The following is a 52,350-nucleotide window of genomic DNA, read 5'->3' on the forward strand; positions in this document are numbered from 1 at the left end:
AGTATATTTTGATTTTTAGTTGTGTTGTGAGCATTTAGTCATGAATTAAAATGAAGGAAATGGTTGTTGTTTCATGTTCTTTTGATGAAAAATGGAAGATAGGTGAAGTTGAGCCAAACAAATGAGCATGCATGTGCCTTAGATGTTAAAGGAAAAATCAGCTAACATGTTGTGCTTTAAAATGATGAAATGGAGATTATACTTAAGTAAAATCATAGATATGTGATGATTGATTGGTGATATACATGTTTAAATAACATGCATGCAAGATAGGTGTATGAAAGAGTGATTTGGTAATAAATCTGCTTGGGACAGCAGCAGTAACGTGATTTTGGAAAATCACCATAAATTGTGGGAGATGAATTAGAAGCTGAATAAATTATGTAATTAAAGCTTAATGAGTCTAGTTTCAAATGGAATAAACGACAACATATTTTGAGTTCTGTACAATGAGAAATTTGATTCGTAATGAAGAGTGGTCAGATTAGTCAAACAGTGAAACATGGGAAACTTTGAGAAAAATCTGGTATTGATTGGCTAGACCAAAATTCTGAAAATTTTATGGATAGAAGATATATGAGTCTATTTTAGGAAAATTAACGGAACTTGATTTGGAGTTTCGTAGCTCCAGTTATAAATAATTTAGTGACTGTTGCTCAGGAAGACAGATTGCAGTGAAATTATGATTATGTGGTAAACATTGACAAAAATTTGTTAATGAGTTGCTTATTGATTTCTTATAAGCTTACTATGATCTGTAGGTGTGGTTGACCGAATATTGTAAGGGGTTAATACGTAGTTTGTATTTGAATAGTTAGATTAACGTGTTAGTAATCCAATTGTAGGCGGTTCGTGTGTGGATCTCACAAGATATCGTCGCAAACAGTGTGTAACTAACACCCTCTTTCTTAGTCTAGATCGGCAAAAGTCGAAAAGTCGAAATGCCGAAAACCGTATTTTGTAGATTTTCGAGTGTGCGAATGCTCGTGAGGTAAATCTATTAATGTTTTTGGTAAGCTGCAATGTTTGGACCGCAAAGTGCATGATTTGCACCTCGATATTTTTGGGCTTAATGGGCCAAAATTGAATGATGGGCCAACTGCCCAATTAGGTAAGAACCCTCGGTATGTGATTCTCGTTAGTACGTGAAAAGTAGGAATATGATTGAAAACCCTAAAATAGATAAATTACTGAAATACCTTTAAAAGTGGAAAATTTACGCTTTACCCCTAAGAGATAAATTACCAAATACCCCTAGGGTTAAATTGACCTAAATGCATGTTTGATCGTTGTTATTTATGCATGCCATGATGTTATTATCGATGCATGGGACTGGGATATTGACGGAGGAAGTACTGAAAGTGGCTTGTCCACGTACTGGAGGCTTTGCCTCAATTTACTGTTAACTGAGCAGCAAGGTCGCAGAATGTGGAGTGTTAATGGGTGGGTTGAGCTATTCCCACATGGAGTGTATGGCTGGTACGGGTGGAGTGTAGTGGTTGGTGGGTTGAGTAGTCTCCCAAATGGGCTTGCATATGTTTACCGATGTTGCATGTATTTTGAAATGGGCCTATGGGCCCCATCATTATCTGAATAAGGGCTAAGGCCCGGTTTATTGTAATCAAAAGGGCTCGCCCCAGACCACTATTACTGAATGGGCTTAGGCCCAATGGGCTTGAGCTGACTTGGATTTTGAATGGGTTTTCCTTACACACCGAGTTTCCCAAACTCACCCTTTTATTTTCATCCACGCAGAAATCCCCAACTATAGTGGGCTTGGAGTCGTGAGAGAATTTGGAGTGGCCACCGCTTTGAAAGTTTGATTTTCTTCCGTGAACTGGACATCCTTTTAATTACGTTTGAGGTTTTGGGCTTTTAAATGTAATAAGGCCGCTTATTTATTTTTGATGGTTTTATATGTTTTATTAAGATAGGTAATATTTATATTTGATGTTGAAATTGGATAGCTTTAAAGGCGTTTTCAAAAACAAGAATTGTTTTCAAAATAACACAAAACAAGCAAAGCTTCCATAATGAAGATATTTTTCAAAGTTAATCACTTTTCCTAAAAAGGACTTAATCAAATCGGTTTCCTAGAAATATACATGACGTTAAGGTATGGCAATGGTGGTTTGCATGTCTAGGATTGGATCCGAAGGGAGTTTGGTACTTAAGCAGTCCGATGGACTCACCTCCTCTTTTCCGGTTTCCTACCTGGTGCACAGCTTCCATTCGCTTTAACCCTTAATGAATTAATCTTTTGAACATCAAGTACGATTTTCTGGACTTAGAATGAATTTTTTTTTTATGTTTTTGATGTGGCATGCCGGATCCGGCCATAACTTCTGGGCCGGGTTTGGGGTGCTACAACGACTCTTAGGGTATTGGGACCGCCCATGACCCTCTGGGTATTAGGGGCAACAGATCAGCTGTCAGTTTAGTTCAGTCAATCTTCCTTCTGTAGCAACATAAAAAATTCACTTTCCGGTCGCTAGTTGAGGAGGTTATTTGAAAATGGAATTTCGGTTTTAAAAAGAAAAGGAGTCACCACCGATATTTTTTCTAGGTGTGATCGGACACCTAATAAATCTTCGTTTTAGAAAAGAAAATTTATTCTTGAACAAAAATGAAGGCCGAATTTGGGTCTACGCGAAAATTCAGAGGAAAATAGAGTTCGGGAGTCGGTTACGCTCGAGGAAGATATTAGCACCCTCGCGACGCCCAAAATTGGTATCTTGTTAATTACGCGTTGTCTTAATTTTCAAAAATACAAGTTTAATTTAATATTTAATCATGATCCGACCAAGACACGAGAAATTTCAAGTTTTTGGTTTTTTGAAGGATGTCCCTTTTTTAACACGAGCCAACGTGATTCACCCAACATAGCGATGAAATCACAGACTTAATGTTAAAATCGGTACGTTGCCTTATTTATTAAAATAAAATGTTTCTAAAATAATGATAAAAAACTGATGATGTTATTGTAACAAAAATTCATAAGTAAATAAACGATGCAAAATAATGAGATGATTAATAAAAGTATTATAATATAATATTAGGATATTAGAGTAATAATAAATAATATTTACAATAAAAGGAAAAGGTAAAATGTATTAATACCATAATAAACTAATATATGTATAATAAAAATAACAATATGTACAAAAGATATATGTATACCAAATAATACACAATAATATTAAAATAAAATAATAAGTAACAATAGCGAAAATAATAAGTATAATAATAAATATAATGATATATAAAAATAATACTATATTAAAAAGTATATATATACACGTATAATAAAATATATACTAATATTAATAACAAATGTAATAGGGGTAAAATAGATATAATAATGATATGTACATATATGGTATTAAAATATATGTATATAATATAGTATTTAAAATGTATACATAATATATATATTAAGAATAATCATAATAGTAAAAACAACCATTGATAATGCAACATAAATAGATATATAGTAATAGTATATACATAATATAGTTATTAAAAATATATACGTAAGATAATATGTAAGAAAAATATATAAATAATATAATATTAAAGATATATACATAATATATATAAAAAATCATTTATACATGATATATATATATTAGCAACAATAATGATACAAAAAACAACAACTATAATACGATACATAAATACATACACATATACACATATAAATAATAATGGTATTAGAAATATACCATATATAGTATTAGAAGTATATACATAATATATATATATATACTAGAAATAATCATAATATTAAAACAACTATTAATAATACTACATAAATATACACATATATATATTAAAATATATATACATAATAATAATGATATTAAAAGTATGTACGTAATATAGTGTTAAAAATACATACATAATATAGTTATATAATATAATAGAATATATGAATAATATGATATTAACAATATATACATAATGTAAAGTTAAAAATAATATATAAAATTATATATACATAATGTCTATTAAAAGAATATACACATAATATATATGCATGTATTAAAAAAATAATATTTAAAAAATAATTATTAATAATGTTACATAAAAGTATATAAATATGCATGTTAAAAATATTAATTGAAGCTAAAACTAATACTAATACGAAGATTAATAATAGTAATAGTAACAATAATGATAATATATATGTACATGAATAGTGCTAATAACAATAATACTAAAATAATTAATTTTAATAATAAAGTAATTAAAAAGGATCGAATCGAATTAAAAATAAAAGGTTTGGGGCAAAATTGAAATAAAAAGAAGGGAAGGGGACCTATTTCAACGTGCACAAATAGTGGAGGGACTAAAAACGAAATAAACCTCTCCACCCAAAATGCGTAGCAGCATTGAGGACCAAATTGGAAAGCGCAACTAATTATAGGGCCAAATTAAAATACATAAAAAACTTGATTGAAAATCATAGAAAAAGCGGAAGGACCGCGCTCGCAATTAGCCCCTAAGAGCAAAAACACGCGGATCCTGAGTGGGTAGGGTCGGGTCGACCTGATCCAGGGCAAAACGACGTCGTTTTGGGGTTAAAGGGCAACCCCCAAAACGACGTTGTTTTGGGAATCTATAAAAAGGCCAAAATCTTCAAAAAAAATTTCATTTTTTGCATAGCAAAGAAAAAAAAGAGAGAGGGGAGAAGGAGAGGCGAATTCCGGCCACAAGGCCGGTCGCCGTCCACGTCTGGTTGCTGGATCAGTGTCTTGCCAAGTCATGCGGTGGTAAAAAAAGGTAAAAATTTCCTATCTTTTTTTTATTCTTTTATTTTCCTTTTTATTTACTATTTATGAAAATACATAGGTATGTATGATTCGAAAATAAATAAAAATAAAAAGATTTAAATCACCTTAGGCTTTTGATATTGATGTTTTGGTTGCCCGATTGGTGTTATTCTAGTGTTTTGATTTTCCCCGAATCATTGCTTGTATATGTTTAAATCTATTTTTTTGTATTGATGAAGAAAATAACCGAAAAGATTTTCTGTTACAATGGTTTCCATTCGGCTTTATAGCCGATTTTGTTGTTCATACACTGTCTATTTCCTATTTTTGCGCTGCTATTGCGTGCTCTTTTGTTTTGCAGGTGGTGGTTGAACGGTGGAGCAGAGGTAGTGCAAGTGGACTGGCATGGGCGATGTGACGTTGGCGGCGCTGGGGGTAGGTTAGGGTTCAATTTTTTTGAAACCCTAAATCAAGCTAGTTGGGTCTAACAACTTGGGCTTACATGTGGGTTTGGGTCTATGGGATTTGAATTGGGTTAAATTTGGGTTTGGTTTTGGGTTTATTTGTTGGGTTTGGGTTGTGGGTTATGCTGGGTTTAATTGTAAACGGGTTTGATGTATGTTGGGCTTAAAGTGTAAACGGGCCCAAAATTGGCCTACAACACCTTCTCTTCAAAAATCCCGCCCAAAATAGTTTATGCATATGTATGTATGTATGCAGTCAGATGTACACAATCAGAATACTAGTCTCAAACAATTATTTAGAAGTAGACGCTCACATCCAATCAGTTAGTTACAGAATCAGTCTTAAGTACACTCGTAACTTGAATTCAGTAGCAATTGCAAAATAAGCTCGCATATCAATGACACGTATTCAAACAGTCAGACAGAACTAGTTGCATACACACTCACCCAGCTAACCCGGGTTCAGAATCAAACATGTCACATAACCAATCACAATTAACACATTATCCAAACTCAGATCAGCGTTGTAAATACCCTCACTAGAGCTCCTTCGAGGGTTGGAATACATAGAGTCACAATTGCACTTAAATTTGACCTAAAATCATTATTTGGCGAGATAGGGCTACACACCCGTATGCTTCAGCCGTGTAGAGCAATCCAAACCATGTGAGGCTCCAAACGCCCATGTAAAGGATAGCACACGACCATGTGACATAGGCACACGCCCGTGTGAAGCAGAGACACGACTATGTGAACAGGCCGTGTAACTCACTGTCCAATTTCGCTAAATTAAAGTGCAGGGCAGACACGGCTGTGTGAGGGTCTCACACGCCCGTGTGCCAACTAGACATGGCTGTGTGTTACGAAACACACACTCGTGTGGGATCCCTAAATCCCCAAATCAGCCACACAGCCGTGTGGCCAGGCTGTGTGACTTCAAATATCTGAAACCCTAATTTCCAAACCCACATGCCCATGTGCCTAGGGGACACAGCCGTGTGAATTTCGACAAAATCCCCAAATCGGCCACACAGCTGTGTGGCATCCAATTTGGCCCGGAAACCCTAGTTCCCAAATCCACATGACTGTCTACCACGGCACACGCCCGTGTAGCTGTTGGAGAGGTCATGAAACCACCCCAAATCAGCCCCGAAAACACCGTTTTAGCCACCCAAACTGTCCCTAACCTTAACCACATCAAGAACATATCACAATATAACGTGTTTTCCTCACTTCCAGCGATCGAAACCCAAAAACCTTCGGGTTATCACATATTCAAGAAAAGTCGCACGTAAACTTTGCAAAATTAAACAATGTAGTTAAAGTTTGAATCCTTCACCTGATTGAACGACGAAGAAGACGATAGAGGTGCGACAATCCGAAATCTGTAAGCAAACGATTCAAAAGCAAAGAGAATGCACAAATTGAAAGTCCAAGGAAAAAGAACAAAAAGAAAAGAAAAACCAAGAAGCAGAGAGAACTAACGTGGAAAAGACAAGAAAAATAATAAAAATAAAATAAAATAATTAATTATTACCACTAACTAAAAATAAAACAAAATAAAAAAGACTCCCAAAATGCACACATAGTGACTCAAACCAAAAAACTTAATTAACACTCCATTTAACCACTAAACCAATAAGCCCATTCTTATCACTATAGTGCACAACTAATCACTTATCACTTATGTGCGGCCTCCTTACTGCCCCTATGCTTAAATCTTTTAACTTCTAAGCCCAAAAATTCGGAACGTTACACTTAAAATTTTATAATAACCCGACCGACCCATAATTAAATCTACTCATTGTATGCTTGAATTAGAAATTTCACAACAAAACTAAATTAAAACCTATTTGAGTGATTGAAAAGTTGATAAATAGCGGGAAATATTTCATGGAACTACCAAATATTGCAAAATTTTGAAGGTATAAATTAACCCCTTCACTAAAAATTTTCAATCTACACTAATCCCACCTCACAGTTTTTTACCTAAAGTATGACTAACTAACGCATCATTTATAATCATCAAAGTGACATTATAACTATGCCCCACTGGGTTTTTTTTTTTTTTACCTCACCAAAAAACTCCGACCCCCACTAATAGGTTTAATTCCATTTTAGTCCCTTTACTAAATTGAAATTAGAGATTTAATCCTTTACTTCTATATAATTTGACCCTTTATTTTTATAATGTTATTGGTAGGTACAAATTGATATCGCTATTAGTTGATGTTGTTAAAGTGATGACGTGAATTTTTTTTAACAACTTTAAGCATTTGACTAAGATTGAAATTTATTATTTGTTTAACAAAATTGATTGATTTCTATATCTCTGATTGTATGATGGAATAATAGTAAAAAAAAATAATTTTGTATCATCACTTTAATGACAGCAACCAACGATCGGTGATATTGATTTTGGACCTATTAATAACATTATAAAAAATGAAAGAATTAAATTACACTAAATTAATATAGAATATTGTATAGGTTTAGTAATGCAATTTTCCCATTAGTAATAAAATAAAAATGCTGGTATTTGTTTTGGGGATTTTAAATTGAAATATGATATGGAAATTTCCATATCCTATATATAAATATCACCATCTTTTCATTTCTCATACTTGCTCTTCTTCTCCCTCATTTGCTTGCACGGCTGGGCGTAGTTTAAGCGGAGAGGGTGTGCAGGATTAAAGGGTCACCATTGTTTCCAACATGATGCTTAATAATAAGTTTTTGTTCTTATCAGCTTTGTTTTGCATTGCTGTAGCTGGCGTTTTAGGCCAAGCTCCTCCTACTCCTAGTAATCCTCCGACATCCACGCCGGCGCCGCCGACTCCGCCCGCTTCCACACCTCCACCTACTACTCAACCACCTCCAACACCCACAACTACTTCTCCGCCACCAGCTTCCTCTCCTCCTCCTACTTCATCACCACCTCCAGTGACAGCTTCTCCACCACCAGTTTCCACTCCTCCTCCAGCGACTCCCCCGTCCGTTAGCTCCCCACCACCAGCTTCTCCTCCCCCGGCTACTCCACCTCCCGCAACTCCCCCACCGGCTTCTCCACCGCCGGCTACCCCACCACCTGCTTCTCCCCCTCCTGCTACTCCTCCACCAGCAACTCCTCCTCCAGCTACCCCACCACCAGCTCCTTTGGCTTCTCCTCCTGCCACGGTTCCAGCTCCGGCCCCTAGCAAGACCAAAGCTAAGTCTCCAGCACTATCACCTTCGGCCTCCAGCCCACCGTCTCCATCAAATGAGGCCCCTACTCCCAGCCTCGGCGCTTCTTCACCAGGCCCTGCTGGAACCGATACGGTATGTATATCTATATGTATATGTATATGCATATTCTCTTATGGGGTTTAAAATTTAAGTATGTCTAATATAGCAAAAATATAGAGGGTGTTCTTAATTCTAACGTAAACTCTGACATGGAAAGCTTTAATTAGACCTCAGGTAGGATCAACACACACATATCATATTAATGGCATCTATAAATTTTGTTGAAATTTATCTATATTTATAATTAATTAATTCTATCTATGTCTATACTTCAAAAATATTTAACTAAAACCCAATTTATTTTTTAAATATTTTTAATATTATAGTCTAAATTCATTTTTCAAATTTAATATATTTTTATCCAAAAACATGTTTAGCTTTCAATGGATGAAGCTATTTTTTTTTTGCATATCCAATTATAATAATAGTGGGAAAAAATATGAATACAAGATGTTATTTGATTATTGCAGAGTGGAGTAGAGAAAACATGGTCCATAAGAAAGATGGTGTGGAGCTTGGTGATTGGATGGGGTATCCTCAGTTTAATGCTTTAAACCAAGAAGTCTTTTCTTCACCATTTGTGTCTTAGCTATGGTTTTTGTTTTCAGTGTTTTAATTTCCATTATATATTGTTACTGGCTTAAGTCTCTTTGATGGGGCTTTTTCCTATGCATATTTGAGCTTACATTTATTTATATATATTTGTATTCTTTGGGAGATTTTTTTTGAGGGGAGCTTTTATATTTTTCATTTGTATTGGAGGGACTTCTATTGTTTCTTTTTGTATGGGATTTTGTGTTGGCGGCTGCCTACTTCCTTCTCTCATCATTCTTTTTTTTAATTATTTTTTCGGGTTTTTTATCATTCAACATTTAATTTAATATTCAAATAGATGATTGAATAAAAGTTTGAAGAAAACCTTTAAACACATAAAAAAAAGTAAAATAAAGAGAGAAATAAACACAAATTCAAAACATGAGACAAAAGATAAGTAAATAAAGAATCAATATAAATTCACAAATCCTATTTGCAAGCCTCATTCAAAGAATAATTTTATTCAACAGTTAATCCGATATAACTATTAGCAAAAGCTCAATCTAACCTCTTGCAATAATAATTGTAGCTGCAAACAAATTAATCTCCCCAAATACCTCACATTATATACAGTATTAAATGAGGAAGTTGATCAACACTCTATTTATATGCTAATACAAAAGAACAAGGAGTGTCTAAATACACCCAAATAACTCAACGAGGAAGTAGCAGTCTATTTATAAACTAGTAAAAAAGTCTCCTCTTAGCAGATTTTGTGGAGATAAAATCACTAATTTAATGCATAATAATTTGAGATAAAAACCTCCAAAATTCATCTCAAAATACAATCTTATATAAGAAAATTCATCAGCATAATTCACAAGATAATGTTTAAAGAATAAGGATGAGGGTAAACCTTAATGGATAAGGGCATGATGATCTCATAGTTCCTTCAATCATCCAAATTCGACCACCATTTATTTGCTTATAAGAAAACAATTATGGAGATCAAGTCAAAATGTCAACATTTAATCTTGAGCAATTTTGAAGGTATGCTCAAATTATTGTCCAAAGGGCAAATTATTGTCCAAAGGGTACAATTAAGTTATTTATTTTTTAATTAAATTATAGCGTAAAACTTTAAAGGTTACAATCTGTTCAAATTTTTTTATTATTCATATATTTAGAATTTAATCTTTATACTTTTATTTTCGAAATTTAGTTTTTCGCTTTTCAATTTAAAAATTTAGGTCCATTTGTTAATACTGTTAAAATTCTTTTGTGTTAGTTAGGCATTTTGAAAAAAAATAAACTTGGTATGCACGTAACAAAAAAAAACATTGTAATGTACATAAATTCAATAAAAAATTTAAGAGTGCTAACAATTCTTAAAAATTCATATATTAATCATTTTAATTAGAATAAAATATTTAGGCTAACTAATGGCATTATAAAATTGAGATATTAAATTATGTCAAAATTAAAGTATATAGATTAAATCTCAAATTTAAATAAAATAGAGGATCATATTGAAATTACCCATTCTTATAATCTAAAAAGTAAAAAAAAAAATTCTAAAAGCTTTAGTGCCTTTACTATATAGTTGTATAGATGTCATGGAAAGGGTAGTTAAAATGGAACCATGAATGTATGGGTGGGCAATGGGGAGATGTGACCATGTATAGATGTCATGGAAAGGGTAGTTAAAATGGAACCATGAATGTATGGGTGGGCAATGGGGAGATGTGACCATGGTACCATGTGGATGTTGTTGGCAATGGCATGGCTATAATGTCTACCACATGATGAAAATAAAGTAATTGAAATTAATGATTACAACTTTATTTTAAAGTCCTTACGAGTATTATTCCTATCAAAATAAATGTGTTGGATAACTTGGGTAGTTAAAGCTAAATGTAATAATTGATTGGCTTAAAGCGATTTAAGAGGGTTAGTCACAACTTCTCTTTTATTCTTCAACTTTCTTCTTTGGATCTTGTTTTGAGTTAATGTTTAGAGACATTTTGGCTGTCCTTGAATGGGGTGGTGAGAGCATTTCTTTGAGTAATATAATGAAATTGTAAATAATATTTCTTTGATGGAATTTTGATCGGATCATTACTTGATGTTTTGGCTAGATCTTGTAACGAATCTTTGATTTTGCTTTGAAAACTTTGTGTCTTGTGAGATGAAGCGGAGATTGATTATCTTTTTTTTGTTTTTAAGTATTTTGTAGGTATTGATTATTTAGTATCAAGCTTGGAATATCAAATTTATGAAATCAAATTTCTATTTTTGAGTTTGTGTTTATCAAGTTTAAGTTATGTTAAGATGTGATTCTGCTTTAAATGATGACAACGACCTCTTCTGTTGGGGATAAACCCGTATAAGCAATGAACAAGAAAAATAACGAAAAAATTGAAAAGATCGAATACACAAATTTTATGTAAAAAAACCCCTCCGAAGAGGGTAAAAACTACAGGCAAAGATAATTCACTAAATCGGCAAAAACGAAGAGTATAAAGATGGAGATAAAAGCTAAATCCCGAAACTTGAAAATAAGAACTCTCAAAACTTAAATATAAAATTCTCAGAAAGCTTGTAAAAGCTAATACTTAAATGTGTTATGGGTTAATCTTTCTAGGGTAGAAAAAAGGGCCTATTTATAGGCTAAATTCGTAAGTCAAATAATCTTAAAATAATCTACACTAATCAGAGTTCGACCAGAACAAATAATCAGAATTTAACTGGAAGAAGAAAATCAAGAAAATTGCAATGTCTCCTATGGTGTCGTCGCGACATCCAAGACTCCTTATCACGACGTCACTCTCTATTTGTGTTTTAATTTAACCAAAATGCGAAGCATATTCTACATCTTTTCTATATTGATCTATGATTTTGTAGGAGTTATTTAATTTAGGCAACATAGTTTTAGCTTTATTTGGTTTTGGACCCAACAACAATACTATTATTTTGAATCATATGCATGGGCCAAGTTCTTGAGTGATGTGGGTCCACTAAGTTGACGCGTATGGAGCCTGCTGACTTTGAGACTTTTAGGCCCATCTAAAGCCCCATGATTGTCTATGAGGGAGTTGGTGCTTACAAATAATTTAATTTTACATATTCAAATGTAAAAAACAAATCTAAACTGAAATTTTACACATAATTTATACAACGTGAGATTCAAACTTGAGATTTTTAAATTATCAAAACCTCGACCATGCCATCTAGCTAAAACCTCATTGACATACATGTGAAATTTAAAAACTTCAACACTATTACAAATAATTTCCCATATTTCAATCAACCATGGTGTCTCCCCAAAAAGAAATTATTATGAATGTTGCAACAACTATATTTTATCAATCTGGTCCTAGTCCCTCTTATTGTCCCTTTTATTAACCATCTTTCTCCAATAAATTTGTAGCAGAAAAAGAAATTAAGTTTCCCTCTTTTCCCTCATTGAAAGCAATGCATGTTCAAGTCAACTGAGATACTATCTTGCTCCATTGCTTCACCATGCACTGCCATTAATATGGGATTTTTCTCCCTTTACTCTCTTAAATATCCATCTATACTTCACGTCTAAATTATATTTACAATATAGGCATATATATCATTACGATCAGAATTAATCATTACAATACATATTTGTATATATGCGTATATATTCAAGTTGGTATCTTCGTATTAACATCGTTAGTTTATATTGACATATGATAGCTTCTCAATATGCAATGTGGTGGACATTAATTAAAAAATACTTAATACTAAGAAATATCAAAACTTTGTAAATAAATAATGTAATGCAATAAAATAATACATATAATTAATTTGTGCATTTTACATAGAAGAAAATTAGTTAAATATATATAATCTTAAAAGTTATATTTATATTTACAATATATACGTTTATATCATTACGATCAAAGTCAATCATTACAATGTATAAATGAACTGATAACAAAAATATATTCAAACAAAAATTAGTTAAATATATGCGTTTATATCAGATTCAAAACAAATCTAAACTAAAAATCTAAATATGATTTATATAAATTAAGACTCAAACTTGATATTTTAAAATTTCCAAACCTTCAACCATGGATGCCACCAACCCAAAACCTAGCCTGCATACTTGTGAAATATATAAAATGCAACTCAATAGTTTCCCAAATTTCAATTAGTAAAGGTTAGAGGTGTTTATGGGTGAGTCAAGTATTGTATAATATTAACACATTTTATATTTGTCTAAGCTTGGCTCGACCTGACTCTAAATATGTGTCTAAAATTTAGTTTAAATTTTCCTAGATTTATAAATGGTTAATCCAAATCTGTTTTAGGCACGCTCATATTATTTTTTTAAAAATATATTATTTTTAATTTAATATTTTATATGGTTTTTTTATTAAAAATTTAAATTTAGACATCTTTGTTATAATGTTACCTAGTATTGTATTATCATAGATATATATTTAATTTCATGTGATATAATTTACATAATATATACATAAAATAAAAATATAATACAAAAGTATAGAATGGGTGGGTCGAGCTAAGTTCGAGCCTTAAATATTAAAGTTTAGGTCTAGCCTTTATTTTTAATCAGCCTACTTTTTGCCGAAACTCATTTTGTGGGTATCGTCTTTTTATCTAAACCCTTCGTATTTTGAGTAACCTTCAAACCAATAACCCGACTTATGGATAGGTGATAGACTCTCCCACCACTTACCCAAAACAATTTTTATGAATGTTGCAACAATTAGATTTTATCAATGTTGTACAAGTCCCTCGTATTGTCCTTTTCTTAACCATCTTCAATAAATTTTTAGCAAAAAAAAAATAAATTAAGTTTCCCCTTTCCCCCCATTGAAAGCAACGTACGTTGAAGTCAACTGAGATACCCTCTTGCTCCATTGCTCCACCATGCACTGCCATTAATATGGTTTTTTTTACCCCTTCACTCTCATAAATATCTATGTTTTTACCACTTTCACGTACAAATTTCCTTTGCCGACACTCTAATATGAATTGACATTGCTAACTTTTATTCCATATTATATTGTGTATTATCCACATGTATTTTTGAAGTGCTCAACAATGTCCACCAGTTTAACAACGCTCCCTAAATATCCTGCTGCAACTTATGAAGATGGGAAAAAAAATACAAAAAGAAACCATAAGATAGATAAAATGTAGATACTAGTTTTAATTATGAGGAATAGTGTGGTGATTGCTCATCTCATCCTTTATTATATGGTTGAGGGTTCGATCTCTGCTCAAGGGAATAAAACATTTTATGACTAATCGTTTGCACCCATGGCAAGAGGATTAGTCATTGCCGTTAGCGATAGATACCTTGATTACGACAAAAAAAATGTAGATACTAGTTTTACTACTAATCTTTTATCTCTTTTTAGAGCAATAAGGTGAATTGCACTCCCAAAGATGATAAAAAGGTTAACTATGAATAAGTAAAAATATTGTTTCACTTAATTCTTTTTCCGAAAGAACATTTTTTGTTTAAAATAATTGTTGTTCAAAATAATCGTCGTTGAGAATAGCTAGTTCAAAACAACTATGTTCAGAATAAAGCTCTAGTTTAAATAGCTGTGAGTATAGTTGTCATTTGGGAACAACTAATGTTCAAAACAATTTTTGTTTAGAATATCCATAATTCAAAACAATTTCTATTTAGAACAATTGTGAGTTTCTTTTTCTTTCTTTTTTTTAAAGATGAGTCATTATTCAAAATAATCTCTTTAAAGAAAAGCATCATTGCAAAACGATTCTTGCTTGAAACAACCACTACTAAGGATGGCTATGTTGAGAACAATTCACGTTTGGAATAAGTAAAAATAACCCTTATTCAGGAACAACTCTCATTCAAGAAGAATTCTTCATTAAGAATAGCTTGCATTTCAAGTGATGTTCTAGATAAAATGTTTCACAAGGTATTACTTCACAAAAGCAGAAGAAGTGGAAATAACCTCAAAATAAGGCAAGATTCTTAGGATGTTCCGAAGATCGATTTGGTGGATCAAATAAGGATGTAGTTAAAAGGTTTCTTCTTAACTTTTTCATATAACATTATGTGTTTCTCTCTTTTTTCTTTCAGAAACATAGTGAATTCTTATTCCTTATTTACTCTTCACCATTAACCTAAACTATTTATTATTAAAAGGATATTAACGCCTTTGTAACTTACAATATTTGTCATTACCCCTATTTAATACTCTTATTTTTAGACATTATAAATAGAAGCCTTTTGCAACTTGTGAAAGGACTTTTTAACAATTTTAGTATTCTAACTCCCAAAACTATCTCTAAAACTCTTTTAAACTATTCTCATACTTAGTCTTATTCTAAGCCACGTGCAACCTTTTTCCACATTATAAGCCCCCACCTATTACTACGCTCAATTTATAAGATTTGCTCCAGTCTTCCTCTCTAGCTACTCCTGATGCATTCTATTTACTTGCTTGCAACACCTCCTCTCTCCACTAAAGAACCTTCTACACAAATGAAGGGTATTAAAAAATTAAATGAAATAATTAGTAGATACCTTAAAAATTGTTAAAGTATACGTTTTTTTTTTCCCTTTTTTTAGCCGAAAGGGATTTCATAGGGATTAAACCCTAGATGCATGTCAACACATGAACCCACGTACAAGTTATTACTAAACCAATAGCTTGTTGGTTATTTTTGTTATTATTGGATGTATGTTCAACATATATGTTTGAGTATACACATAGTGAAGGCAATCAAAGATTTACACTCAATTAATTTGTTAGTGCTAGTTATAAATGTCAGATGCAACTCCAGTTGTAATTTAACGTGCATTTGGCAAACAACTGTAACTTATCATACTGGTTGACATCTTTTGATCAAAACTATTGGGGTTTTTAATTGAGCATCTTGGAAGGCTTTTTTGGCAGTGCATTAGTGAAGGCAAATTGTATAAGAATCATGTCAAAGTAAGGACTTTATCAAGACTTTCAATGTGATCGAAATTTCCATAATTAAAGAGATTTTATTTTTAAAGAAGTTTATATCGAGAATATCTCTTCCACTTTTTTCTTTATTGAAGACTATTTTTTGAATAGAGAAAAAAAGAGAGAGATCTACATTAATTGTACTTAGGAGTGCTCAATCGTTTAACCAAACCAAACTAGCATTAATTGAATTAACCGAAATTTTTAAACCCTTAACCGTTAACCGAAATGGTAATATATAATATTGGTTTTTTAAAAGTTCGGTTAATTCGGTTAATTATCCGATTTCAACCAGAATTAACCGATAATCGAACTTCCAAGAAACCATTAACCACCCTCTGATCGAATTAGATTGGTTAACTGACAGATCAACCGAATTAGTTCGATTCGGTCGGTTCATTCAATTTTAACCGAAATTTGAACACCTTAGTTGTACTTTTGCAAGCCATTAAACACCAATTTAACAGAATTCTTGAGATTAAGAGAACCTATTTTGTTTAAGTCAAGAAATTATTCTAGTACAAATTTATTGTAAGTAAATTGTTTTGTCAATTACTTTACAACTAAGTTTTTAGGGGAAAAGGCTTGGTGAATGAATTGGATTTATTTTGTAAGAGTTGGTTTATAATAAACTACTCATTGAATAAAGCCTCACAAACATAAGAATTGATTTATAGTAAATTATTCATTGGGTAAGACCTCACAAACATAAAAAAAAAATTACACAACGGTAACAAAACTTTTATGTCTATCTCTATTTTATAAACTATATTAATAAATTTATTCAATTGCAACTAAACCAAAATCTTAAAAGTAAATTTAACCAATTTTTATAGTTAATAATATGAAATTAAACCAGCCAATCATTAAAGTACTTGAATTTTGATTTTAATAAGCATTGTTTTAAAAAAAGCAATTGCATTAATTAATCAAGTTTTATTTATATATAATGCCTATGATTATTCACGACCTCTTCTTGACTCTTAAAAAAAAGGTTAATGGGCTACAACGCACTCAAATCTACGTCTTCTCGTACTGATAAAAATATGGATGTCAACCAAATTAAAACTGAATCGACGATTAAACAAGTTAAACTCAAAATTAATAGCATCCAATTCCGACCCCAAAATGATTTCTTCAATCCACCTGCCCTCCAACTTCTTGAAAAAAAAAACATCCCAACTCAACTTTATATTTTACATAATATTATAATGTTTTATATAATAGAAGTACCATGAAAACTCTTATACTAGAAGTCACATTATATTTTGCTACCTTTACTTAAAAAACGGATAAATTAATTCTTGTACCTTAGATGAAAGAGCAAATTAGTCTATGGACCAATTATTAGTAGCAAGAATGGATAGAATATTTTACAAAAAGATCAATTTGCTCTTTGATCTAACATACATGACTAATTAACCCATATTTTGAGTAGAGAGGATAAAATAAAATCCAACTCTTAATACAAATACATATATAGTATTTTTTCTTATTTTATATTTATTATTTTGAATTATTGTCTTGTACACCATCGGTAAAGTAAAAAAAAAAAACTCCTCAAGCCATCTAAAATGATAAAATTTAATCAAAATAGATATAATACCTGTAAAATTAAAAGAAAAACATTTTAGTAAAAATATAATGCATTTATTAAAATATGCCCTAATTTTATGACTTGATTTTACATATAGAGAGAAGTCCTCTGTGGCTCCTGAAAAAGAAAATGGAGTAAAAGAAAGAGAGATTGACTTTTCAGAAAACATGGGATGAGTTGGAACTTTCCCTACCCTCAGCACCTATATATATCTTAGAGAGTAAAGATGAAGAAAGACCGAAATAAATAAATAAATAAGTTGGCAAAAGCAGGTAAAAAGATCTGTTAAAACAGTTAAGCAAAGGAATCAAAGCAAAAGCAAAAGAATGAAGAATCACATGGGGGTTTTGAGGAACTTTCATCTCGTGCTTAGCTTTTTTAGCTTTGAACGATGCTACCACAACTTCACACCACTGAACCAACCTAACCCCACATTACACCTGTGGTCAAAGGTGGGGCTTTGCATTGCTTCAAAAATATGTTGGCTTGTCTGACTAAAAACAGCTTTGGACACCCCACCAAGGGGACACTCTCAAGCCTTAAAGGGTTCCAATGGCAGTGATGGGTCAAAGATAACCTTAGATATTGCTGCCTACTTGGTGTAGGAAGATTAAGTATATTCTTAAAGATATGGTGGTTCAACCAAAGTTCTTATTAACACCCTAACAACGGCATTAGGGTTCGAGTGTCGTCACTTGTAGTACAAAGATAATCTGGGCATTCACAAGTCACGTATTAAAACTCAGAAAAGAATGAAGGAAATATGGGGATCACTGTATATTCATCAAAAGCATTGAATAACTTTCAGAAGGTAAGAAATATAGTTAGTTCCATCTCATTTACCATTATGCCTATTTATCACCATTTCCACAAAAATGGCAAAATCTCTTTCCCTTCTCTCAAACCCCCCAAAACAACTTTCAACCCAAATCATCACACTTTGAATCACAAATCCAGAATTTGTAACATCAAAAAAAAAAAAAACCTAGACATTACTGTTAAACTGGCAGCATCCTTTATGCTGCCATACTATATATAGTTAGTATAACTATAGAAAAAATAAAAGGGTTGATGGGGCAGCTTTGCTACTTACCATCAAAGCCAGGTAAACTAAAAACCAACCTCCATTAGCTCTATCCCTAATTGGAAAAACCGAGCTCCAACTCTCCATAGTTGGATTCTGCATTGAGAGTATAAAGATTCATAGAGGTCCCGATATGAATCATTATGCTCTATTTACAGATTAATAGAGGCGTAAAACCGAAGTCCAAAAATTGACTTCTACCTTCTTTTTTTTTTTTTTAACTTCTAATGGGTTAGTCAACTGAACTAGCTACCAATTTGAGCACTTGCTAAGTTGTGAATTCTACACTTCTTCAGACTTGTATCCTGCAAATCATACTGTCAGCCAATTATCCTGTGCCCTCTCGAGTGCAGCAACTTTGGCATGATATGCTGATAAGGCGATCGCACTCTTCCCTGTTTCGTCCTGAGGTAGTTCATAGGTTTCACTGATGGATCCAGATTTCAAATCACCTGGAGGGATAAAACAATCAACAGAAAGGCCTGGTATGTTAAAGGCAACCTCCTCGATCGTCCAAGCTTCTTCCATCCTTGTTTTCGTATGGCTCATTGCAGCTTCCCCGAACCTGAAAAGTGTAATGACAGAACGGCCAGAATGTGCTATCATGATACCTTCGACGGGTCGGTAATCATGAAGATATGAATTGATTGTGGTTTCCCAGTAAACAGTATCGCCACCGTTGGATTGAATACGAGTCAAATGTGAATCCTCCATGTGAACCAGAAGCCCGGTCTTCTGACTAAAGTAGCCAAATAAGACATGCCTAATGATCTCCGCAGGGCCTTCACTCCTTGCCTTCAATGTCTGGGGGTCGGTACAGAGCTTGAGGATGAAGCAATCCTCACCATTAATTGTCTTCTCTCCTATACATTTTGCATCAGAAAACATACTAGCTGTAGTTCTCGGATCAAGACCCTGATTTAGGAATAGTGAAGCACAAAGAGAGAATCAGAAAGCCAGTAATGCTAGAAATATAACCGAAGAGCCAATATTCAGCTGCTGATAAGCATAGGAGACCTCACCTGAAGTGCACGACGCAAGGGTCTAACAGGCCCCTTTGCAGTGCGAGCTCCAAGCCAAGGTGTGTGCCTCCATACAAGCTTCCCATTACAGCCAGCATGAACCTTGCTGCCCCCAACCGCAAGTTCAACATACCACATGTCCGGATTCATTTGCCAGAGCACAAACCCACCGGACTCCGCACCTCTGGAGCCATATCGGTTCTTAACCGTCTTCGCAGCAGTTTCGTACTCACAAGCTACCATTTTCAGTTTTCCCATCGCATACGCATTCCGAACTGAGTTTTGCAGCTTCAGACCACCGGAAGCAGCTGTATACTGCTGCAATATGTACTGAGCAGTGGACGTTTCCTGCACCATACCGCAAAGAAATGGAGTTTTTACTCAAGTTTCTTGCTAACCACAGTTTGAAAACCATGATTTAATAAAATGGATCCATAGACCATAGAAGAAGCTTAAAGAAAAATACAAGAACATTACAAATAAAATACTATAAATGATAAATACTTTAGTCGCCATTCAAACCATCATAAGCAGAAAAAAAACACCCAGAAGTTCATTTGTTCTTTTTTAAGTCTATTATAAGCTAAAGAAGACCCGGGGGGGGCGGAAGGGACTAACAATGGGAGTGTCTTTGATGCTCAAGTGAGGCAAAGGGTCAGTGGAGCAAACTTGAACAGGAGCCAAAGGTGCACCCATGACCCCGAGCAACAGCCTTAGATCGGACCTTTTGCAACTCAAGGAAGCCATGGATGGAGTCCTCGATAACTGTCCCATAACCCATTGTCCTAGCCCCAACCCAAGCCTCTTGGAATCCCCGGTTTCGCCTCCGTCCGGGTCGGGACCTTCCATGAGCGGAGCTAACGCTTCCCCGACACCGTACCTCGCGATCAAGGGCTCCGGTTGTACCAGGTAAGCGCCTCCGTAGTTGTAGTGGCCGCTTTTCTTTCTCCGCAACAGAATGGCAATGGGTGACCGGGCTCTTCCGGGGCTGTTGGTCCTCGAGCGGGAAGGTGAAAGCCCACGAATTACTTCCTCTTTGAGAGCTGAGAAAAACCCTTGCTTTTTCTCCATTAATGCTCGGGCGTTTTGCTTTTCAAAAAGAACCCAAAAAAAAAAAAGGTTCCTTAGTCGATTTAGTGATGAAAAAACAAGAGAGAAAAAAGGGGTTGGATTGGAATGAAGTTTAGAGAGGATAAAGGGAGAGGGAAGGTTCTTTCATGGAGAAACTGGGAACTGGCGAGCAGAGCAGAGCATATAATATGGGAGAAAACGTAGCGAATTTTCAAGGAGCTAAATACAGAATTTTTGCTTTTCCTAATTCCCTGTAGTTATAGTGTGGTATGGTGTCAATAGAGAGAAAGAAAATGAGTTAATTAAAAAAAAAGTTTAAAATCTTTATAAGTCCCTGTAATCTTCGTATATTTAAAATTTGGTCTCTTTACCTCTATTGTTAGGATTTTAATTATCTATTTTTCACTTTTCGAGTTTAAAATATAAATTTAATTGTAAAATTGTTGAAACTTTTATGTTAAATTCAAGTAAATTAAAAGGTTATTATTTACATGGCTACCGAGTAAGTATTTTGTTTATTTCAAAATATCTCACAAATAAATTTAACTAAGAATTTTACTTATGTTGGACTATTTAATTAATATATATTTAAATTAGATATAATTTTATTTCAACATAAAAAGATAATAATTCTACCTTATTTAATGAACTAACCTAATCTCTTTATTTAGGTCTGCTATCTCTAGCACGTCTCTGTCTGGTATCTCTGGCAGGTTCTAGGTTTTTATTCTTTTTGTCTTTGTTTTGACTAGGCGGCGCAGTGTTGCCCTGCTGCTATCTATTTTTCTTTGGAAAATACAATAGCTACTGAACGTGAGTCTTGACTATGGAATCTAATTTCGCTGAACTTTCGATTAATGAGGAGAAAGATGAGGTTTTGCAAATTCAAGCGGAAACAAACACAGATAGGGTGAGGGGATTTTTCCAATTGGTGGATTGCTTTTTAACAGCTACTGTTATCCATTTTCCAGCAATGAAAAATACCATGGCAAATTTGTGGTATCCTGTCTGTGGTGTTTAAATTCGAGATCTGGGGGAAAAAAGGTAATTGTTTCAATTTTTTCATATTATGGACATGGAAAGGGTTTTAAAGGGTTTGTCATGGACCTTTAGCAGACATTTACTGCTGTTACATAAGCTGCAAAGCGAGGAAGACCCATTGAATGTCCCTTTAATTTTTTCACCCTTTCGGGTTCAGATCCATGATATTCCTTTTGGTTTTTTCTCTGAACATTTGGCGGTGCAACTTGGGAATTTTATAGGGTTTTTTATAGAGTATGACAATTCTATGTTAGGGAAAGAGAATTGTAATTTTATGAGGATACGAGTTCAAGTGGATATACGTCGGCTTTTGAGAAGAAAGAAACAGCTTATGTTTAATGGACAGTGTTCATATGTTCGATTTAAATATGAACGTTTATCACTGTTTTGTTTTTATTACGGTCGTCTGGGGCATAGCGATTTATTTTGTGAAGCAAAAATGGCATTAGGGGTGGAAGTTGCAGAAATGGGATGGGATTTAGCGCTGCGGGCTCAATCTCGAAGGGCTTTGGCTATGAAAAGTGTTTGGTTACATGATGAAGAGGAGGAAGTATGGGGCGGAAATCAGGAGGAAAGTCAAATGATAGGGGGTATGCTGAGAATTCCCAAGAAGAAAATGGGAATTAGGAGCAATATAGATCCCATTTTGGGAATAAATTTAGAGGGGAGACTATATAAATCCCATCCTCAAGGTGAAAATTTAGGGATGGTGGATAGCTTTAATGCAATGGATCATGATCTTGAGGATAGGGTTCTAATGGGGGATGAAGGTAAAAAACGAAAAAGAGGGGATAGTGAAGGATTAACAGTAAGAGAAGAAGAAAACTGTATGGATGTGAGAACTAAGGGTATAAAGGATTCCACACATTTATTATTGGCGACTGCCAAGAGGCAAACCGACAGGGCACAATGAAAATATTAAATTGGAATGTCCGCGGTTTGGAGAGCCAACAGGCAGTTTGAAGACTTCGACACACGTTGAAGTTACATAATCCCCAAATGGTCTTCTTTATGAGACAAAAATTGACAGGAGTCGCATGGAAAAGGTTCAAAGAAGTTGCAATTTTTTCAATGGGATTGAGGTTGGATCAATTGGTTCAAGTGGAGGATTGTATTTAGCATGGAAAGGGGATATCAGTGTTTTACCTCAAAGCTTTTCGACTAGCCATATTGATGTGATAATAGATGATATGGAGAAAGGTATTAAATGGAGATTTACCGGATTTTATGGATCTCTTTATCACCAAGATAGAGATGCAACATGGGATCTTTTAAGACAATTGTGTGAAGCTGGGGAACTTCCATGGCTGGTAAGTGGGGATTTTAATGAGATCATGTACAGATGTGAGACAAGGAAGGCTTATCACGGGAGGAAGGAAGAATGGAAGCTTTTAGAAGGGTGTTGGAGGATTGCAATTTAATTGATATGGGCTTTTCTGGGAATTGGTTCACATGGGAGAGGGGTAATTTCCAGAGTCTAATATTCAAGAACAGCTAGATAGAAGGGTAGCTACTGACAGCTGGCTTGCTTTATTTCTCGATTATCAAGTTCATCATCTATCACATTCCTTTTTCGATCACTGTCTATTGCTCATACATACTAAATCCGAATATTCGAGGCGCATGGAGAGAAGGTTTAAATTTGAAGCATGGTGGGTGCTGGAAGAATCATTTATTGGTGAAGTGAAGAGTATTTGGGAAAATTCTTCAGGAGACCTATTAAACAAGTTGCAGTGTGTTAGAAGAGGGTTGCAGAAATGGGCGGCTAAAATTTGATATAGTAGGAAAGCAAAGAAAGAGATGTTGCATTTAAAGCTGAAAAAATTGCTAGAAGAAGATAAAAGCGATGAAAATCTAGCAGAACTAATTGATACAAAGGTGGATGTTAATTTTGAGATTGAAAAGGATGAGAGGTATTGGGAACAATGGGCGAGGGTTAATTGGCTGAAATTAGGAGATAAAAATACTGCCTTTTTTCATGAGCAGGCAACGCAAAGGTGGAGAAAGAACTATATCCGCAAGTTACAATATAACGACGGCAGGGAAACTGAAGTTATTTAAGAAATGGAAAAGATAGCCAGATCATATTTTCAGCAGTTGTTTCTAGCTGGAAGGAGACGAAATTATAATCACACTTTTTCAAGTATTGATCGTTGTATTTTTTAGGAGGACAATTTAAAACTCAAGGCTGAATATACAAATGAAGTGATTTATGAAACGTTGAAAGAAATGGGACCAACAAAAGCACTAGGTAATGATGGTTTTCCAGCACTATTCTACCAGAAATGCTAGTTAATTATTGGAAAAGATGTCACGTCTTATTGCCTCAATTTATTAAATGAAGGTACGGATCCAAGCTCAATTAACAAGACAAATATTATGCTAATCCCAAAAATTGTGAATCCCTCTAATATTACGTACTTTCGTCCTATTAGTTTGTGTAATGTATTATACAAATTGATAGCTAAAGTTATTGCTAATTGTCTCCAATCTGTGATAGACAAGTGTATTGATTCAGCACAAAGTGCTTTCGTGCCAGGGAGATTGATTTTTGATAATGTGATTCTAGCTTATGAACTTCTACATACTCTGAAGCACAAAAGAGTCGGGAAAAAAGACTTTATAGCAGTAAAATTAGACATGAGTAAGGCGTATGACAGCATCGAATGGAGTTTTGTAGAAAGGGTAATGAAGAAAATAGGATTTGACCCCAATTAGGTTGATTCACTAATGAGATGTGTTACTACAGTTTTTTACTCGATAGTGTTTAATGGATTTACTGGTTCCACTTTCAATCCTTCTAGGGGCCTTAGACAAGGAGATCCCTTGAGTCCATTTTTATTTCTATTTTGTGGGGAGGGTCTATCTAGTCTTATGAGACCAACAATGAAAAAGAAAATTCTTCGTGGAGTTAAGGCAAGCAGAAGCGGTCCACAGGTTTCACATTTATTATTTGCGGATGATTGCATTCTGTTCGGCGAGGCTACAGAAAGAGGGGCGGTTTCATTAAAGCAGATTTTGCACGAATATGAAGGTTGTTCGGGGCAGAAGGTTAATTATTCAAAATCTACTATTTTCTTTAGTGCCAATACTCAAAAAGGGGATATAAGTTTAGTAACTAGAGTGCTTGGAGTACATTGCTCAACTGATCCTAAACAGTACTTGGGTTTACCTAATTTAGTGGGGAGGAGGAAGAAAGCATCTTTCCAAAACTTGAAAGATAGATTGCAACAAAGAATAGATAATTGGAGTGTTAAACATCTTTCTCAAGGAGGAAAGGAGGTGTTTATTAAGGCGGTTCTTCAATCCATTCCAACTTATTCTATGTCGTGCTTTCTACTTCCTAAATCCTTTTGTACGAAATTGGAGAGATTAATAGCAAAGTTCTGGTGGCAAAAAAGCAGGGATAAGAAAGACATTCATTGGTGTGCATTAAAGGATTTATGTTCTTTCAAGGAGGAATGAGGTATTGGATTCCGAGAGTTTGACAAATTTAATATCGCGTTACTAGCTAAGCAGGGTTGGCCTTTAATTACTTATCCAGATTCGTTGTTAGCTCGAGTTTTAAAAGCCAAGTATTATTCGTCGACAGATTTTTAAATGCACGGTTAGGGAACCTAACTTCACTTACCTGGAGAAGTATCTGGTCAACTAGAAGAGTGCTGGAAAAAGGCTTATGCTGGAGAACCGGTAAGGGGGATAGTATCTCTATCTAGAACGATCTTTGGATACCGGGTTATGAAGAGAATACGTTACAGCATCAAAGAGGAAATGCAGATATTGAATTAGTCTCTGATTTGATTGAGGACGAAAGTAGAACATGGAAAGCGGATCTAATTTTTAATACCTTTGATGCCGGTATTGCAAAGAACATTCTGCTGATCCCTTTGGCAAGGTCTGTACATGATGATTTCCAAGTTTGGGGTAGAGAACCATCAGGCATCTTTTTGGTTAGAAATGCCTATAAACTATTACAAAAGATAACTCGGATTCCTGGTAATAATATTATACAGGCCGAAAATGCAACTTTCTACAGAAAACTATGGGATTTACACATCCCTTTGAAAATTAAAATTACAATCTGGAAAATTTCCTGGAATTATATCCCTACGCTTGCTAATCTTAAATTGATGCGAGTTACAAATAAAGTCTGATGTCCCAAATGTCGGCAGTCTGAGGAGGATAGCAATTATGTTTTCAGAATGTGTCTTATAACGACGGAAGTTTGGGAGTATTTAGATTTCTCTTGGTGCTTAATAATAATATTCAGAGCATTTGGGAGTGGTTTACCTGTGCAGACTATTTTGCTACGGGCTTTGGCTTATCTGGTCAAACAGGAATCAATTGCTTTATGAGAGTAAAGATAGAACAAGCAGAGAGATCTCACGACAAATAAGCAATTATATTTCAGAGTTGCAAAGCTTAGAAGAGAAACTATTTATCTCTGATAAAGGAAGGGTTTTTACTCATGAAGATCGGCAAACGAGGGTAGTCATTTCTTTTGATGGGGCTTTCGATCAACAACTCTCCAAATCCGCATCAGGGTTGCTAGTTAGAAACATGCAAGGGGATATTTTGGTCTCGAAATCGGTCATTCATGAAAATGTTGCCTCTCCGTTTGCGGTGGAAGCACATGCAGGAGAAAAAGCAGTAAGGCTAGGAATTTTATTGGGTTTTCATGAATGCGACATAAATGAAGATTCAAGAACTGTTATAAAAAAATGCCAGAACAGAGACAGAGATAATTCAATTATTGGAGCTATAATAAGAAATATTCAAGAGATAAAGCATTTCTACCAAAAACTAAACTTCCATCATATTCCAAAGTCAGAAAACTTTTTTTGCTTATGTGATTGTAAAGGAAGCGTTGAAAGTAAATGAAGGCCATTACCTGGAAGGAGGAGTTTCTGAGCATGTTCGGCGAATACTGGAGAGGAGAAGACCACGGATTCCAGACTGATGAAATGAAACGGTCAAATGGAAATGTGTAACAGAAGGTTAAAGATCTTATGGGATTTGAAGGAATCTGCTATTATGAGCTGTGCAAGAGCATTGGAAAGCCAAAATATTTTTTGGGATACAGCTGTCTTCTTTGGGCTGGAATTTTCTAGAGTAGATTTTTATTAGTTTTGATTTTTTAATTTTGGTTTAGTTAGGCCGTCTTGTTGGAGGCCGATTAGGGATTTTAGTCTTCTAGGCCTATTTATCTTATATTATTTGCTTTATTTTAAGGCCTGGTCCTTGGTCCAATGTCCAAGTGAGAGGCAGACTTTGTTTTATTTGTTTAAAATCCAGTCGAGTATTTCAAAAAAAAAAGAACTAACCTATCCAAATGAATTTAATAAAAAAATTACCTTAACTACAAATAATTTAAATTCAAAAGAAGTTATAACTTCAACTTGAATAAAATAATCTCAATATTTTAAAATCTAAATTTGCAGATTTACTCTTATTTTTGATATTTTTATGATTATTTTATGATTTATATTCAGATTTGTGATTTTTTCAACAATATTATCTTTAAAGTTTTAACATAAGTATTTTCTCTTGAGAATATGACATATTTCTTAAAAGAAAAATTGTGTGTGAATATATATTGAAGATATTGTTTTTTGGGTTAAAGTATAGTTCTATTATTTTTAATTTGTTATAATTTCATTTTTTTATAATATCATCGTTCACTCAAAAATGAGGTTAAAATACAATACCAATCCTTATAGTATACCAAATGTTCATTTTAATCCTTTTATTATTGAAAAGGACATTTTAATTCTTGTACATTTAAAAACTTAACAAATTGGTTACGTGACCATATGAGATTTTTATTAATCTATAGCTTTAATTGAATTTGGTGTATGTAAATCAAGTCACCCAAATTTAATTAGAATAAACTTTAAAACATTTTTTTAATTATTAGTTAATATAAGAGGGCTAATAGGTGTATTTTTTTGGTGTAAAAACAAACTGAAATAGTTTAATAACTGGAGCCAAATTACCTCTCACTCTATCCTCTTTTAAAATTACTTGAATCTCTATAAGAAGGACATCAAATAAACACAAATCTTCATCATTCACAAAAGTCATTTTAGTTAATGAATTCCTTACCTGATTATTTTTCTTAAGGGTATGTTGCACGAACCACTTGTCTTCATGGGATAAAATATGTTGGATTCTCTTAACAAGTGATATACTTGCCCCAGCTAATTGACGGTAGCAAATAGCTTTAACAACATCAAAATTATCAAATTGGATGATGACCCTCGACACGTCCCTATGTACTGAAATATATTGGTTAGCCCAGCTATATGAGACCTTAATAATATCATTTGGATTCATGGATATACCTTGGAAGATAAAATAATTTCTATTTTTCCAAATATGCCACATTAATAACTCGAATAGACAAACCCAAGTTGGATCCCTCGTGTTGTGATTTGAGTGATCGTGCAAATTTGAAATCAACCATTCTGTTAAATTGCTAGAAAAGAAAACCCCATGTTGACTTAGTGGAAAAACTTGGCACCAAACATCTTTCGCAACAGGGCAATCCCTAGGTACATGTAATGCATCCACATATCTATGTCCACAAAGAAGGCATAACTCATCCCGACCAATCCTCCTTTGAATTCTCTCAACATTGGTTAAGAGTCTCTGTTTTAGAACTATCCAAATGAAATGTCTAACTCTCTGAGTCCTAGAAAATTTCCACACTATATTCCAAACTACATCTCTAGGATTCCAAGACCACTATTTCAACATCCAATATTCACTTTTAACAAAGAAGGCAATTGTTGTAGAACGACAAAAAAAGATCAAATTTGGTCCTACAAAAGACATTGGTGGGGGAATGCTAACAATGTGTTGGATAACATTTTCTATCAACCAAACTCGAAATAAATTGAGGTTTCATGTGCCATTTTTTGTAACCATCTCACTCAGCTTACAGTCTGAAACAACATTCGCATAAGCAGGAACATGTTTTCTTAATGGCCTTATATTAGGGACCTAAGCATCCTTCCAACAATGAACGTTATTTACATTATTCATTAACCATATCAAATTATCACACAGTAAAGGCCATGCCTTAGAAATGGATTTCAACATAAAAGAGTTTCTACTCTATGCAATACATTCTGGCAATCTGTCATTTTTCCCATACTTCATTCTAAGGACCCGAACCCATAAAGCATCAGTTTTGGTAACAATATTAAAACCAATCATCATCATAAAAGCGAAATTCTGACCACTAAGATGTCGTATCCCAAAACCTCCATACGATCTAATCTAACAAATAGCATCCCACCTCACTAATGTCGTTTTCCTTTTACCACCAGAAGATCCCCAAATGAATTGTCGCACCATTTCTTCAATTTCATTGTAGACGCCTTTTGAGACCATTAAGGATTGCATGAGATAGCTTGGGATTGAAAGTAAAACTGACTATGCTAGAGTAAGCCTTCCCATAAATGAGAGTTCTTTGGCTTCCCAGCTAGAAAGCTTCCTCCGAACTCTTTCTACCAAAAAACTCAACGTACATTTGGTGATTCTTTGGTGAAGGGGAGCTCCCAGATAATAACAAAGATCCTAAATGTGTTGGAACCCGAGTATATCATTAATCTTTCTCACTAAGTCTTCATTGACTCCAGTAGAAAAAAAAACACATTGGTCTTCCAAACATTAACCTTGTGCCTGGAAAACTCATATAATCACCCAAAGAAGTCATTAAGAAGTTTGCTACGCTATAAGTTCGCTTTGGTAAAAATCACTAAGTTATCCGCAAAAAATAAATGTGAAAGGGCAAGCCCTCTTCGAGATAACTGAATAGGGCTTCATTCCCTAGATGAGATAGTCGAATGAAACCAATGGGCCAACCATTCCATGCATAACACAAAAAAGATATAGAGATAAAAGACACCCCTAACGGATTCCTCTAACAAGCTTGAACTTAGGGGTTGGAACTTCGTTCCATAAAACCTACATAGTGGATGTAACACCCCCTACCCGTATCCATTGTCGAAATAGGTACGAGGCATTACCGGAGTTTACTGAACATTTTCAAATAATTCTGAGTTATTTATTATTTATATTTTGAAAATAATCATAACGTCTCTTTATTGGGCCCTCGAAGCCCCAAACAAACATTAAAAACCAATCGAAATTAAATCGGGATTATAAAAAAATTTTCGCAAAATCTTAAATTTTATTTTCATCTAAGTACTTACCATTTCAATGCTTTTTATAATTAAACAAGTTACCATTCAATCAATAGTTTGTCACTTGTCTAAGCGTCAAACCACACCATTGTTAGTATACTTGCACATATTTCATATAAATTCAACATTGATATACTTAGTTTCTCGACATGTCACACTTGAGTTTAATAATTGTCTTTACTTACATAATTTCCTTGTATCAACATATCAATTATAATCATATATGTACATGTCATGAAACATATCATTCTCTTACCGCTTTCTTCATAAGTATATATCATTCATTTCATTATATCAATATTTCATGCTCCATCATTTCCATATATTTTATGTATATTTATTAGGTAATAGTTTATATCAAACTTAATATAAATTATATTCCATGTACTTATACTTATTTCGTTTATCTATCTTCATAATTATTTCATATAACCATTCACCATCGATACATATTACACGAATATCAATTGTTCAACAAATGTCATAGCGTCTCCCATCCACGGTCTTATTTATCTTTGACATGATGCCATAGTGTCTTTCAACTATGGTCTTACTCATTTTTCATCATGTTGCCATGGTATCTTTCAACCATGGTCTTATTCTTTTCATGTCACGTTGCCATGGTATCTTTCAACCATGGTCTTATTCATTTCATATCACGTTGCCATGGTATCTTTCAACCATGGTCTTATTCATTTCATATCACGTTGCCATGGTATCTTTCAACCATGGTCTTACACATTTCATATCGAGTTGCCATGGTATCTTTCAACCATGGTCTTACACATTTCATATCAAAGAGCACACTCATGAACCTCACCCTTACGGTGGGATTACCGGTCAGCTAAATCCTCGTAATATAAACTCATAGAGTATTGTCGGGATTACCGGTCAAAGCTAAATCTCGCAACGACAATTACTCTAATAAGCTTGGATCAATTACCAGTCCAAAGCTAAATTGAGACCCTAATTCGGATTAACCGTCCGGCTAAATCCATTTTACACATATTCTTCGGAGGGCTATATCAGATAGGATCACCCGTCCTGCTAGATCCTTTTACCGTCAATTCCTTTTCGAGATCCATCGAATTTTCCTTTCATTCAACCGGATTTCTTCCGATTTTATAAAATATATCAATGTTTCATAAATTTCCATATAATAAACATTCAAATCATATTCATATCAAAACATGCATTTCAAGCATTTAAGAATATAATTCAAGTTACACGAACTTACCTCATTGCTTGTTTGTGTTTATAATTTCATTAATCCGATATCTTTTATTTTTCACATCGAGTCTCATATTTGAGTCATCCGGATCTTTATAAACAAATTTGATCATCATTTTCATTTATTTCATATTTTAATGCATTTAATTAATGCTCTAGGCAAAATTTCCATTTTGCCCCTAAACTTTTAATTAATGACAATTTCATCCTTAGGGTCAGGAAAATAAAATTCTTACAATTTAATCCTTATTTCCAGCTATTATTCTCATATATATTGATAACAGTCCATGAATTCTATAAAATATCAGAATTTTCCATAATTTCAACACTTTTCAATTTAATCCTAAAACATGTTTTCCCCGATCTTGAACTAAATTAATAATTTCATTCAATTTTGTAATTTAAATAATAAAATAATCCATTTCATGCAATTTGGTCATTTCTAACATTTTTACAAAATTGCCCATAAATTTTTACTTTTATTCAATTTAGTCCCCGAGCCTAAAATATGCAAATTAGCCATGCTAGATGAATATTCATACATATTTTCCTCCTCCTCCTCTCCATTCCACATCCTTAATGTAGATAACACACTTGTAAGTAACATTATCCATAATTTTATTATTTACTTTTATGAATATTCAAGCTATCTATGTGTGTCATAGTCACTAAATTATTTATATCTGGAGCTATACAACTCCAATTTAAGATCCGATAATTTTACCTGAAAATAGAATAATATATATTTTTACCATAAAATTTTCAGAATTTTTGGTTTAGCCAATAAGTACAGTTTATTCTTTAAAGTTACCCCTGTTCTGCTGTCTGACAGTTCTGACCCTTCTTCACTAAAAATTAATTATCTCATCGTACAGAATTTGAATGATGTTTATGTTTGTTTCTATTGAAAATAGACTCATTCAGGATTCTAAACATATAAATTTAAGCCCCTAATTATTTTTATCCAATTTTGTATGATTTTACAAATTCAAAACAGGAGAACCCGAAATCATTCTGACATTGTCTCACAAAATTCATCATATCTCATGATTTAAAAATCCATTACTTACACCGTTTCTTCTATAAGAAACTAGACTAAATAAGATTTAATTTCATATTTTATTCATCCTATAATTTGAGTTTTACAATTTTTGGTGATTTTTCAAAGTTAGACTACTGCTGCTGTCCAGAACTGTTTTAATGCAATATATTAATTACCATGTTATAACACCCTTATTTTCTTTTTCTACACCATTTCTCATCACTTTATCTTATTTTCTCTTCACTAACATATCAAGAACATAGGACCTTATGTAATAAAACTATACTATAACATTATTTCCATGCTTTCTCAATAATAACAACTTAAAAATATATTAAAATCTTGATGTACTTACCTTGTTCTCTTGATTCCAATCTTTAATTTGATTTTCTCTCTCCTCCAGCTTCTATTTCTTGAATCCAACTTGATATTCTTGCTCCCCATCATCTCCTTGCTATCTTTCTCTCTTGATGGCTATGGAAATTCTTTCAATATTTAGGTGAAAATAATGAATTTTTGGAGGAAGGACTAAATTGTAAGAAAAGGAAAACTTTCTTTCTTCTTTTTCTTCACCACGTTAGTTGCATGAGAAATGGTGATCCTCCCCCCTTTCTTTCCTTACACACATATATATATTAAATAAAATAATAATAAAATAATAAAATATCATTTAAAATTAATTTAAAGTATTAATAAACTAATATTTATTTATTTAATTTATCTAAAATATCTCCAACATCATCATTGTCTCTAGATTTCTCTCTTCCAATTGACCATTTTGCCCTTTGTGATCTTTTAAAATTTCATTCTTGAGTCATCACTTAATTTGGTAAAATTGCAATTTAGTCCCTCATAATTCTTCACCTATTCAATTTGGTCCTAATTCATCAATTTTTCTTGGTTCTAGATCATTCCATCCTTAAAATATTTTCACTATTAGTCCTTAAACTTTTCATATTTACACTTTAATCCTTCAAATTTTGAGTATTTACTCTTGGGCCACAAAACTTTTCTCACTTTTACAATTTAATCCTTTCTTGAATCAATATGTCATTATATACTTCCCAATATTGACATAACTCAAAATTTCCTTTTTGTCACTTTATTTCCTTATTTTACTATATCATGAATAATATTTTACTATAAAAATTTTCGGGGTATTACAGTGGATGTCGAGATAGCCGACATAATAACATTTATTAGAAAGTTAGAAATAACTACCACTTTAAAATATGCTTCTATAAAATCCCAATGCACCCTATCATAGGCTTTCTCTAAGTCTATCTTCATAGTTCTCCACTGAACTGTACTCTTACTTTTCATGGAATGCAACACTTGTTGTACTATGACAACATTGTCAATAATATTTCTACCTATAATAAACCCCACTTGATCTTGGCCTATGATCTTAGGCAAAATAATCTTAAATCGATTCACTATCACCTTCATAACTAGCTTGTATAAAGCAGAGCACAGACTGATTAAACAGAATTGCTTAAAATTTTTTGGATTAGGAACTTTAAGAATTAGAACAATAAGAGTATTATTTAACTCTGAATCTATAGTGCTTCCTTCAATGATTTGCCTAACCCAATCACAAATAACCTCTTCAATAGTATGTTGGATCTGGTGCCCTAAGTGTAGTATTTTCGTCTAAGTATACTTGTAATTTTTCTGAACATATTGGTTTATAAAATTATTCATGAATTACATTAATATACTTTGTATTATTGTCCTCACATGGTTTTTTCATACAAATCAAAATAGAAGCAAATATTGCTCATTGGTTGTTTAAATGTTTAACTAATACTAAACGATATTATATAGTCGAATCATAGTACAGAAAGATAACTTGTATTAGTAGACGAACCTAAATATATCCTTAGTCTAATAAGAAATGATCAAACTGATTGAAAGACTAATATGTCGTCTATCAATTCTAATTAGGGAGATGCTTTGTCTTAGGCATCGGAGCGGATGACTCCCAAAAGATAGAGATATAGATGTGACTGACTGGACTAACAGTATATTGGACAGGACCCAAACAGAATAGATCATGAATTTGTTTATGGATTTATTTATTTGTGACATTCATAGTGTGACATACCTAAATCTTAAATGGATAACAAACTATATATGTGTGACCCATACACCTTGATGTAAGTAAAAGTCTAAGTTAAATAGATAAGAAATTGAAAGCTGGTGCGTTGGGTGTATGTCTATAACCATCAACTTGGCAGGGCGATTAACTCTGTGTTGAAGCGAACACGACATCTTCCAATTTCATCTGTTTTCTCAACTATGTTCTACATGATGAAATAGAGGCGGGATACGTGTTTGTCAAGGAGGTCAGAAAGGCAATGGATGTGAACCATCAGAGATCGAGTTCGATGAATATAGAAATATAGTCTCAACAGTTAAAAACTTTTTGAGTTATTGAGTCCATCGGTTGTCGACTCGGTATTCCACCTAGGTCCTACGGAGTTGATCTCTAAAACAGACGGTGCTTCCAGACGTTTCGTTACCCATGTACGCATGTCATTGCAGCTTGTGCTTGCACCTTGATCAAATGTTGAACAATATATTGATGAAGTGTACACTCTCAAGCGCACATTGCGTATTTGGGGAAATGAGTTTCTCGTTTTACGTGATTTGTCTACATGGGAAGTGTCTCCACTAACTTTCGAGTTTGTCCTAAACAAGGGGTTACATAGGAAGCCGAAAGCTCACTCGCAAGTTATCAGGATCTGTAATGAAATGGGCATGAGGGAGAAAATCGACCTCAAAATTTGTGGCTTGTACAGAACAACTAGTCATAACTAAACTAAATGCCCGCATCAAACCTACCATATTGGACAATCGTTTTGATCGGGTGAAATATGAATTAATGTACTCCATGTTCGAACTTGTAATAAAATTTTTATGCATATTTGGAGAAACGAGTTTCTCATTTTATGTGATTTGTCTACATGGGAAGTGTCTCAATTGACTTCGAGCTTATCTTAGACAAGGGGTTACATAGGAAGCTGAAAGGTTGCTCGCAAGTTATCAGGATCCGTAATGAAATGGACATAAGGGAGAAAATCGACCTCAGAATTTGTGGCGTGTGCAGAACAGCTATTCATAACTAAACTAAATGTCTGCATCGAACCTACCATATTGGACAATCGTCTCGATCAAGTGGAATATGAATTAATGTACTCCATGTTCAAACTTTTAATAAAATTTTTATGACTACAATGGAATTTTCATATTTATATTTTAGTAACAACAAAACTATATTACATCTTTAAACACCACTTTGGCATGAATATTGTTTTCAAAAAATTAAGTCAAAAGTTTTAAAACATTAGTTTACTATAGTTATATATTTGTTGAATGAATAGTATTTATTAATTATATGTTTCTAGTTCGTAATCATTAAAAAGAAACAAGATTTAAAAAATTATTTTACTATAATTTATTGCCACCATCACTAGACGAGTGCCTAGTAAGTCATAGCAAAGGGCCACCGGTTTGGACATTATACTTACACCTATGACCGCACTACCGTCGATTGGGAGCTTGAGTTGCAGTGCAACATCTTCCAGAGTAATAGTGCACTTCCCACACGACAAATGAAATGTGTGGGTCTTCGAGCGCCACTGCTCGACTAAAGTGGATATCGAGTTGTATTTCAAATCAAACATGTAGATCAATGTCACTGATCTGAATCTAGATGCCTCCAAGTATGGCATAAGACACTCATTCGACAGATAGCCCACAATATTGTCATGGCCCCTCAATACGCGGTATGGACCCTGACCATATTAATTTACCGCAATAGTTAATATATCCCAATTAAATAAAAAATGACGTGAAACTTTATAAAGGGACTCATGATTAACAAATAACAATTTTGTTACACCGTATTAATCGTATCTAATGTGTGATCCATTCTTGTAATCAAAGAGTTCATTCAGACATCTACAATTTCAAATAAAAAATTTAATCATCTCTTGAAAAAATAACGAAAATGAATTTTGTACCGTTTGTTATTTTTTGAAGAATTAATAATATTTTTACCCTTATAAACAAGTCAATACCAACGTAATTTGGGATACACTAATGTAACTCGATCATTTATTTTTAGAAATCATCTCTTTTTTTTTCATTTTTATCCTAATAACAATTTTTATTTATTACGTAACAGATATTCGACGTATGTGAATTGTAAAATTTATAAAACCAACTCAGTTCAATTAATTAGTATTCAATCAATTTAACGTAACATGTATAAATTAATTTTCTTATAAAAATGAAAAGTATTATGATATTTTATTTACTTGAAGACAATTAATTTACAACATATTTGAGGTTTTATCACAATAATCTCAAAATAATTAAATACCAAAATGGGTCATCCTATGAATTTGAAACAAACAACCCGTTTCAAGAATTCATTTGTACAAAGAACCCATTTTTGATTTTTTTGAATTATTCTGATAAAATCAAATAAATAATAAAATTACAAATCCAACTAATAAATAACATAACACCACAAATCCTAACAAATATTAAAAATTATCAAACAAACAACTAAATATTGCCCACCAAAAAATATTTACAATGTACATTCAAACCAAATTAAATTACTACTTCCAAAACTACAAATAAATTTGCCTTTAAATAATTACAAAAAGTAAATTTATCTTTAAATAAAAATTTGGCCACTGCCTCCTCTCCTTCCTAAACACACAAAATCAATGTAACGACCTGAATTTTACCGTTACCGAAAAAGTATATTTTCGGGTCTCCGTTTCTGAAAAATAGATTCGTAAATATTTATTAAAAATATTTACGAAGTAAAATGAGTAGTTAATTAGAGTTTAATTAAGTGAATTTAATTTAATTAAGAGTAATTAAGAAAAAGGACTAAATTGAATAAAGGATGAAAGTTAAATTGTAGATTAAAAGAAAATGAAGAGGACCAAAATAGCAATTATGCCATTTGTCCTAAGTGAGGCGGCATAAACATAAAAATCTGAGATTTTTATGTGTTAAAATATATATTATATTATATTATATTATATTATATTATATATATTATATAAATAAGTAAAGAAACATAAGAAACAGAATAGAAGAAACGAAACAGAGAAGAAACAGGGGAGAAAGAAAGAAAGAAAAGAAAAAGGGAAAATTGAAGGTTTGAAGCTTTAAGCTTTAATAGGTAAGCCAATCAAGCCCTTTTTACTTAATTTTGATGTTTTAGAAGTTTTAGAACAAAGCTTTGATGAAATTAAGTTGATATTTTGATAGTTATTAGATTTCTAGATATTGTCCATGTTAAATAAAATGATGGAATTGGGGGTTTATTTGATAGAAATTTTGATTGGAATTGGATAAAGGATTGAATCGTAAACTAAGCTATAAGTTTTGAGTTTTAGGGATTAAATGGAAATAAATTCAAATTTATGAAAATATGCTGGAAATTTAATAGTTAAGTATGAGTTTGGACAAAATTTGAATAGAAATAAAGTATGAATTAAGATAGAAAAGTAAGTGAATTTAGTTAGGATTAAATTGAAATTAAAGTAAATCAACATTTTGTACTAAGACTATTTTGGGACAACAGCAGTAGTCTAAGTTTGAAAAATCACCAAAAATTGTAGAAATTGAATTAGAGGATGAATAAAATATAGAATTAAAGATTATTGAGTCTAGTTTCTTATAGAAGAAACGATATAAGCAATTGAATTGTAAATTATGAGATATAATGAATTTATTTTGATTGAATTTATATTGATTGAATTATATAATATATATGATTTGTGTAGAAATTTTAATATTGAATGAATGTTATATTGAAAAATATATTGATTTGAAATATGAGAAAATTGATATGAATATATAAGATTGTGATATTTGAATATTTGGTATTGAAAAGTGAATTAAATTGTATTGAATTATGAATATATTTGTTGAATTGAATGAAATTGTATGAATTGTGAAAATGGGTAAATATGTGTAATTATCGAATGAGATATTGATGAAAGAATTATTAAATTGAGAAAGTGAAAGAAATACCCTATTAACTAGTCGGGCTAAGTCGGATATAATTGGCATGCCATAGGATCTGGAAGTGTACTGGATTTGCGGCTTTATTGATCGTGCACTTTATGTGTCGTATTTCAGGCACCTCGTGTGTCGTATCGGGCACCTCGTGTGTCGTTTAGGCACTTTATGTGTCGATATCGATCAGGTACTATGTACTGTTTTAGGCACAATGTGCCGCATGGTGTGTTTGGGTTGGAATCCGTGTATCCGTCTGAGTCCGAGTCATGTTAATAGGGGTAAATAAAGATAATAAATAACTGATTATTACTGAATAATTGACTGTTACTGGATATTAGACTGTTATTGAATAACTGGTTATTACTGAATATTTGATTGTTACCGAATAACGATCATTCTTGAATAAATAATTGTTCTGAGAGTTAATGAACATTACTGATTGATTAATTGCTATTGAAAAATAATAAATGATTTTGAATTTAAAGTAGACCAAAACATTTGGTTGGAAAGTGAATGTTTGAATTCTCATTGAGTTTGAATAGTTCAATATATATATAAATTAATACGTTTTATAATTGTTTAAGTGTTCAGATTATAGAAATACCACTGAGTATACCATACTCGCCAGACGGTTTGTTTCGTCGCGAGTTGAGTAAAGATAGTACGTTGAATCAGCATCCCAAGACGATCCCGAATTCATTAAGGTAAAGTATGTTGAGTATTGATAATGGCATGTACCTAGGACGTTTTATGAGAGTCATTTAGGTTATAGAAGTATTGATGAAATGAGTAAATTATGGTTGGCAACGGTATGTAGTATGAATTTTGAAATTTACTAAAAAAAAAAAATTCGTAGTGATTCTAAATTAGTCCCAAATTGAATTTACTGTTCCTATTGGACCGCGAGGGCCCATTAAAGGGACGACATCTTAAAACTAGGATGTGTGTGAATATTTATTTTAATTAATGACCGAAATTGGACTGTACTGACTGGTAATGTCTCGTAACCCTATTTCGATGACGGTATAGGGTTAGGGGACGTTACAATCAAACAACTAATAAATAACCATAAACACTAAAGAAATACATAATAATTACTAAAAAGAAAACTTACCTTTCAAAATCAAAGAATTTGGCTATTGTCCCCCTTTCAAGACCCTAAACACTACTCTTCTCCCTAAACTATTATTTTCCTTTTCCTAACAAGCAAAGCCCTCTTCTCTCTTTTCTCTACTTTCTCTACTCTCTTTTTTTTTATACGACCAATACTCTCTTCTTTCTCTTCTCTCCTTAAATTGTTGCTATCTTCTTCTTTTTTACCGTCTTCTTTCTCTTTTCTCTGCTTTTGTTTTTTTACAACCAAAACCCTCTTCTTTTTTAAACCACCATTGCTGAAGGAACCATGGTTATTATAAGGTCCCCTTAGATTTTCCCGCGATAGCCCATCAGGCCATCAGAAAAAACTGAAACAATGGTTTACATCCATAGTCGATGTCACCTGACAGGAAGGCACCACTCTTTCGGTGCCGCCTGCCAAGTTGTCACCATTCACTAAAATTTGCTTTTTAAATACTCGTATTTAACCCGTAAAGCATACCAGGGTCATTGATCCTAAACCCTGCACCGTTAAAAAACTAATTTTTTTGTAACAGATTAATGATTGGGTAGCAAAAACAATGGTAGTGCTACCACCCTCAAACCCTCCACCCCTAAACATTGTTCATAACATACCATTTTAGTAAATAATGGCACTGGGATACCATTTTGGTATTTTTTGTATTATCTAAGTAAAAAAGGTCGACAATGTTAGCTACCAAGGCCTACTTCATTGTGAGAAAATGAAAAGACACTTGCTTCCTACTTTGATTGATACAGGAGTGAATCTAGAAACCAAAATTGAATTATAATTTTTTGACAAGTTATAGTATAATTTTATCATGTATTAATTTATGATTTAATCATCTTTTTGAAGGGACTTAATAGAATTTTTTTTGGGGGGTCAAAATACAATTTGATTATATATTAATTTATAATTTAAACATTTTAAGGGATCAACATAGTAATTTTCAATTTTCGAGGACCAATGCACCTACCTACTCCTTTAAAATCGCCCATATTTCTATATATGAGAAATGATTATATGAAACTGAGATACCATGTCATTTGTATCATTTTCTAATAATATGATATTATTTCAGCATTTTCATATTAAATTTCAACACATTATGTTGGCTTTGATTTTTTAAGGATAAAAATACTGAAATAACATTAATTTATTGTAAATGAATACAAAAACATAGTATCACAGTTCATATAATCTTTTTCCTCTCTATATATTTACTTCTTCAATACATTAACCCTTAAATTTTATTTATTAAAATATTTTAAAATGAGAAAAATAAATGTATTATTTATTCTTTATTTAGTATTAAATTATCGCACATTTATGACAATAGGAAAAATTCCATATAAAAAGAAAATGTAAAAACAAATGAGACTTTAACTAAAATAGTAAAATTAAAGATATTCAAAACCATTATACTTTAAGCTCGGATTTCATTGAAATATAATTTTTTAAATTTGACATAAAATATAAAACGATAAAAATACTCTTATGGTAATGTTTTTCATTTTTAAAATGAATGAGTTTTCTTAATTTTCAATTAAATTAGACCCGAGAATTGGAGGTTTTTTATATATATTCATATAAAAATAGAAAAATACAAACATATAATGAAATATTTGAACCCAGGATACTATGATGTTTAACATCTCTATCCACTATTTTAATCGAGTCTAACCTTTTACGTTTTAGAATTATTTTAAATTTTTTTATAAATATATTTGCTACATAATTTTGTTTTTGACCTAAATTCTACATCTAACCTAATTTAATATATAATTAAATAGTTAATGTGTATAAGTATGTTTGATATGATTAAATAGTTAATTATACATAATTAAATAGTCATTATCAATGCTATAATTGTTTCTTACGAGCGATCATAGATTTACAAGTGAATCACATAATTTGAAGTAGTGGGTCGTCATCCTCAGTACATATTTAAAAATATTGCCAGCAGCAGTGGACAAAATCCTTGTTCCTTCTAGACAAAGGCATTCTTATTTTATATAAACAACGTCAAAATCCGAACCCCCCACCTCCAAAGCATCATAAATTCAATTATTTATTTATAAAATTATAAAATTTATTGTCAATCGAGTTTTGGCATGGATATTATTGTTAATACAGAAAAATGTAGATTTAAATATATTGAAGCGTATTACCCTCTTATTTGTGGGTTAGGAAAGGGCTATTGGTAGTTCTAGGTATTGTGTCAAAAAGAGCTGATATGATAGATCCTATTAGAGATTGAGGAGGGATTATGGGATATGATCAAAACCTATAATAGGATCATTTAAAAAAAGTATTAAATTATTAAAAAATAAATACATTTATAATAAATTTGTTGTTTTTAAAAAATTTGAATTTTTTATTTTTTTTTTGTTCGACCCGATTAACTCGTGATACAAATTTAATTAGGCATTGAATAGTAATATTTTCTTTAAAAATTTGGGTTAACTGCACCAAACATCCTTAATTTATAACTCAAATTTTAAACTAATTTCCAAATTTTAAAACATTTCAATTGAGTCTTCAAAGTATCAGTATAATATCAATCAAGTTTTTTTTATCCATCTAACCTATTGCAAACATAAGTATACGTATGCATGAACAATTTTATTGTAACACATCATACTCAAATTATCCATATGATAAGTATACACGTATTTACAATTTGACCCACATGTTCTAAATATGGTTACTATAGAACCAAAAAAGCATTAATTGATACTCCTAAATTGATAAAAATCCAATTAATATAATATTGGTAATTTAAGGATTAATTAGTACATTCTATAATTTAGAGTTTAATTTAAAATATGATTGATAGTTTAGACACTTTTGCCTAACCCTTAGTATTTATGGGGGAGTAATTTTTTTTAATAATTTGCTGGTCAGTCAAAAAATGAACTTGCTCAGCAACTTTACTGCATGTGATGTGATACTGAGGAGATATAATAAAAATAAAATAATTATATACTCAAGTAATTAATTATGCTATTTTAACATTTTATTTAACAGAAGTTACCATATAGTATTTATTATCAATTTTATTATAAACATTTACTTAATATTTGAATTAAGTCATGGTTAATTGGTCGGGTGTTATTTTTTTAAAGATTATCTAAACTTGATTTGTAGAAACGTGCATGGGTAATAATTTGCTCTTACGAGTCCTTTTAGAATTTGTAAATTATAAATTAATATAATGGTAAATTTATATTTTGATCATTCTAAAAATTATAATTTATTTTTGGTCCTTTAATGCAATTTTGTAATTTTTCTGTTATTTGTTTAGTATTATAACTGTGGGAAAAGTAAGGTGCTGCAAGTGTTGGATGTTATATATTCTCTTCCATTTCATGCTAATTGCTTTTGACTGATCACTCAACAGCCTTCTTCTTTACGCCCTCAAATCACGTGCACTTCTTATTCTATACTCTCTTTTTTTTAGTTAAAATTTTCGGTTATTTTAATAAAGAAATAAATAGATGTACTATACTGATTATTGAATCGAATAATAATAATAAATTGAATTTGAGTTTTATTAATAAAAAATTGGAAAACTCTACTTCCTATATAGAATCCCGACTCGATTTAATTTCAAATTTATTTGGGATCGAATATAAATATTGAATATTATAAGGTTTGATATTAAAAAAGAAAAATAGATAGAGAGATGAGAGTTAAGCTTAAGTTTCATGGAAAAAGATGGGTCACAAATCATTATCTTTGATATTAAAAAATATAAAAATAAAAATCCAAGAAGGAGCAAAGTTTCAAAGGCATTCAACATTGGATCTGAAAATATATAACTTTATAATCCTTTTCCTTTACCCCCTTCGATTTTTATTCTTTTATGTCCAACACCCATATCTATAATCTAATTGGAGCTAAACTGTAAAGACCTTAATGTTTAAAATTTTGAATTTAAGTCTTGTGGATGGATAAAACAATAATAAATTATTTTTACTCTTTATTAAAGATCTGATCCGATGCGACTCTATATTTAATTGAAGCGAAGCTTTTATTAGTGTGGTATTATGATTGATTCACCGTTAAGAGTTTTGCATTAAAGGGCAGTTCACAAATAATCGTAAATTATTTCGTAACCATGTAATAAAAAGAATGACATGTAATAGACTTGAATTTAGTAGAAGAATTTTAATGGTGTTAACAATTGAAATTGTATCTTTAAATAGAGGGACTCAATTACAAATATAGAACGAGTAAAGGAATTAGAACATATTTAACCTAGTTAAAATTTTATTTTAGTTATAATTATTAAAGTCAATCGAGGTTGTTGATAGGCTTAAGTGGTTAGTTTAATGATTGTTTTTTCATATTATGAATCAATGAATTATGAAGGACCACACTGTAAAATAAAATATGTGGTACAAAACGGTGCGCATAGATACTAAACCTCTCTTTTTGCTTTTTTCACAGACAGAGTATATTCCTTAATTCATAAGCATTGATTAAAAGAGGGTCAAGTAACCCCATAAATATCAATATCATGCTTTAAAAGTACTTATATTAATTTATTATTCAACAACACTCTGTCAATATTCATGTTATAATTTTACATATTGTTAAATTCATCATAGTTTCATTTCGTCCTATTTTTGTCTAGTTTCGTCATAGATGTCAAATTTTAAAAATCACAATCACCTCTACGAATATTAAATGTGTCTATAATTGTCTTTGGCCCTCCCTACGAGAGGCGAATCCAAGGGAAGGTAGGCAAGAATCTTAATTCCTAAAAATGAAAAAAAAATTATAATTTAATCCCTCCATAAATGATAAAATTATAAGCAAATGTATGGTAAAATTGTACTTTTAGCTCTCCAAAAATGAAAAAGAAAATGTTTAGTTCTTTGTAAAATAATGAAATTACAATACGTGGTAAATTTATATTTTGATCTCTCAAAAATTTATAATTCAATCTCGTCCTCTCGAAAAAATACTTCTGGATTCACCCCTGGCCCTACTTTATTTGATACTTCTTAATTATCTATACTATTAATAAAATCACTGATTGAGTTGGTGTTACAAGTCAATCAGGCATCAACTCGATTAGGGAAATTATAAAATGATTAAGTTATATTATTTGAGGGTATTTTAGTCTTTTAATTTTAAAAAATAATAAAATATGCATATGGTTGGATTTGAACCCATGCCAATTTTGTTGAAAATATTTTAAATTTACCACTCAACTAAAAATTTATTTTGATTTATTTATACATTTCAAGTTTAGTATGCACACTTTATTGCCTCAATCAATTGTATATCTATACTTACTATTAATAAAATTCTTGATTAAGTTGGTGTTACGAGTCAACCAAGCACCAACCTAGTTAGGAAAATTATAAAATTTAAGTATTTAAAATAAATTATATTATTCAAGGGTAATTTAATATTTTTAATTTAAAAACAATAAAAATATGCATATGGCGAGATAGAGTTTTCACACAAATAAATTATATTATCATAAATTTCATTATTTATTGCATGTTATTTTGAAATACAAATCTATATTCTAAATTCATTATTTCCACATGCATATGTCACAGGCCACGGATCAAAGTTCATGACCATTGTGCACAAAACATCCCATAGAGGTCAACTTATTAAATGAGGCTTATTTGACCCACTTGAACTAGCCCGATTCGTGGAACCCATGGAGAAACTCATCTACCTGAAGTCTTGGTGGCCCTATGAAACACTCTAGTAAAACTAGAGTTACCAAGATAATTAATGTAAATCCTAAGGGATAAAGATGTATAGAGTTTAAATCCCTTATGACTCTCATCTTGTAGATAGGTTCTAATCTCGACTATAGATGTAACTCAATTTGTACCGTTGGAGGAGCTCAACTATAAATTGAGGCCTTCCCCCTCATTTGTAAGCACTCAATTGTAAACCTTCAAAGTAATAAATTACTTTTCAGAGCATTTACTCAAACAGTTGGTGTGCAGTATTTTTCTGTGGCATTTTGTTCATTCATAGCTTTTTTTTGTCTTTCAAGTTCGTTTTCGCTTTGCTTCGGTGCCTTAGAGAATTTCTAGAAGAATTCTCATTTTTTGGGAGTAGGTTGACTTGGGCAGGATTTGAACTGAAGATGTAATGACTCGATAGTAAGGGGTGTCAGAAAGTGCATTCCCGAGACTTCGTTACCATAAATCGGACTCGTAAATATTTATTAAAAATATTTATGAAGCTAGTTGTACAGTTAATTAGGTTTTGGTTAAGTGAAACTGTATGAATTAAGAGTAATTAGGTATAAGAACTAAATTGCATATATGGTGAAAATTGAATTATAGATTAAAGAAAAATTAAAGAGACTAAAGAAGTAATTATGCCATTGTTCTTTAATAAGGCGGCATTAAGGTAAGATATTTATAAATTTAATATATATTATAATAAAATAAGTTTACTTAATAGTTAAGTATATATATATTATAATAAAAATAAAAATAGAAAGCCAAAGCCAAACGAAAATAGAAAGGAAAGAAAGAAAAAGAAAACGAGAAAGAAAGATGCAAGGCTTAGGGATTTCTAGGTTTCAAAGCTCAATTGGTTAGTCAATTTAGTTCTTTTTCTTATAATTTTTATGTTTTTGAAATCTCGGTGTTAAGTACTACCCAACCCATGTCGAAATTTTAGCAATTATTGAGTTTTTAAGTGTTTTAATGTTGAATAATTTTAGTATTAAGGATTAAATTGATAGATTTTAAGTTAGAAATAAAAAGGATTAAATTGTAGAATAAATTGTAAATTTTGAATAATGGGGACTAAATTGTGAAAAACTTGAAATTTAGGGATTTAAGTGAAAATAAGGAGTTAAATTTAGTTTAAAGTAGAAATTGTATGAAAATATTGAGTCAAAATTTAAATATTCAATATGAAATTGAATTGTGTTGCATTAATGAATTTTAATTGTTTTAATTCCATAGCTAACGTCGTACTGGAATCTTCGATTAAAAAGAGCAAAGATAAAGTCAACATCGAATGGCTCGAAATTTCTAGTTTATTTTTCTATAATCCGAACCCATTTGTTAATTGTTGTATTTTAAATTAATGTATATGGTAAGTGGTTAAGGTGAGTATATGGCACTTTGATTATTGAATTGATTTAAAGTTGATTGAATTGAATTGAATTGAAATGAATATATGTGTTAATGTGAAATTTGGATATTAAATATTAGATGTATTGGGAAAGTGAAATTAAATCCTATTAACTGTATCGGACTGAGTCGGATATAGATGGCATGCCATAGAATTGGAAGAGTTCAGGGATTTCTTCGACTTCGAGTCGATGAGGCACTGGGTGCCAATTTACTTCGGTTTAACCAATGAGACACTGGGTGTCAAATTTATATAGCGCTAGGCACAGTTATTACTTTGGATTTATCTGATGAGGCACTGGGTGCCAAACTGGTGTGTTGGTTGGATCCATGTATCCGTCCGAGTCTGAGTCGTGTTAATAGGGGTAATTAAATAAAATAATACTATGATTGATATTGGATGATATTGTATGTGAATGAAAATGAGACACATGAATTACGTATTCATGAATTGGATATGGATTGAATAATATTATTGTTTAAATGATATATATATTAAATTGTGAAAAGCTATTATATAACAAGTGATGAGATTCGAGAATGGTATGAAATGATGTATTTATGAATTGAATATTGAATGGATAATGCCATTGTATGAATAAATGTGGTCATAAATACTCAAATGTGCTTATAATTAAAAATGCATATTATTTTATCTTGTCTTTAAATATTCAGATTATAGAAATACCACTGAGTTTTACTCAGCGTACGGTTTTGTTTTCTATGTACAGATTAGGTACTTCAATTTTGATTGTTGATTCAGCATCAAACAATGCTCCCAAACTCAAATGTGGTGATGTCTATCTTTTGTGTCAGCATGTACCTAGGATGTCTAAACAATAGTTGTTTTGTGAATTGATTGTAAATGAGATTATAAGTTTAATATTGGTTGGTTTTATACATATAAACATGTGTTTGTATTTGAAACCATAGTATGGTATGGTAAATTGAACCAAAGCTTGGTATGTGTATATGAATTTAAGTTAATGTTTTAGGTAGATATAAACTAGGCCAAATTGATGGATTTTGGCATGTTTATAATTTTAATTTGATGACTTGTTTTGATGATATGAAATGTTTGATAATTCTGCCTATTTGATCAATAAACTTCGGTAATACTTCGAGATCCTATTCTAGCGACGGATATGGGTTAAGGGTGTTACATAAGAAATCGCCTAAAGTTACGCGATTTGCTAGATTAAATTTCTAACTCTGTGACAGTTGGTATTTGAGCAGAATGTCCTGATGGAGACCTGTAGGAGGTCCAAGAAAATAACAGATCAATGGATATGATACTAGCTTTGGAAGGTCAGGTGACCAATCTCGAGGAATCCATGGGTGGTGTGAAGGAAACACTCGAGATAGTTGAAGAATGTACTGATAAGTTAGACTTGATGAGAGTGTAACTTAGGGACTATGTGGTAGAAGCTCTTGGTGCCAATCAGGATGTGTTGAAAGAAGCCCTCAATGCCACCATGGGTGATCAGACCGAGAAGCAAACTAAGAGTAATGGTGTTCTCGAAGCTTCGATTATGGCTTTGAATGAGGAAATTGAAACCATGATGGCAAAAATTGAGGAGTTCGAAGGAATGTTTATTATGTGCAGAGCTACTATGGGAAAAAGGATATTGGTTTTAGTTCCTAAGCAATGCAAAATAGATGTTCCTGAGCCGAAATAGTTCAAAGGAACGAGGTCCGTGAGGAATATAGACAATATTCTTTGGGGGATAGAACAATACTCTTGTGCAATAAGCATCAAGGATGATACCACTAAGATAAACACTACTGTAGTTTTTTTTGTTGATATCGCTCTTTTATGGTGGCATCGTAGGTCCACAGATGAGGGACGAGGTGGTATCGTAATTAGGACATGAGAGGAGTTAAAAAAAATTGAAGAAGCAATTTTACTCATAGTATGTCGGGGGAAGGCTCGAGTTAAGTTGCGCCAGCTTACACAACAAGGTACTATTCGGTAGTATGTCAGAGACTTTAATAAATTGATGCTTCAAATCTCTGACCTAAATGAAAAAGAAGTATTCTTCTATTTTATGGTGGGTTGAAGCTATGGGTGAAATAAGAATTGGAATGTCGAGGGGTCCAAGAACTGTTCAAAGCCATGATTGTGGCAGCGTTCTTAATTGAGTTTGTTTCGAAGAAAGACAAATTCGAGTTTTTCAAGCCCAATGAAAAAGTCAATGGTACTGGATATAAAGAAAGACAAGTTGAATATAGCAACGGTAATTGTGGAAATAGGAAACCATGAAATGGGAAACAAAAACCCAACAACCCAAACAAAAAGAAGAGTGAGATAAAATGCTTCTTATGTGGCAGTACGCATATGGTAAGGGACTATAAATAATGATTAGTGTTTTCTACCATAAAAAAGGATTATGAGCCAAAAAAAAGACCCATGAAGTTTGGTTCAATCATGCATAGTGTCGAAGCCAAGAGGTACAAAGAGAGTGAAAAGAAACTAGCAAAATGCTTCTTATGTAGTAGTCAGCATAGGAGGTAGGATTGTCTAGAGCGATCCAAACTGTCCACGATCAGTAAAAAAGTTGAAGAGGAGCCTGAGGAGGAAAGGTTATCGAAGCTTGGATAAATTATACTCAATTTTGCTAATGCAATGAAGAATCGCAGGCAAAAAAGGTTGATGTTTGTAGACATCAACATCGCAGCTCAAAGGAGGAGTGCTCTTATCGATACAGGGGCATCTGATCTGTTCATTTCAGAGAAAATCGTGGGTAAACTTGGTCTCTCAGTTAGCAAATTGACCAAGAAGATCAAGATTGTTAATTCCAAAGATGTCCCAACTGTGGGAGTAGCACAAGAAGTTGAGTTATAGATCGGTCAATGGAAAAACAAAAAAGAATCTGAGGTAATTTACTTAGATTATTACAACTTCGTGCTTGGCTTGAATTTTCTTGACAAGATTGATGCTTTTTTTATTCCTTTTTTCAAATGCATTTGCATCTTGGATACTCAACAAAAGCAATGTGTTATGTCGACGAGTCGAGACATGAGGGGTGGAACCAATGTATTGTTGACAATTCAGCTAGCCAAGGATGCTCCATGTGGTGTGGATATTGACTTGGTAGATCATAGTATTACAAAGACCCCCTTAGAAATGTTAAAGGGGCAAAATACCAATATAAAGCCTGTTGAGATATTAGTGGGGCTACCACCTATGAGAGAGGTGGGTTGTACATCAGATTTTGTGGGAAAAGTAGTGATACAGACTAGGCAGTTAGAAAGAGTAAATGCTATGAGCGATGAACATCTCAAACACATATCTAGTGTTTTACATTATGACTTATTATTGGCTTGGCAAAGACACTGGGGCTCTTTCAGAGTTTTGAAGGGGGTAAGCTGAGGAACTTACAAATCAGAGTTAGCGGCAAGACTCAAGGTGAACTCGATGTTCAATGTAGGTGATCACACCTCGGTGTATGTGCACCAAGGCTATGAATCAACACAAAAATAATTATAATATGTTGGTATACTGCAAGTGTAACATGTTGAGTTGTAATATTTGTAGTGTCACAATGGAGCACTAAGTATTCTAAGGATTGAACCCAAGGGAATTTAGGGATTAAGTGATTCCTACTCAACCAACATGGAATCAAGAAGTCTAGCTAACTACTCTCTAAGTCTTATATTTCAACAATTCATAATTGAATTTAATTACGATAATTAATTACCTAACACTAAAAATGACCAAATTGTAAAACAGACAAAACTAAGTAAATAACAATTCAATAAAAAATAATGATTGGATGACTTTTATGTTGCTAACTAGTCTTTGGATTATGGATCTAAAATGCCTAAAATTCTATTGACTCAATTTTACCTCTTCGTCACCATTTTACCAAATTAGATGGTTGAGTTTGGTTTATCTCTCAACCTCACCAAACTAACTCGGGACAACCAAATTGGTGCTCAATAGGATCTCTCGGACTCACCTATCTATGTTTTACCTTAGAGGCGTCAATTTTAAGTTTTGAAGTTTATTCGATTTAGTCTAGTTTTTACGATTTAGTCCCTATAGCAAAAACTAATCAAGCAACATTTCAATCAACCAACCACCATAGATTTAGTTACTCAACATCTTTTCCATACAAGCAACAACCTAACATAAATTAAAAGCATACATTTAAATAAGTACAAAAAGAGGGTTAAAGAAAGCTTAGAGTTTTTTTTTTATAGTTGTTTGAAGAAGATAAAGATGGCAACAGTGGTGATGAAAATTAACACTAAAGTTCAGATTTTTATCTAAGAAAGAAAATTGGAGTTGAGCTATATTAAATGTTATGGATTAAAATGAAAATACAAAAAAAAATTTGAGCACCAAAGTACAATTAAGACCAAGGTACAGTAAATACTAACTAACTTAACAACTAAAACAACTAAAACCAAAAAGCTTTAACTAAACCATAAGAAAATAAAGAAGAAGCTAACTAGAAATCTAAAATAATGAAAGAAAAGGTAAAGACAGCAACCCCTTTTTGTTCTCAGCCACAAGTGGCTTTTAACATCTTATTACAATCCAAAATTTTGGACCAAAATGCCTCTAGATGCTATATTTTGATTGGGTTGGTGTTGGACAAAAACGACCCCTACAATAAAATTTCCCCTTCAAGTAGTGGTATGGTGACACATAAGCTTCAGTGTTGTGAAACTCAAAATAGTGGCTAAATTGAGGTCTTGGGGGACTCGGTGTCACGATACCTATTCCTTAATGTCGCGATCCCAACATAGTGGCTAAATTGAGGTCTTAAAGGTCTCAGTGTCATGATATCACTAAAATTAGACTCAATTTTCTTCATTTCAGCACCTTCAGGGATATCATGACTTCCATAGCATCAGTGTCGCGATACCCACTCTGAATGATGTTATTCTTGAGTTTGAGACTTTATCGTCTCCTTACACCAACTCAATCACATCCTTAGTTTCCCATTGGCAACATTTGGCCAATTTGGGTCTCAAAAAAGGTGTAAAACTAAGTAAAAATGTTTATTAATGCTTAAAGCTAAAAATTGACAAAAACATATAAAAGGCACTTAAATTGCTTAATAATAAGCTCTTAAAGTGTATTGGAGAGCCTAATTTGATATATCAAATTACGACAGATCAGTAAGCATGCTTAAGCCTATTTGTATGAATCAAGAGAATCTCGATCAAAACAAGTCACAATGGGTACAAGTACGAGCGGTGGCCTCTTATGAATGAGATGTACAAGAGATAAATATAGTGTCGGTTAGACAACGATGGAGGCATAAGCTAAGTCAAATGTTCCAAGAGGTGAAAGTACCTAACAAAAATAGTAGTTGGGAATTAGCTTAGGCATCAAAACCGTTCTGTGATGAGTCAAAGCAGTGTCATTCCCAGGACTTGATGAGGCCATCACGAGAATATGTGGGGCAAAATGTCACAGGCTGCGAATCGAAGCCTATGACCACCGTGCATAGAACTTCTCATAGAGGTCAACTTATTATATGGGGCTCATTTGACCTACTTGAACTGCCCCAATTTGTGGAACCCATGGACAAAATCTTTACTTGAAGCCTTGGTGGCCCTACGAAACACTCCAGTAAAACTGGAGTGTAAGGTAACTAATGTAAATCCTAAAGGATAAAGATGTATAGAGTTTAAATTCTTTAAGACTCTCATCTTGTAGATAGGCT

General features: G+C 32.5%; 2 protein-coding genes across 2 annotated transcripts; one reads left to right on the forward strand and one right to left on the reverse strand.

Moving 5' to 3' along the window:
• Positions 1–7,705: 7,705 nt before the first annotated feature.
• LOC108484359 (classical arabinogalactan protein 9-like) lies at positions 7,706–9,349 on the forward strand. The gene is made up of 2 exons (XM_017788118.2): positions 7,706–8,557; positions 8,995–9,349. The coding sequence occupies exons 1-2, from the start codon at positions 7,955–7,957 to the stop codon at positions 9,076–9,078; spliced, it is 687 nt and encodes a 228-aa protein (XP_017643607.1). The 5' UTR covers positions 7,706–7,954; the 3' UTR covers positions 9,079–9,349.
• Positions 9,350–18,406: 9,057 nt separating this feature from the next.
• On the reverse strand, positions 18,407–21,124 carry LOC108484534 (uncharacterized). The gene is made up of 3 exons (XM_017788355.2): positions 20,378–21,124; positions 19,760–20,107; positions 18,407–19,652 (listed from the first exon to the last, which is right to left on the reverse strand). The coding sequence occupies exons 1-3, from the start codon at positions 20,828–20,830 to the stop codon at positions 19,050–19,052; spliced, it is 1,404 nt and encodes a 467-aa protein (XP_017643844.1). The 5' UTR covers positions 20,831–21,124; the 3' UTR covers positions 18,407–19,049.
• Positions 21,125–52,350: the final 31,226 nt, after the last annotated feature.

The sequence above is a fragment of the Gossypium arboreum genome, chromosome 13 (genome assembly GCF_025698485.1).
Source record: "Gossypium arboreum isolate Shixiya-1 chromosome 13, ASM2569848v2, whole genome shotgun sequence".
Classification (NCBI taxonomy): Eukaryota; Viridiplantae; Streptophyta; class Magnoliopsida; order Malvales; family Malvaceae; genus Gossypium; species Gossypium arboreum.

Coding starts and splice junctions, on each gene's coding strand:
- LOC108484534 (XM_017788355.2), bottom strand. CDS start 20,830: ATGGAGAAAAAGCAAGGGTTTTTCTCAGCTCTCAAAGAGGAAGTAATT. Junction 20,108..20,377: donor GCATCAAAGACACTCCCATT/GTTAGTCCCTTC, acceptor GGTATGGTGCAG/GAAACGTCCACTGCTCAGTA. Junction 19,653..19,759: donor CCTTGCGTCGTGCACTTCAG/GTGAGGTCTCCT, acceptor TTCCTAAATCAG/GGTCTTGATCCGAGAACTAC.
- LOC108484359 (XM_017788118.2), top strand. CDS start 7,955: ATGATGCTTAATAATAAGTTTTTGTTCTTATCAGCTTTGTTTTGCATT. Junction 8,558..8,994: donor GCCCTGCTGGAACCGATACG/GTATGTATATCT, acceptor TGATTATTGCAG/AGTGGAGTAGAGAAAACATG.